The sequence below is a fragment of the Hemitrygon akajei genome, chromosome 3 (genome assembly GCF_048418815.1).
Source record: "Hemitrygon akajei chromosome 3, sHemAka1.3, whole genome shotgun sequence".
In the NCBI taxonomy this organism is placed as follows: Eukaryota; Metazoa; Chordata; class Chondrichthyes; order Myliobatiformes; family Dasyatidae; genus Hemitrygon; species Hemitrygon akajei.
The window spans coordinates 31,882,558-31,954,646 of NC_133126.1; the positions used below are offsets into that span (position 1 = coordinate 31,882,558).

At 42.8% G+C, this 72,089-nt stretch overlaps 1 protein-coding gene across 4 annotated transcripts; it reads left to right on the plus strand.

Annotated features, from left to right (window-relative positions):
• Positions 1 to 1,206: 1,206 nt before the first annotated feature.
• lgmn (legumain) lies at positions 1,207 to 50,099 on the plus strand. 4 transcript variants are annotated; one of them, XM_073039491.1, is made up of 15 exons: positions 1,207 to 1,354; positions 13,762 to 13,914; positions 18,465 to 18,633; positions 20,457 to 20,554; positions 20,645 to 20,726; positions 21,546 to 21,631; positions 25,891 to 25,966; positions 26,974 to 27,036; positions 28,398 to 28,464; positions 36,296 to 36,414; positions 37,453 to 37,542; positions 43,481 to 43,675; positions 47,826 to 47,996; positions 49,170 to 49,237; positions 49,587 to 50,099. In XM_073039491.1, the coding sequence occupies exons 3-15, from the start codon at positions 18,487 to 18,489 to the stop codon at positions 49,627 to 49,629; spliced, it is 1,305 nt and encodes a 434-aa protein (XP_072895592.1). In that variant the 5' UTR covers positions 1,207 to 1,354; positions 13,762 to 13,914; positions 18,465 to 18,486; the 3' UTR covers positions 49,630 to 50,099. The 4 variants fall into 4 exon arrangements, with proteins under 4 accessions (XP_072895592.1, XP_072895593.1, XP_072895594.1 ...); XM_073039492.1 differs by having other exon boundaries at positions 18,468 to 18,633; XM_073039493.1 differs by lacking the exon at positions 13,762 to 13,914 and having other exon boundaries at positions 1,279 to 1,354.
• Positions 50,100 to 72,089: the final 21,990 nt, after the last annotated feature.

Sequence of the window (72,089 nt, forward strand, 5' to 3'; positions counted from 1 at the left end):
AAATTTGTGAAAGTTTTAGATGACATGGCAAATCTGCGCAAATTTATAAGGAAGTAGAGGCGCTGGCCTGCCTTCTTTGTGACGGCACTGAAACGCTGGTCTCAGCACTGATTCTCCGATATGATAACGCCAGGGAATTTAAAGTTATTGACCCCCCCCCCCATCCCCTAATGAGGGTTGGATCATGGACCCGGAGTTCTTCCTTCTGTAGCTCTTTGCTTTATCTGACGTCTGTATGATAGTAGTGTAAGAGTGGCAATGTAGAATTCTGGAGAGAAATTAGTGTACAGGTTATCCTCGCTTTCAGGCATTCTGTGAAACTGATACTCGCCTTTTCGGAATTTACAACTCACTACCCGGAAATGAAAGAAATGGAATCAAATTCGCTCTCACCGAATTTGCGTTATAAGCATTCTGAACCACATTGCGTTTCTGGACTCAAGTCTAGGTGATGCAACCTCTCATGACGGAAAATCATGCTACGGACGGGTTTCCAGGAAAACAGTCGCCCTTTACCCACCTAAAGCGGGATCTTCTGTTTTTTTTTAACACTAATGTTTACGTTTTTTTACAAATATATTAGAGATGGTGAAAGAAAGTGCTTTGACTGGTTGTGGAGGCCGTGGGGATATCCTGCCACGCAATATGTTGGAAATTGCACTTTGGGAACCTACCACATTATTGGGAAATTCTTGTGTAAGGGTAATCTGCTGGCCTGGCATTGCCACAAGAGTTCGTTTGAAAGAAAAATCACGCCCTTTATCTCCCTCTGATCTCCTTGTTATATTCGGGTTTGAAATAAATTCAATCCCATTTATCACTTTTGGAAATAAGGTATTAATCAAACTGTATTAATACGTTCAGCTTTTCCTACACAAAAGGTTTTTTTAAAAAAAAGTTTCCCCCCGAAAATGGGTCCTGAAGTTCTTAAATTATAATATTGATTCTCGACGGCACTGCGATCCCTCCCTGCAGTTTCACATGACTTCCAGATCACAATTGTCCCGCCTATTTTCCTACACTTCAACAATAATAGCTGATCTTGTTAAATCCCCGCAACGTTTATTCTCAGCAGCAACCGCAATGGTGAAATTTAACTCCTACACGACCTCTCGTTATATGTTAACGAGTGGTGTTAACTGATAACATGATAATTGTGTATTTTGTTAAATATGATGGAATCAACACGTGATTGGGAAATGCCGTAAACTGGGATTTGTTGGGAGGGTTTAAATGGAGATTACAAGCGTCAATCAATGGTAATTTCCTCTTTCGCTGGAGCATAAACGGAGTGTGCGCAGACTCGCAATCTGTGCGAGCGCAGCTGACCTTGTTGGGGAAGAGACGCGGAAAGGTAAAAGCGATTGCTCACTCCCTCTTTTAAATTAAGGCGATTCCAACGTTTAATAATATTTAGTACAGTATTACAAATGTATTTGGTGTAGTCGAGTTGTTTTGTTAGTAAAAGGAACACGAGCTTACTAACATCTTTCGAATACAATAGGTGATCCGCGGAAATAGAAACATACAGATTAGTAATCTGATGGATCAGTTTTCCAGTCACGTGAAGTCAGATGTTAACATGAACCCCGATGATGAAATTTGTATTTTGTAATGGGCGCTTGTGACTAATTCGAAACTTGGGTTCAAATAGTCATACGCTTAAAAAGTTGCCGTTATAATGCTGCGTTAAAGCAAACGTCTTTAAGAATGAGTTTTGCGAGCTCTCAAATATGTTGAAGGATGCGGCAGAAGAACGAGAGGGTTCACAGACGTCTTGACCAAGATTTATTTCGCAATCCGCATGACTAAAATCAGATTATTTGGCTGTCATTTCATTTTTGTTAGGGGAGTTTGATGTACCCATTCATTAATGGTTTATCTGTTCTGCAAGAGAGACGCTTAAAAATGTTTCCGCCTCCCAAAATACTTTAACTTCTGTTATAGTTTGCATATCGGGGCTGTCCTTTTGAAAGAATGCAACATGATTGTCGCTTTCCATGAGCAGGACCATGGAGACATAGTAGTTAAGGAAACAAAATTTGCGTCACTTGGCCGGTGATAATAAATCTGATTCCGATGAGGTCGACATGACAAGAGGAGGGAGAGAGAGAGATGAAGCATCAAGTGTTTCACCGTGGCTGGGGAAAGGTCGGAGAAATGCAAAGGGAACTTGCAATGCATGTTGTCAACTCCCTGCAATTGAGAGAGGGCGTTGGATTCAAGGCAATGGGAGCAGAATTAGGCCATTTGGCCCGTTGAGTCTCTGCTATTTCATTATGGCTGATTTGTTATCTCTCTGGACCCAATTCTCCTGTGAGGCTTGGTGGTGGAACTGCACTTTGAACTAAAGGGCAAAAATGGTGGAGAAACACAGTGGTCCCTGAATGGTGGTGGGTTGATAATTCAGGTGAAACTAAAGAACTTGTAACTGAAACAAAACCAAGCAGCTGGTTGGACATCATATCGGCGGTGACCGATAAAGCAACCTACCTTAATCCTCCTCCTCAGCCTTGTAGGTTGCAGCTCTTCAGTTGCATATTCAAGTTATATTTTTTTTTAACATGGTGTAGGGCTCTTTCTGAGCTACCCTTCGATGTTGTGACTTGTAGAGTCCTACCACCCTCTTTGTGAGGCTGGTGAGAGAGGGAGGTGTGGAAACAGGGCAATGGGGAAGCTCCTCAACCCTCTTAATCTTCTTATTTCACCTCTAGTGACTGTCTGTTGTGTTTAGCTTTGGCTCCTTGAAAAGTTTATATGTGCTGTAACTCTCCCTTCAGTTTGCATCGAAAACTGAATACAGTAGAGTACAGGTCCTTCAGCCCCCAATTTTGTGCTGACTCTTTAACCTATTTCAAGATCAATCTAAACCTTTCCTCTCACATAGCTGCCCCCTCCCCACATTTTACTTTCATCCATGTGGTAAATCTCCTATGCACCCTTTCTAAAGCTTTCACATCCTTCCTATAATAAGGCAATAACAGCTGAACACGATGCTCCGAGTGTGGTCTAGCCAGTTTTGTAGAGCTGCAATATTATCTTGCAGCTGTTGACCTCAGTCCCCTGACTAATGAAGACCAATACCATACACCTTCTTGACCACCTAATCAATTTGCACTACAACTGAGGGATCGCTGGATGTGGACCCCATGTTTCTTCTGATATAAAAGAAAAGCTTTAATGAACATTTTCTCTAGTTTTTCATATTCTCAATATTCTTGTTTCTATCTTTTCTGGTATGTGGTAAACAGTATTCTAATTGTAGCTTCACCAGTGTTTTACACAGTTCCAGTATGACCTCTCAGCCCTTCTACTTTATGCTTCAGCTAAAATGGCAAGTATTTCTGTCTTAGTTATTTGCTCTGTTTCATTCAGGGATTTGAAAACGTGCATTGCGAGTTCCACCTGCATTTCTCGGTGTCCTCCCATTATCAGGCATTCCCTTTCCACGATAAAGTAATTCTCTCTGCCTCCGTCCTTCTCCCCACTCCCCTGTCATGTTGAGCTCATACTTTCTCTCCTCAACTACAGTATCTTCATTGCCCTGCTGATTTGTGAAGGTGAGTGCAAAGTATTCATTTAGAATTATCTCACAATTTCTATTTGTACCTACTATCTTTTTATTTTTTAATTGATCTTCCTGTTGAACTCGTGTTCCTGCTATTTTATAGAGTCATAGAACACCACAACACAGAAACAGACTCTCTGACTCACCTAGTCCTTGCCAGACCATTATTCTGCAGTCCCTGGGCCATACCCCTCCATACCCCTCCATACCCCTCCCATCCATGTACCTTTCTGAATTTCTCATGTAAGTTGAAATTGATAGCGTATCCACCACTTCCACAATCATACTACACTCTGAGTGAAGAGATTTCTCCCTCATGTTCCCCTTTCACCCTTAACCCATGACCTCTAGTTGTCCCACCCAACCTCAATGGAAAAAACCTCAACTCATAACTTTGTATACCTCTATCAAAACTCGCCTCAATCCTATGTTCCAGGGAATAAAGAGCTAACCTGTTCAACCTTTCCTTTTAACTCGAGTCCTCAAGGCCCGGCATCATTCTTGCGCTCTTTCAATCTTATTTAAATCGTTCCTGTAGATAGGTGACCAAAACTGGACACAATACTCCTAAAATTCAGGAACTGCTTCTTCCTCTCTGCCACTCAATTCCTAAGTGGACACTGAACCCATGAACACTACCTCATGCTTTTAAAATTTATAATATTTCTGTTTTCGCACACTTTTTAATCTATTTGAAATACATACATAATGTAATAGCTTTACTTTATTTTTTTTTCTTCCTGCATTATCATTGAACTACTGCTAAGTTGTCAAATTTCATGACCTATGCTGGTGATAATAAACCTGATTCTGAAATTAGACCTCACCAATTTCAACATAACATTCCAACTCCTCTACTCAGTACATTGAGTTATGAAGGCCAATGTGGTAAAAGCTTTCTTTACAACCCTATCTACCTGTGATGCCACTTTCAAGGAATTATGGATCTGTATTCCCAGAGCCCTCTTCTACTGCAGTCCTCATTGCCCTATTACCCTGTTTGGTCCTCCCAAAGTGAAACATCTCACACTTATCTGCATCAGATTTCATCCGCCATTTTTCAGCCCACTTTTCCCGCTGACCCAGATCCTGCTGAAAGCTTCCTCGCTGTCCACTACTCCCCCAATCTTGGTGTCATCCATAAATTTGTTGATACATTTTACCACACTATTGTCCAGATCACTGATTATAGATGATGATTAGCACCGATCCCTACGCCACACCAGTTCTTACCGACCTCCAGTACGAGGTAACCATTTACAAGCACTTCCATGAAATCAATGTCGAATCCAGTTTACCACCTCATATTGAATGCCAGGTGACTGAGCCCACTTGGCTATCCCCCATGTGGAACTTTAAGTGCTTTGCTAAAGTCCATGTAGACAATATCCATTACTTTGTCTTCATCAACTTTGCTGGTAACTTCCAAGGAAAAGCTGTTTAAGATTGGTTAGACATGATTTACCACACACTAGGCCAAGTTGATCCCTAATTAGTCCCTCTCTATCCAAATACTTAGATATCTGTTCCATTTAGAATTCTTTCCCACGACTGATGTCAGGCTCTCTAGCCTATATTTGTGTCTTTTTCTTTGAGCCTTTCTCAAGCAACAGAACAACGTTAGCTATCCTCCAATCCTCTGGCACCTCACCTATGACTAAGAATGTTTTAAATATCTCTGCTAGGGTCCCTGATATTTCTGCAATAGCCTCCCAAAGGGTCTGAGGGAACACCTTATCGGGCTCTGGGGATTTATACACTCTAATTTGCCTCCAGACAACAAACACCTCCTCCTCTGTAATTTGTACACAGTCAATGACCTTGCTGCTGCCTTGCCTCACTTCTATAGACTGTGTCCATTTACCAAGTAAACACAGGTGCAAAAAATCCAGTTAAGATTTTCCCCCATCTCGGCTCCACGTGTAGATTACCACTCTGCTTCCAGAGGACAGATTTTTGTATCTTGATATCCTTTTGCTCACAACACGTATATCTGTAGAAATCCTTATTATTCTCCTTCACTTTGTCTGCTGGAGCAACCTCGTGTCTTTTCGCTCTCCTGATCTCCTCCTTGCTTGTTCTCTTGCATTTCTTGTATTCCTCAAGTACCTCATTTGTCTATACCTATCATGTACCTCCTTTTTGTTAACCGGGTTCTCAGTATCTCTTGAAAACGAAGGTTCCCTTAACCTGTTATCCTTGCCCTTTATTTTGACAGGAACATACAAACTCCGCACTCTCAAAATGTCACTTTTGAATCCTTCCACTTCCCAATCAGAATTAGGTTTATTATCACTGGCATGTGACGTGAAATTTAACTTATCAGCAGCAGGTCAATGCAATACGTAATCTAGCAGAGAGAGAAAAAATAGTAATAATAAATAAATAAAAACATAATAAATAAACAAGTAAATTACATCTATTGAATAATTATTTTAAAAATGTGCAAAGACGGAAATACTGCATATTTTAAAAAAAAAAAGTGAGGTAGTGTCCAAAGATACAATGTCCATTTAGGAATCAGATGGCAGAGGGGAAGAAGCTGTTCCTGAATCGCTGAGTGTGTGCCTTCAGGCTTCTGTACCTCCTACCTGATGGTAACAGTGAGAAAAGGGCATGCCCTGGGTGCTGGAGGTCTTTAATAATGGATGCTGCCTTTCTGAGACACTGCTCCCTAAAGATGTCCTGGGTACTTTGTAGGCTAGTGCCCAAGATGGAGCTGACTAGATTTACAACCTTCTGCAGCTTCTTTCGGTCCTGTGCAGTAGCCCCTCCATACCAGACAGTGATGCAGCCTGTCAGAATGCTCTCCACAGTACAACTACAGAAGGTTTTGAGTGTATTTGTTGACATGCCAAATCGCTTCAAACTCCTAATAAAGTATAGCCGCTGTCTTGACTTCTTTATGACTACATCGAAATGCTGGGACCAGGTTAGATCCTCCAAGATCTTGACACCCAGGAACTTGAAGCTGCTCACTCTCTCCACTTCTGATCCCTCTGAGAATTGCTATGTGTTCCTTCGTCTTACCCTTTCTGAAGCCCACAATCAGCACTTTCGTCTTACTGATATTGAGTGCCAGGTTGTTGCTGTGACAGCACTCCTCTAGTTGGTATATCCACTCCTGTATGCCCTCACGTCACCACCTGAGTTTCTACCAACAATGGTTGTATCATCAGCAAATTTGCAGATGGTATTTGAGGTATGCCTAGCCACACAGTCGTGTGTGTATACAGAGAGTAGAGCAGTGGGCTAAGCACACACCCCTGAAGTGCACCAGTGTTGATCAGCGGTGAAGAGGATATGTTTCACCAGTCCGCACAGATTGTGGTCTTCCAGTTAGGAAGTCGAGGATCCAGTTACAGAGGCCCAGGATCTGCAACTTCTCAATCGGGAATGATGGTATTAAATGCTGAGCTGTAGTCGATGAACAGCATCCTGATGTAGGTGCTTGTCTTATCTAGGTGGTCTAAAGCAGTGTGGAGAGCCATGGAGACTGTGACTGCCGTTGACCTGTTGTGGTGATAAGCAAATTGCAGTGGGTCCAGGTCCTTGCTGAGGCAGGAGTTCAGTCTAGTCATGACCAACCTCTCAAAGCATTTCATCACAGTCAATGTGAGTGCTACCGGGTGATAGTTGTTAAGGCAGCCCACATTATTCTTCTTTGGCACTGGTATAATTGTTGCCTTTTTGAAGCAAGTGGGAACTTCTGCCTGTAGCAGTGAGAGGTTGAAAATGTCCTTGAATACTCCTGCTAGTTGGTTGGCACAGGTTTTCAGAACCTTACCAGGTACAACATCGGGGCCTTCTGCCTTGCGAGGGTTCACTCTCTTTAAAGACAGCCTAACATCGGCCTCTGAGACAGAGATCACAGGGTCATCAGGTGCAGCAGGGATCCTCACAGCTGTAGTTGTGTTTTCCCTTTCAAAGTGTGCATTGAAGGTGTTGCGTTCATCTGGTAGTGAAGCATCGCTGCCATTCATACTATTGGGTTTTGCTTTGCCAGAAAGCAGCCTGTTCCAATCCACATTTGAGATCCTTTCTGATCTCATGAAAATTGGCCTTTGTCCAATTTGGATTTTCAACCCAAGGACCAGACTTCTCCTTTTCCATAATTAACTTGAGACTGATGCATTGTGATCACTAGATGCCAAGTGTTTCCCCACACAAACTTCTGTCACCTGCCCTGTCTCATTCCCTAATAGAATATCTATGTACTGATTAAGGAAATTTTCCTGAACACATTTAACAAACTCTTTTCCATCCAGCCCTTTTATAGAATGGGAGCCTCCGTCAATATGTGAAAAGTTAGTCACCAGAGCCTTCATTTCTCTCGAACCAAACGTACTTTGTCTCCTGTTGTCCACCTATAGCTTTAACCTTTTTTCTCTCGCTCCACTGATTCCATCTGATACGAGTTTTGAACTTCACATTTCCAACAACTGTTCTGCATCTCTTACTCATTTCTTAACTCCCTTCCCCCCCCCCCCCCATTAAACATGTTGAATGATTCTGGTCAATAGCCCTTCAGTTCTGTTGGAATGATCAATAACTTGAATTGATAACATTATAAGTGTCACTCTTTTACCTACAAATTTGTTTGGGTTGTCTGTTATGTCTGGTGCTTTGGATGGGACCTCCTCTACATTGGTGAGACCTGAGGTAAATTGGGCAACTTCAGCATTGAGCACCTCTACTCATCCACCAAAAGCAGAACTTCCTGGTGGCCAAACATTTTATTTCCAATTTGCATTCCAGTTCCAACATGTTGGTCCATAGCCTCGTTATGCCAAGATGAGGCCACCCTCAGGGTGGAAGAGCAACACCTTGTATTCTGTCTGGGTAGCCTCCAACCTGATAGCATGAATATCAATTTCTCTTTCTGGTTTCAAAAAAGAATTTCTCTCCCTCCTTCCTCCTCCTCTTCTATTCCCCACTCTTGCCTCTTCTCACCTGCCCGTCACCTCCTTCTGAATCCCCTTCCCTTTCTCCTATGGTCCACTCTCCTCTCATATCAGGTTCCTTCCTCTCCAGTCCTTTATCTTTCCTACCCACCTGGCTTCACCAACCACCTTCTAGCTCTCCACCTTCCCCTTCACACCCCCATATTGTTTTCATCTAGGGTCTTGCCCCTTCCCGTCCAGGTTTAAGGAAGGGTCTTGGCCTGCAAAATGGACTGTTCGTTCATTTCCATAGATTCTGTCTGACCTGCTGAGTTCCTCAGCATTTTGTGTGTGTGATGCATCTGCAGACTTTCTAGTGTTAACATTAACCCTGTTTCTTTTCTCGCCATAAACGTTGATTGCTGGGTATCACTGGTGTTTTGGTGGGAGTGTATATTGGTCGTGTTCATCATTCGTGTAATTGTCTAACGGAATTTAAAGAACGAGAATAGGCGTTCTGTCGGAACTTGCTGTTTTATGTCACAGATGTGACTTGCTTTTTGCCAGAGTCTGACAGGAAACAGCTGCATGAAAGTAAATCCGTTTCGGAGGCAGGAACACATTTTGGCTGTAGGTAAACCAACATCAAAGTGGTTAGGAAGGCAGTTTGTATGGTTTCTGTAGAAGTTAGCAGACTTTATGTTCTAGTTCATAGTGAGAGACCTAAAGGATTTTTAAATAAACTTTGGAAGCAGGCTGAAAGCTGAAACAAAATGTTGGTGGAGCTATGCGTAGTTAAACAAGATGCTGAGTAATATCTTAATAATTCAACTGTATGTTTCTTTCATTGAACCCTGATACAGTCAGTGCTGTGGAACTCGTTTATTTTATAACTTTTCTTTTCTGCTTCTTTACCTTCAAACGCTTGTTCATTAGTTTGCATCGCCTGTTTTGTCTCTTTTGAACAGATGCTCTAACTCCAGATTCCCTGCAAAACAAGTTTAAATTCTCCCAAGTCCACTCAGAAACTATCTCTGAGGTTGCTGATTCCAGACCTACCTAGAATTTAACTAGTTTGGCTAGTGTGGTTTCTTCAGAAGCACTCCTAGTTCTTCTCAACAATATTTTCAGCCTCACACTCAGCTGCAATATCCTCCCTCTATACACTTGCATGGGGACCCAGAGAAATCCATTGATCTCTGCCTTGAGGCCCTGTCCTTCCACTCGCATCTCCATAAAATTTGTTTGAAATGTCTCATAACTTCTGCTAGGCCAGTGCTGAGGGTAGGTTAGGACCTCAACTGTTCACCTTCCACATCGAGTGTTCTGCAGCTGGTGGGTGACATCCTTGATCCTGGCATGAGGGAAGTGAAAAGCCATAAATAGAAGAGATCCTGCCAGTGCTGGAAACCACAAAGTGCTTGAGGTCAGGCAGCAACTATGGAAATGAATAAACAGTCGATATTTCAGGCCGTGATCCTTCATCAGGACTGAAAGGGAAGGGGGAAGAAGCCAGAATAAAAAGGTGCGAGAAGGGGAAGTAACGTGCTGCAGAAGAACTATATCTGCCTATAAACTCCTGCCTATTCCACTAGGTATTAAATCCTTCACTATTTTTTATTTGCTTTTTTTCTCTTCTACAAAGCTTTGAGGCACCTTGGTTCTGATTATACTTTTTGGGGAGTCATTGACCATTGCTTTTGCCCATCGTGAGAGCAGATTACCAATTAAGAAAAGGATGTGCTCCTTGACCACCATACCACCAAAATGGCTCCCTTTGCTTGACTGCAAGTCAGCTGTTCTTTCTCTGTCCGAGCAGCCAAAGCTTCTGCATGATGTACTGTGACAATGCCTGCTGTCACTGCCAGCAGAGAAACTCCGAGCTTGAGCTTCTCGTGCTGAGTCTCCCCCAACATGTGATGGTCTAAGATCGCGATTCCTCAACATGGATGATATTGCCCCCTGGCAAAAAGGGGGCAATAAAGATAAAGGGGGTAGTGGGTGGGTGCTTGGTACCTGGGGGAGGGCAGCTGAGGGATTACAGGCTTAATTTAAGAAGTGAACTGCTTATAAATTCCTTTTTACTGGGTGTCACTGGAGATGAGGCTTGTTAACCACTGGACTGAGCAGTGACAAAACCACCCTTCTCAAACTCCATACGTCTAGGGTGGGCATGACTTGGGTCCCACCAAAACCGGAAAGTTGGGATGTCTTGACCACCTGAACCCCAATCTGTGTAAGTACTGCCCCCCAAGCAATTAGCTGTCGGCAAGAAATAACAGATTGTACACTGTATACAGTTAAAACAAAAGTGTGTTTACAAAATATCAGCTTTAATGAACAGTAGGAAAAAGACCCAAAAGTAAAGTGGGCCCATTTACAGTTAACCCAGTCCAAGTACGCACGTAAGTTGGGGCGCGTCTTGAAGTTGTCTTTAACTCGCACACTGGACGCACGGCCTGTGTGAAACACACACCACCTTCCGAATGTCGCACAAAATCCACCCTGAACAAACGGGCTCCCCATGGAAGTATCGGTTCTTCCTTCTTGAAGCTACTGATCGGCACCAAGCACCTTGTGCACCAGGGACAGCATCCTTGGTCATCTTCCTGCCGAAAAGACCTCAATCCTCACCAGCGTTCATCAGAAAAACCTCCTGACTGGCTGATAAAACATTTCTAATTGAACAACGTCGCCTCTTGTCTTTAGCTCAAACCCAAACATGCTAAAAGCAGAACCATCTGCGCTTACAGAACTGCTAAAATAGAATGCCTATAGCATAGCAGTAAAAATATTAAGCAGGGCCTTGCACTCTTCCTGCTCCGCCAAAAATAGTCATTTATCAACCCATCATTAATAAGTTTTCAAAGTTATTTCTGGATGTCAGGACCTCCAATCCATTTGTAAATGGCAGTGACCTATCTCACTGGGAAATAGACACAACACTGTTCCTCCAGCCAATCTCTCTGGGGGTTTCCTGACTCTTTGAGACCTCCTTGTCCCATCTTTGGCTTCTTACAGCTTCAACCACCCCGGGAATGGGACCCTTCCTATCTATTAGAGGGTGCCTGCCCTGTCTATCTCTCCTGTCTTCAGTGGCCCAGGTCCCCCTGCTCCATCACTGAATTTATCTTCCTTCAGTTTAAGCAGGACTGCTAAAATGAAATACCTATTCGGTTCTTTGTGGGAATGGGAGCTGTTCTCGGGGTTTCAGGACCAGCCGTTGTTCGGCATGCCAATGGGTAGGCCTGAGATGCGGCCTAGTGTTTGGAAGCCTATCTCAGGGCTCTGGAGACGGGTGGATCGAGGGTTGGTGTCACAACAGGAGGAGGGGGAGGCTGGAAATTCTTTCACTGTGGGCCCGAAGACCCGAGATCTTTGCGATCTTTGGGCACAGAGCTTGTAAGAAGCAACAAAACAGACCTTTTAACATCGTAGGCCAGCGGGTTGTTGTCATGTCTCCCGCTCGCTGTGAAAATGGGGTCACCTCCCTCTCCTGTATTAGGGAGAGAGAGAACCTGTGGGTTGCCAAATGCCGGATGAATTGCGATGGTCTTTGAGGTAACTGCAAGGTCTGTGTCTTTGCTATCGCTTAGCTAATGCTTGCGCTCGGTAGCGGGTGTGGTTTCTGTTCTGGGGGGGTGGGGTGGAGGGAGGGATTGTTGCTCGCCACCGCTTACGCGTGGGAGGGGGGAGCTGGGGGGTGACTTTGGGGTTCTCACATTTAACAGTCGTTCATCCTTTGGGACACTTCTGTTTTTGAGGATGTTTTGTGAACAAAAAGCATTTCAGGATGTATATTGTATACATTTCTCTAACATTAAATTGAAAATTTGAACCTTGGAACTGGACTGAGAAGTGGCAGATGGAGTTCAACCCAGATAAGTGTGAAGTGGTTCATTTTGGTAGGTCAAATATGAAGGCAGAATATAGCATTAATGGTAAGACTTTTGGCAGTGTGGAGGATCAGATGGATCTTGGGGTCCGAGTCCATAGGACACTCAAAGCTGCTGCACAGGTTGACTCTGTGGTTAAGAAGGCATACGGTGCATTGGGCTCCATCAACCGTGGGATTGAGTTCAAGAGCCGAGAGGTAATGTTACAGCTCTATAGGATCCCAGTCAGACCCCACTTGGAGTACTGTGCTCAGTTCTGGTCAAATCACTAGAGGAAGGATGTGGAAACTATAGAAAGGGTGCAGAAGAGATTTACAAGGATATTGCCTGGATTGGGGAGCATGCCTTATGAGAACAGGTTGAGTGAACTCGGTCTCTTTTCCTTGGAGCGGCAGAGGATGAGAGGTGACCTGATAGAGGTGTATAAGATGATGAGAGGCATTGATCGTGTGGATAGTCAGAGGCTTTTTCCCAGGGCTGAAATGGCTAACATGCAAGGGCACAGTTTTAAGGTGCTTGGAAGTAGGTACAGAGGAGATGTCAGGGGTAAGTTTTTATGCACAGAGTGGTGAGTGCGTGGAACGGGCTGCTGGTGGCGGTGGTGGAGGCGGATATGATAGGGTCTTTTGAGAGACTCCTGAATAGGTACATTGAGCTTGGAAAAGTAGAGGGCTATGGGTAACCCGAGGTAATTTCTAAAGTAAGTACGTGTTTGGCACAGCATTGTGGGCTGAAGGGGCTGTATTGTGCTGTAGGTTTTCTATGTTTCTATGGCAGTAAAAATCTGAACCAGGGCTTTACATAAGCATTTGATCCTTGGTGCCTCATAATTGATTACAATGATCACATGTTCACCTCATCTCTTGCTAGCCCTCTGTTCTCTTAAATTTTGCTCGAAGCACATTAGAGTGGTTGAAAAGCAATGTGACACTTCTGTATTGACATATCATGAAAACTCTGGACTGAAGAAATCGTGTTATTTCTGTTATTTCTTGTCATCTGGTCACGCAGTTAAATCAGTCATCTCCACATTTCTATCCATGTTAACCCTATTTAAGTGCAACATTGGCCATTGTGAACTTTTCCAATTTCCAACCTCTCTTTGGAAGAGGAAGGAAAAAACAAACAGATATTGATCTTCAAGTATACTGTGTCCACCTGGGTGAGGTGTGTAGACACGTCAGAGGAATTTCAGGATTTTCTCTCGATCAGAATCTCCAGATTATGTAATAAATCCATTCCTGCAGTGTGGAATTAACAGGAAAAAAAACTGATTTTGCTACACAAGACTTTGAGCTGAAGTTAAGGTTTAAAATATTGCATCAAGACTTGTTGTTACAGAAAGAAATATCTGACCGCTGTCCTGCACTGTGGAAAAAGGTCAAGATCTTCTTTATTGCCCTTCTGATCTTAGGTAGTGGAACGCAGTTTCAGTGCAGTCACCCAACTTCTTTCGAACCAGCAAAACACTGCAAGTTACTGAGGATCTGAGACTCCTCCTGAGTGACAGTCAGTCTGATGACGAGAAGCTGATATCTGCGAACCAAGCCCATCTTCTCATTGGAAGGTAAAAAAGCAATAAATTAGTGAATAGCTGGACTACTAATGTATGCTCCAAAACTGACACATTGTTTTTACTGTAATTAAATAAATAAATTGTATTTGTAGCTGTAAATAGATCTGGATAATTTTTTTTGCAATTGTTTAGAAACTGCAAATTCAAAGCAGAGGCATTTTCTTTCACTGTGCATTGCAATTGGGGATGTGGTTTGGAAGCCAAGGGGGTGGTAACCACTGGTCTAAGACATGAAAATCATGCAGGAGCTTCTTCTCTGTAGGATCTTCAATTCATTCCCTGTAAAGATGACAGAAGCAATTCACTTGTCAGTGAAGCTGGATAAGTATTTAAATATGGCATTGTTCTTCTTTGAGGGTGGAATAGCATGGCAATGGGACTTGTTAGGTTGGTATTATGGAGATCTGGTGTGCCTTCAATCTGCCAAGACCCTACTACTATTGTATTGCCCATAATACACGGGAGCAGATTTAGACCATTGACTCTGCTTTGCTATTTGACTGTGGCAAATGTCACCCTTGCATGTATTGGGCAGAAACCAAGGTGATTTCCCACATTTTGTCTGCTGCCACAACCTTTGGGTTAAGAATCCAGTGGGAAGTTTACAGCCACGATATCGCATTAATGCAGGTCTTGGGCTAGCTTAAGGAATGTATCAGTCTAATGTAGAATGCTTTCGTGAACCTATTTGTTGTTGGGGAAAGATAATTGAGGGCTAATAATTAGTATATTGGGACGTGGATTGTACTAATGTAACAGGGAAACCACAGACAAGGTCTAGAACTAGAGATATGGAATGCAGAGTGACGACATCAAGTTTCAGAACCTTCGTGAATGATATAACATGCATCAGTTACTGTATTAGAAAATTGGCTTTACCATTGGACCTGTGGATAATCATTCTGTAATGAGGACGGAAGTGCAGCCACGAAGAAAGCACGGCAACACCTGTACTTCCTCAGAAGTTAGCAAAGATTCGGCAAGGTTTCAACAAACTTCTATGGTGGAGAGTATACTGACAGGCTGCATCAGTCTGAAATTTAAACACCAATGTCCTTGAACTGAAAGCCCTACAAAAAGTAATGGGTACGGCCCAGTCCATCATGGCTAAAGCCCTTCCCACTATTGAGCATGTCCACTCAGATCGCCGTCTCAGGAAATCCACATCCATCATCGGGGACCTGCACCACTCAGTCCGTGCTCTCTTCTTGCTGCTGTCAATGGTAAGAAGGTACAGGGGCCTCAGGACTCGCGACCATCAGGTTCAGGAACAGCAATTACCCCTTAACCATCAGGCTCTTGAAGCAGAGGGGATCACTCCACTCAACTTCACTTGCCCCATCATTGAGACGTCCCCACAACCTATAGACTCACTTTCTAGGACTCCTCCTCATCTCGTGTTCTCATGAAGTAATAATAATTTTTTCCTTTAGTATTTACACAGTTTGTTGTCTTTTGCACAGTGGTTGTCTGTCCTGTTGGGTGTGGCCTTCCACTGATTCTGTTTTGGATATCGGATTTACTGAGTATGCCCACAAGAAAACAAATCTCAGGGTTGTATATGGTGACAGCATGTTTTAATAATAAATTTACTTTGGACTAGTCTGTTACTTAATTGAGTTTCTGTAGCCACCATTCTCTTTTCAAAAGGTAGTTTTACTGGATATCTCATTATCTGAGAATGTAAAAGCTGCGTCAAATTCATGCTTTGTCAAAGTCAGCTTTGACTTGTCTCCTGGTTTTTTTTTTAAAAGTACATTGCCAATTATTTCAAACACCAATTCTGTTTGGCCTTTCAGTTTGCTTCTACAAATATAATGATTTATGGTTTGCGGATTGAAAGGGGCATCGGTGCTGTGCAGGATGGTATCAGGAATATGGTCAGGAGGGGCACCAAGTGTCATATGGAATTCAGATTGGAGCAATGGAAGGCAGTGTGCTTGGAAAGAGGATACCAACCAAAGGACTAGAGAATAGGAAGGAAAGTTACTCAAGTTGTGTTAAAATCGTTTTGCCACACAAGAACTATGTAAAACCACAATATGGATCAAAGCTTCCAGTAGAAGTGGTAGAGGCAGGTTTGATTTTGTCATTTAAAAAAAATAATAAAAAAATTGGATGGATAGATAGATACTTTATTCATCCCCATGGGGAAATTCAACTTTTTTTCCAATGTTCCATACACTTGTTGTAGCAAAACTAATAACATACAATACTTAACTCAGTAAAAAATATGATATGCATCTAAATCACTATCTCAAAAAGCATTAATAATAGCTTTTAAAAAGTTCTTAAGTCCTGGCAGTTGAATTGTAAAGCCTAATGGCATTGGGGAATATTGACCTCTTCATCCTGTCTGAGGAGCATTGCATCGATAGTAACCTGTCGCTGAAACTGCTTCTCTGTCTCTGGATGGTGCTATGTAGAGGATGTTCAGAGTTTTCCATAATTGACCGTAGCCTACTCAGCGCCCTTCGCTCAGCTACCGATGTTAAACTCTCCAGTACTTTGCCCACGACAGAGCCCGCCTTCCTTACCAGCTTATTAAGACGTGAGGCGTCCCTCTTCTTAATGCTTCCTCCCCAACACGCCACCACAAAGAAGAGGGCGCTCTCCACAACTGACCTATAGAACATCTTCAGCATCTCACTACAAACATTGAATGACGCCAACCTTCTCAGGAAGTACAGTCGACTCTGTGCCTTCCTGCACAAGGCATCTGTGTTGGCAGTCCAGTCTAGCTTCTCGTCTAACTGTACTCCCAGATACTTGTAGGTCTTAACCTGCTCCACACGTTCTCCATTAATGATCACTGGCTCCGTATGAGGCCTAGATCTCCTAAAGTCCACCACCATCTCCTTGGTCTTGGTGATATTGAGACGCAGGTAGTTTGAGTAGCACCATATCACAAAGTCCTGTATCAGTTTCCTATACTCCTCCTCCTGTCCATTCCTGACACACCCCACTATGGCCGTGTCATCAGCGAACTTCTGCACATGGCAGGACTCCGAGTTATATTGGAAGTCTGATGTGTACAGGGTGAACAGGACCGGAGAGAGTACGGTTCCCTGCGGCGCTCCTGTGCTGCTGACCACCGTGTCAGACCTACAGTCTCCCAACCGCACATATTGAGGTCTATCTGTCAAGTAGTCCACTATCCAATCCACCATGTGGACAGGAAAGGAATGGAGGGTTATGGGCTGAGTGCAGGTAGGTGGGACTAGGTGAGAGTAAGCGTTCGGCACGGACTAGAAGGGCCGAGATGGCCTGATTCTGTGCTGTAATTGTTATATGGTTAAAGCTGAAGTACAGTGGGCAGAACATCTCTCCATGGGAAGAAAGCAGTACAGAGATTTGCAAAGTGGTTGCCAGAGCTATGAAGGTTTAAGAGGGGAGGTTGGCAAGGCTGTGCTTGTTTCATTGGAACTGGTGCAAGTTGAGGGTATAGATATCAAGTCAGTATCAGGGAGGATGGGTTTGAGTGGAAATCAAAAGGTTCTATAGAATTGACATTATTTATTTAAAACAACGTTCTTTAGTGACAGTTAGTTGATCAGATGTTGCGTTGCAAGTTGAACTCTGTCCTTGGTTAGTAAAATGTCCTTTGGAGAACTGCTTGCAATACTTCAAATGACATTGCTAAAGAACAAAGATGTTAATGCTATGCTATTAAATGCAGACTTTTTGTTCTACTGGAGAGTGATCTGCATGTCCTTGAAGACCATGATGTACAACTGGAGTCATTGTGTCTCTTGAGTTTTGTTGTTTACCGGGAAGCTTTGGAAATGAGTTTGCTTATCAGTTTGAACCAGCTTGGAATCCATCAACCGCCTTGTGTGATAGATTTTTACACTGATCAGCAGTGTGCAGATACTAGCTGTGGACTCCCAACAACAATGCTAATAATGTTTCAGTAACATGTCAAAAAAAATGCCTATGCAGACAAGTGCTTACATAACTTCGCAAAAAAAATTTATAAATAGTACAGGTTATCATTTACCATGCAAGGCATATCCTTCCATTTTAATCACGTTATGTCAGCGTGACTTATTTTGTTTCACACACATTCCATGCATGATAGGTCTGAGCAGTTTATAGGTTGCACCCCTCCTGTGCGGAGGATTCTGAACATGGTCTTTCCCTCTTTCCCAAAAGTCTTTGCAGTGACCGGACTAAGTGTGTCATCCTGAACCCACACAAGTTGGTATGTACAAAGGCCTCTTTACAGGAACATCTTGTACATTTGGTTATTTTGTAGGTGAGGATTTTTTGTTTTGGAATTTTTTTTTAATTTTTTTTAGTTTTTCAAAACGAGATTTTAATGTTTTTGGAGATGGTGCATTTCACATTTGTGTCTGATTGGGGGAAAAACAATATAAAACTTCTGATTTGACAAACTATTTCAGAAGTTCAATTTTGTCATTAATTTTAAGACAAAGCTTGCTTCTATGTCAGTTGTTTTCTTGTCCCTGAAATGATTACTTTTTAAAAAAGTTGTTAATATGTGAGCAAAATTAATTGGTACTTTTTTTTTAAATCAGTAGTTAACTGAACAGCAGCAGAATGCATTACCTGGCAATTGGATTATTAGTGCTAAGCCATTTCTTGGTTAAAGCCTATATCATCCCATTTGAAGAGCTGGAAAATGGAGGCCGTCACTGGGTTGTACTTGTTGCTGGCTCCAATGGCTGGTATAACTACAGGCATCAGGTAGGAAATTGGGTTAAATAAAGATAATGACATGAAGTTAACCAGGAAGTTTGTAAACAAGTTATGTGATCGTTGAAGTTTTATCCTTTCGTACTGAATCTGCTATTTAGACACATTTTTGACTGAAGCTTATAGTTTTGGGATTGTATTCAATTAGCCTTTCCTGCTAAAAATGTGCATTGGTCACAGCAGTAGGAATGAAATGATTGATACAATGGAGTGTAACCAATTAAACATGCCTCAGTACCAAGTAATTAAAATATTAATGTTTGGTTGCAAAAGCTGAAGAAACACTTTGGACAATTCTTACTTTGCAGCCCCGGTTTTTGACCCCTCTGAACACTCATTAGGCTTGTGTGCCTGTAGTTCTTGCTACTTGTCACTCTTCATTGAAAATTCTGTCGTCTATTTCCACATCATGATGTGTAATTGGTTACAGTCCTACAGCTTCTGAAACTTGAAGCTCTGATTGTCGGTGAGAATGAATATAGGCAGAAAGATATCATTGGAGGAAATCGGGAGGGGTAACTTAAACAAATGGTGTGATTTTCTTTTTACAAACACGTTAGCTTAAATAGGTTTTCTGTTATCTCAGCATTTTAAACATTACTTTTCTACAGCAAATAAAAACAGGGAAATCTTTTCAAAACTTGGATTGGGCAACATCTGTGGAGAAAGAAACCAGAATCAATGCTTCAGGTCAATTACCTTTGGTTGAAACTGGTAGTCATTAGAGAGCTGCGCAAAAGGGAAAGGATCTGGAATAATAAATGTTTGGCAAAGGGCAGAGATCAAACAAAGCTGGATGACAGATTGGAGATGGGGGTGTAAACCTGGAGAAGATGCAGAAGGCTGCCAATCTGTCTGGAGGAAGCATAGATAGAAAATGAATCGAGAGAAAGCAGAACAAGTCTGCTGGATACAGAACATAGCAGTTGCTGGAAATCTGATGTAAAACATAATGTTTGGAATGCTCAGCAGGTCAAGCAGCCACTGTGGAGAAAGAGGAAAAAATGACCAGAACAGACCAAGGATTGAAATGTTTTATGAAAAAAAAGGATGCTGGAATTCTGAAACGCAACAGAAAATGTTGAACTATCAGAAATTTGGGAAGCATCCATGGGGAGAAAAATGATTTAACATCCCAGGCTAACCTCCCCTTTCCCCAGCCTAGAGATGATGGGTCACTAACCAGATTTGCCGTTTGGCTCCCATCTACACAGATGCTGCCTGTTCCAGCAGGCTTGTTCTCCTTTTGTCCTCCTCCACAAGCAAGCCTCTTCCATTAAAGAGACAGCTGATGCAGTAGTATTTTGCAGATTAATCTTTAACGCCGGGAGAAGATCAATACCTGTGCGCCATACACTTTGAGGTAAAGCCAGTGCCCCTGTTTTTCACTGGGCAGCCAAGCTGAAAGGGAGTGTGTGTAGTATTAGCAATCTAATGTTGTGCTTTATTTTGTAACCTGCAAGCTATACTGTTTTGTAATTGAGGATGAAGATAGTAAAGGATTAACCCTTGGTTACTTGTGTTTGGACACTACTTCACCTTGCTGTTACCTTGAGGTTGTACCATCATTTCTTTGGTTTTCTATCTCACAGAAAAATAAATCAACTCATTGTTTCATTTCCACTCTTGAGCATACACATTTAGTACCCATATTTTTGGATATAATAGCATATTAAATATTAGAATATACTAATATAAGAATGCATATATAATAGTATATTCTGCTACATATAATGGTTAAGCTATTTATATTTTTATGCATCTTAAAATTGAAGTTTTATGTCTAATGGGGCTGATTTTTGCACCATAACCAGGCAGATATATGCCATGCCTACCAGATTGTCCACTCACATGGTATTCCAGATGAGCAAATTATTGTCATGATGTATGATGACCTGGCCCAGAATTCAAAGTAAGTATATTTAAAGAACTATTGCAGAAATTTCATTTGTGAATCTACAGCGATTGAATAGCCTATATGTCTATTTTGCCTGTTCGACAGCAATCCTACACCAGGTATTGTTATTAATCAACCCAATGGCACAGATGTATACAAAGGTGTGGTCAAGGATTACATTCAAGAGGTAACCATTTTGAACTAATCTTGAAATTCTCCGTTACGTGTGTTGGATACCCATTCAATGTTTTCAAAGTCGGTGTGTCCTTGCATGTGAACAGTAAACACATGAGGAATTTTCAATGTCTATCAAGGTTTAAAGCTTTCCACATAGGAATAAACTTTTAAGTGTTGTAAGTTCAAATAAAGTGTTTGCAGTTGAATTTGAGAATTTAGTTGCTCTGCTTTGAATGATAGGAATTGCAAATGTGAATGCAGTAAATGGTCCTATTGCATATTGCGCTTGGCTCTCAACAAAGAGTGAGTTGAGCAGCCTTCCTGGATACCAAATTCCTCATCCGCATTGGAATGGTATTGCCCCAGTGGCTGTGTTCCTTTTGAGAACGGGAGTCTGTATATCTATCCACCAATCTATACTTATTTCGCTAAGCCCCCCTTTTTCATAAGCACTTTGCGTGATGTTCATCCTCTTGGATGTAACATTCTCCTTGCCCATCTGTGTCAGTCTTGAACTTGGTGATACAATTTCTCACTTATGCTTTCGGATGTGGCATTAAACTTCCCCCTTTCATTCAATTTGGACTTAAAAGGATGGCTGGAGAGTGTCCTGGTCAAAACCTGTCTCCTAATCAATACCACTATAGGGAATTTAATTTCTTTGTGAGTCCATTGGATACATTCTCAGCTTCTTGAAATTGTGAGCATCTTCACAGGTTATGAATGATTTGGGGGTCATTGTGAGGAGAGTGAAAATTCCCAGCATCAAGCAGGCATTGTAAACTCTTCCACTCAGTTCACCTCTTTTCTCTCTCTTACTGCCATACAGAATGTGACCCCAGAAGTGTTTTTGGCTGTCCTCCGAGGAGATGAAGAAGCTGTAAGAGGAAAAGGTTCTGGCAAGGTTTTGAAAAGGTAGTACTTTGGCAAGATTTAATTTTGTGTCGATGATCTACAAATGTAGGTCTTTAATCAGTCTTGTACAGTGTCCATTCCCATCCATGATCTTTCTATGAGTAATTCACTAAAAATAGATTTGGCTCTTCTGTGTATAATGATAATGGCATTGCCTCTTTCACATTATTTGTACTACTTTATGATATTGAATGAGATCATTCAGTCCATCAGATCTCTGCCAGCTCTCTAGTTCAATCTTTTCCCCTTCTCCTGCACCCTTCTTTCCCAATAACCTTGTCTTTCTTGCATGCCAATCAGTGCCTGCCAGCCATCTACACTAGTGTTAGTTGGCAGTATCTGAATAGCATTCCAGTATATCTTTGGGATGTGGGAGGAGAGCAAAGTGCCCAGCAAATAACCACGTGGTCAAAGGGAGAATATGCAAGCTCCACTGTAAGATCAAACCCGGGTCACTGGGTCTGTGAGGCAGCAGCTAAGCTTGCTGCTTCCTTGTGCACCCTTGATGTGCCAGAGGATATTGCTGGAATTGTTCATATTATATTTCATTGACCTTGCATAAATGCAAAGTTCTCCTACAGTGGAGCATTATTTAAATATTGGCCCTGTGAATTCCTGCTTTCTGTATTTTACTGAATTATTAATTTGAGCACATCACTTGTGCATTAATCAATGCACTGGCAAGCTAAACCATGGAAAGAGGGCTATAAATACTTGGTCTATCAATTGAATTTCACCTGGTGAGGAATTGAGTACTATTTTGGAGAGGTAGAGTTCCATTTTGCATAGGGACATTATCATTCACTCCAAAATACCCAGCCCAGAATATTATTTTTGGAAAGGGCAAAAATAAATGTTTAGTAATGGGTAGCTGGTTCAGAATCTGGTGTATTGTTACTGACATTAGTCATGGTCCCTCGGAGACTCTATCTTCCTCTCACTCCACCATCTCTGAGCACCCCACCTCTTCAGACACTACCAACCCCCTTCTCTCTTTCTCCTCCCCCCCCACCATCCCAGTTCTCATCCCTGCCGGGTCTTCATGATTCCCTCTGAGGCAGAACATTCTGTCCTCAGTAAGGGCTTCACCTTTGTTGGTGTGTTCTGCACCACCATGATGCTGTGTTCTTCTTTCCCCATCTCCGTCTCCTTGCCTACTTCTTTAGAAAGGACTCTCCAGCCCACACAAATAACCCCTTCTCCCATCTCCAACCCTCCTCCTCTTCCTGGACACCCTGTTCTGGTTTTCTGCCTTCTCTGGACCTTTGCATTGCCAGCTGCTGACGAGACATCAACCGTCTCGACTTCAACACTTCTCTCTCCTTCCTTCTGAATGCACTGTTCTCCATTCCCTCCTCATTAATCTTCACCTCACCATCAAACCCACAGATAAGGGGGGATGGTGTAGTAGTCTGGTGGACTGACCTCTACCTTGCTAAGGCCCAGAGCCAACTGTCAGACACCCCCCCTCTTTCTTGCCCCTCGAACAGGATCCCACTAAGAAGCACCAAGCCATTGCCTCCCACATCATCACCAACCTTATTGACTCTGGGGATCTCCCATCCACTGCCACCAACCTCATCGTTCCCACACCTGCACCTCCCATTTCTATCTCCTACCCAAAATCCACAAACCTGCTTGTCCAGGTAGACCCATTGTTTCAGCTTGTTCTTGCCCCACTGAACTTGTATCTGCATACCTCGACTCTGCTTTAGCATCCCCTGGTTCAGCCCCATCCTATCTACATCCAGACATCTCGCACAGTCTGGATCTTTTCAATGATTTCAAGTTCCCTGGCCCCCATCATTTTACTTTCACTGCGGATGTCCAGTCCCTATACACCTCCATCCCCACCAGGAAGGCCTCAAAGTTCCCCATTTCTTTCTGGACACCAGACCCAACCAGTTCAACTTCACCACCACTCTCCCTGTCTTGCAGAACCTGTCCTCACTCTTGATAATTTCTTCTTTGGTTCCTCCCACTTCCTTCAAACAAAAGGTGCACCCATCTCACTACCATACACTCCCCCCTCAATACCATACAGCGCCCCAAACAGTCCTTCCAGGTGTGTTGACACTTCACCTGTGATCCTGTTAGGCTCATATACTGTGTCCAGTGTTCCTGGTGTGGCTTCCTGTATACTGGTGAAGCCCAGCGTAGATTGAGAGACCGTTTCACCGAGCACCTATGCCCCACCCGCCAGAAGCGGGATTTCCCAGTGGCCACACATTTTAATTCCACTTCCCGTTCCCATTACAATATGTCAATCCATGGCCACCTCTACTGTCGCAATGAAGCCATATTCAGGTTGGAAGAACAACACCTTGTATTCTGTCTGGGTAGCCTCCAACGATGAACATTGATTTCTCAAACTTCTGGTAATCTCTCCCCCTCCCCCCCCCCCCCCCTTCACTATTCCCCATCTCCTTTCCCTCTCTCGCCTTATCTCCTTGTCTGCCCATCACCTCCCTCTGGTGCTCCTCCTCTTTCTTTCTTCCATGGCTTCTGTCCTGTTCTATAAGACTTCCCCCTTCTCCAGCCCTGTATCTTTCTCAGCAATCAACTTCCCAGCTCTTTATTTCATCCTCCCGCCCACCCCCACAGTTTCACTCATCACCTTGTGTTTCTCTCTCCCCTCCCCCAACTTTAAAATCTGCTACTCATCTTTTTTGTCCAGTTCTGCCGAAGTGTCTTGGCCCGAAACGTTGACTGTACTCTTTTTCCGTGGAGCCTGGCCTGCTGAGTTCCTCCAGCATTTTGAGTGTGTTGCTTGGATTTCCAGCATCTGCAGATTTTCTTTTGTTAGTCATGAAATTTTATTGTTCCATGGAAGCCATAGCAAATTACTGTAAATTGCAATAAATGGATAGATGGGGTGAAAGAGAGGAAAAAAAGGAACAAGCACAATCCTTGTTGATTTGACACAAATGATGCATTTCACTGTGTTTTGATGTACATGTGACAAATAAAGCTAATCTTTACCTCCTCCTTGATGGTAGTAATGAGAAGAGGGCACGTCCCAGATGGTGAGGGTCTTTAATGATGGCTGCCGCCGCCTTGCATCGCTGCCTTTGGAAAATGTCGTTGATTGTGGGGATGCTTGTGACCTTGAGGGAGCTGGTTGAGTCTACAACCCTCTGAATAGTCTAGAATCCTTTGCATTGGCGCCTTCGTACCAGCCAGCAATGCAGTCAGTCAGGATGCTCTCCACAGTACATCTGCAGAAACTTATTAAGAGTCTTTGAGATGCCAGTCCCCTTAAACTCCTAATGAAGTATGGCTGCTGGTGTGTCTTTGTCGTGATGGCATCAATGTGATTGGCCTAGGATAGGATACATCCTCTGAGACATTGAGGCCTAGAAATTTGAAGCTGTTCACCCTTTCCTTTGCCAACCCTTCAATGAGGATTAGTGTATGTCCTCCCGACTTTCCCTTCCTGGAGTCCATAATCAATTTCTTGGCCTTACTGCTGTTAAGTCCAAGGTTATTGTTGGGTCACCATTCAACCAGCTGATCCAACTCACTCCTATCTGTCTCCTCTTTGACACCTGAGACTCTGCCAGCAACAGTGGTATTATTGGTGAATTTATACAGTAGATTACTGCCTCCCATCAGTGTACTTTGAGTAGCACAGAATTGCTACAACTATTTGTAATTGTGCACTGTTCTTTACATTGAAAACTGAAAACATTTAGGTAAAATCCTGAACAAATTCATTCGTAACTTAAATGGTTCACAGGCAACACGAGTGAATCTGCAGATGCTGGAAATAAATAAAAAAACATGAAATGCTGGCAGAACTCAGCAGGCCAGACAGCATCTATGGGAGGAGGTAATAATGACGTTTCGGGCCACAACCCGGAAACGTCGTTATTACCTCCTCCCACAGATGCTGTCTGGCCTGCTGAGTTCTGCCACTATTTCGTGTTTTTTTTAAAATGGTTCACAATTGGTTTTTATGTTGCTGCCTTGTTCCCAAGTTGTATTTGTACAGAACTACAAGTTGTGGAACTAACAGGTGAAGTTTTGAAACTATGCCTTTTCATAGAAGTCTATTTTGGAATTTGAACTCTTTGTAATTCAAAATCATCTTGAATAATTTAACAATCTTAATTTTTATCCAATAATATCAAGGATATTTGTCGAAATTTCACCTGTTCAAAGCTGCTTTTTTTTATTTTGTGGCTTGTCCTTGCTTTATGAGCTGTGCCTGTTGATCAGCTCTGATGACTGACTTGAGGTTCTGTTTGCTTTGGCAGTGGCCCTAAAGATCACGTATTTGTTTACTTTGCTGATCATGGAGCAGATGGAATACTGGCATTTCCCAATGATGATGTGAGTAACTTCGCCTAAACTTTATTAATTCCCTTGATCCATAAATTAAAGGTGTTCATTGTCTAAACCAGAGTTTCCCAAGCTTTTTGCTACCATTAACTGAGAGGTCTGTGGGCTCCAGGGTGGGAACCCCTGGTCTGAACTGTTCAAAATGCTGTTTACTCAGTTGCATTTAACTCAATCTACCAAAATGTAAAAGATCACAATTTGTTCAGGCCTATGGCGTTCCAACTTTTGTCGCCTTAACAATAATGCTCACTCTGTATTATCTATCGGAATGATGGAACGAAAGTAAAGCAGGGCTTTTGGAAGTGATTTGGTTAGACTCGTAAGGGATTCAGAGTTACTTGCAAAGTGTGAGGGAAAGGGCCTGAATAGGTAGGTCTTACAGTGACTGCTGTGGACTTGATATATGAAAAAGTTTTTTTTCCCTTAATGACTTTACCAGAGGATTTTGTCCAAAAACACATAGTGGCAATGTTTACACATAGATCGGAAATTCAGTGACAGTTAACTTCGGAAAAGAACTTTAAGAGGAGGAGTTCAGTTGCTATATTGTGAACACAGCGTGCTCTAGTGCGTATTTCTATCACGTTATCTTGCATTTTGTGTCTTCCTGTTTCAAATTGTGGTTTTTCACATTAATGGATTTTTTTGGCACATCCTGGTTTCCTAAATTTGTTCTTGATTTTAATCTGGTTTGTTGCCTTCAAATGCAAAACAAAATTGTTTTTCTATTTAAATTGTAAAGTAAAAAAAATCCCCAATTCATCCTTGTGATTTCGCCTGCATAGATCTATGACGGTATTATTTGATGGAGATTTGAAGTGATCATTTGGACTTGTATCAAATAGTCTCATTGGTAGAAAATTTTGTTTTGTCCTGATGTGGGGAGAAGAGGGACACAAATTTTGTGTCTACACCCTCTGCGCACTGTTCTGATTTTTGGTTCTGGTTTTAGAGTATTTAATTGGACTTTAGTATTTAATGACTTTTGTATTTTTCAGCTTCAAGTGGCTGACCTGCAGAAAACCATCCAATACATGTACAGGCACAGGAAATACGATAAGGTACTATCAGCTTCCAGAATTTCATCAGGCTGGAGAAGGGAATGAAGGAAATTTACAACTTGGGTTAAAAGTTTGCCTTTTTAAAGAAACATGCACTTTGTAGCAAAGCGAATCTCAAGGCTACATAGCAACATTTATCTGCCTATTACTGCTGGAGGGGAGAACTGATTTCTTTAAAATCTAAAATTCCCATTTTTTTTCCTACTTCTACAATGAAATCAATAAAGGACGCTTCAGTGTAATTACATTAACATAATATAGCTCTAATGCAGCTTTAGAATGCTGCTCTTAGGAACACTTTAAATTCCCTGATCCCTATAGTAAATGTCATTTCCTATTATTTACAAAGACTTGCAGAAATAGCCACAAAATTGTTCCATTAGGAGGGAGTCATATTTTCCAACTGCTTAGCACTATTGGATTGCAAAAGGGAGGTTCTCGGCAATGCTCCTTGAAATTACTTTCTTTTTGTTACAGCCATTATGTTTATTTTGCACTTGTTTTTCCTGTGCAAGCTTCTTGTTACCTAAATGAGTAACTGAACAAAAAAAAGATGTGTGTGATTCTTTACTATTTTTCTGAGATAAATGCCAGTATAAATTTGTGAGAATAAATAAAGAACAATGAAGGAGGTGCATTTCCCTTTTTAATGTCATACTGCAATTGCAGTATTTACAAAGTAACATAGTTTTTTCCTGCATATAGAAACTATGAGCATCAATATTAATCTCTGGTTGGATCAAAGCCATAGGGAAAATAGTAATTGTTTTGAATAAACTTAAGCATCCGGGTTTTCCTTTGCTTATTAGCAATCCCTGCATTTAAATAAAATGATTTAAAACCGTTATGTTCTTTTGAATGCTGATTTAAACCATTCTGCGATTTGCTAATGGCTCCACTCACTGACAATCAGTGTTCGGTCCGATCCAGTTTAAGCACTGGGTGGAATTTTAATTACGTACCACTCTACACTCTTGGAATAAAACAATGCAAAATAAATTGAAAATCAAATGTTGGGATGAATCAGTTTGCTGGATATTTGTTCCATAATCTCGAGCACTTTAGCAGTTACGTGCTTATTTTTTGGTTAGAAGCAGAACAAAATACGCAGACTTTTTGTTATGCATCTAGTGCTTGTGCAATGTTCAGAATACTTTTTAGAGTAAGTTTACTCACTGTGGTTTAGTTTGGTTCCTATTGCTTAACTACTGCATTTTTTTTTTTGTACAACACTGTTTCTTGTAGCTTTCCAATTTAGTAACGGATAATGGCTCTGGATTCCTCTTCTAACGTTTAATGAGAAGTAATAAACTGTGTTTGCTGTACCTCCTGTTTAATGGCCCATTAAACTGCTTCCACAGATGGTGTTTTATATTGAAGCTTGTGAGTCGGGATCAATGATGGTGGACCTGCCAGAAGACATTAATGGTATGATAATTATTGCATGTTATAGCATGCAGTCATGGCAAAAGCTTAAAATTAAAACTGGTGTCAAAAAGGTTAAACACGAGGCAATCTGCAGATGCTGGAAATTCAAACAGCACACACAAAATGCTGGTGGAGCACAGCAGGCCAGGCCAGGTGAGGCGACACTTCACCAGTGAGTCGACTGGTGTGGTATACTGCGTCCGGTGCTCCCGGTGTGGCCTTTTATATATTAGTGAGACCCGACGCAGACTGGGAGACCGTTTTGCTGAACACCTACGCTCGGTCCGCCAGAGAAAGCAGGATCTCCCAGTGGCCACACATTTTAATTCCATGTCCCATTCCCATTCTGATATGTCTATCCATGGCCTCCTCTTACTGTCAAGATGAACCCACACTCAGGTTGGAGGAACAACACCTTATATACCGGCTGGGTAGCCTCCAACCTGATGGCATGAACATTGATTTCTCTAACTTCCGTTAATTCCCCTCCTCCCCTTCTTACCCCATATCTGACATATTTAGTTTTTTTCTCTCTCTCCCTGCCTGTTCTCCATCTCCCTCTGTTGCTCTCCTCCCCCCCCCCCTTTCTTTCTCCCAAGGCCTCCCGTCCCATGATCTTTTCCCTTCTCCAACTCTGTCACTTTCGCCAATCACCTTTCCAGCTCTTAGCTTCATTCCACCCCCTCCGGTCTTCTATCATTTTGCATTTCCCCCTCCCCCAACTACTTTCAAATCTCTTAGTATCTCTCCTTTCAGTTAGTCCTGAAGAAGGGTCTCTGCCCAAAACATCGACAGTGCTTCTCCTTATAGATGCTGCCTGGCCTGCTGTGTTCCACCAGCATTTTGTGTGTGTTGTCAAAAAGGTTTCTAAGGTTTTGTTTAATTTACTGATTTAATTTTCCAAATATCTTAAATGAGCATTAGATGTTCTTGCTTGGGTCTGTATTCCTTTCTTAACTGACTGTATGAAAGTTAGAAATAATACGTTATTTTGTTAGATTATTATCACCTAATAATATCTTCCTGTTCTGATTGTGTGTTTTTCTGCCCCCACTTAAATGGCCATTTCCATACATCCTGGTTTCACAATTTTGTCCTCCATTAGTCCTTCAGATTTATCAGATCTTTCAGCCTTCAAATGCAAAAACAAAATTAAAAAATATTTTTCTATTTGTAAAAAGATCACCAGTTCATCTTGTGATATCACCTGCAAGCACTTATGACGGTGTTATTTGATGTAGCTCCATTTTTTTTTCTAATCTTCATAAAATCAGTCAAAGAATAGAGCAGCTTTTATTATTTTAATATTGCTTGCTTGCGGCTTGACTTTTCAACACCCCTCAATAATATCTCTGGTTCTGTTATTTCTCAATTTTATAAACTGCACATACTGAAAATAGGAAAGGAAAGAAGTAGTTTTAATACTAGAAATGCTCACCAATTCAGGAGGAAAGAGAAACAGGGTTGTTTCAGGTTCACAATCTCACCAAAACTGGAAAAATGAGTGTGAGAAAGTTTTGGCTCAATCAAATAGCGAGAGAAGGCTACACATAAGTCAGGGCAAGAGATTTTAAAAAGGAGCATTCACAAGCTTTTTCCAGCAGCCCAATTGAAACACAATTGATTAGCAAGGGCAAATAAAAATAAGGTAGGGACATGTGGAGCAACCATCGTGTGAATGGACCAGTGTTAGAATGGGGAGGCTTTGGCTTAACAGGCTTCGGTGAGGTAATCTGCTGCTTCTGCATTCTTAGTGCAGTGAGAATAGCTCTAGGGTCTGTGGTTTGCTCTGTGTGTGAGATGTGTGAATTCTGGGAGACCTCTATCCTCCTGAATAACCACATCTGCAGCTGCTTGGAGAGCATGATAAGGAACTGGAGTTGCAGCTCGATGACCGTGGCCTTATCTGGGAAACTGAGGAGGTGATGTATAGGAGCTACAGGGAGGTAGTCGCCCCTAAGTTACAGGGGGCAGGCACCTGGGTGACCGTCAGGAGAGGGAAAGGAAATGGGCAGCCAGTGTAGAGTAACCCTGTAGCTGTTCCCCTAGATAATATGTATAACTATTTGGATACTATTGAGGGGGACGACCTACCAGGGGAGTGACGGTGACCGTGTCTCTGGTGCTCTGACTTGGAAGGGAAGGTGCAAGAAGAGGACTGCAGTAGTGATAAGGGGATTCCATAGTTGGAGAGCAGACACGAGATCCTATGGGTGTGAAAGAGGATGGTACTCTGCGTCCCAGGTGCCAGGGTCAGATGTCTTGGATCGGGTCCATGGCATTCTAATGGGGGAGTGCGAGCTGCCGAAAGTCTAGGTATCGTACGTACTGGCACCAGTGATGTGAGTAGGAAAAGGGAGGAGGTCCCGAAAAGAGGGGGGCTAGGCAGAAAGCTGAAAAGCAGGACCTCCAGGGTAGTAATCTCTGGATTGTGCCTGTGTCATGTGCCAGTGAGGGTAAGGATAGGATGATTCAGCAGATTAATATGTGGCTGAAGAACTGGTGCGGGGCTCAAGGTTTCAGATTTCTGGATCATTGGGATTTCTTCCGGGGAAGGTGTGACCTGTTCAAAAGGGACTGGTTACACCTGAACCAATATCCTTGTGGGTGTGTTTGCTGGAGCTGTTGGGGAGGGTTTAAACTAATTTATCAGGGTGATGGGAAACAGCAATAGGGCTGAGGCTGAAGCATTTGGTATACAAGCAGAGGCAGTGTGTAGTGAGACTGTCAGGGAGGACAAGCAGATAATTGCTGTCCGTGGGATGAGTTTCAGTGTAACGTGGGTAAAAATGATAAAGGTGATGAATAGAGAACCGAAGGTGGTAACATGCATGCAATTTGGGGAATAAGGTGGATGATCTTGTAGTGCAGTGAGAGAGTAGGATTTGACATTGTTGGCATCACTGAGCTGTGGCTGGAAGAAAATAATAGTTATGAGCTTAACACCTTGTATTGAAAAGACAGACAGGTAGGCAGAGAGGGTGGGCTGGCTCCGTTGGTAAAAACTGATATCAAATCATTAGAAAGTGGGGACATTAGATAGAAAGATGTCGAATCCTTGTGGATTAAAAACTCTCTGATGGGAGTCGTGCACAGCCTCTGAACAGCGGCAAGGATGTGGGCTACAAATTACAATTGGAGATAGAAAAGACATGTCAAAAGGGCAGTGTTATGGTTATAGGGGATTTCAATATGCAGGTAATTTGGGGAAAATCAGGTTGTTGCTGGATTCCAAGAGAGGGTATTTGTAGAATACCTATGAGAAAGCTTATGGTTGAGCCCATGATGGGAAAGGCTGTTCTGGATTGGGTGTGTGTAATGAAATGGATTTGATTAGGGATCTTAAGGTAAAGGAATCCTTAGGAGGCAGTGATAATAAAATTCACCCTGAAATTTGAGGGGGAGAAGCTGAAGTTAGACATATCAGTAGTACGGTGGAGTAAAGGGAATTGCAGAGGCTTGAGAGAAGAGATGGCCAAAGTTGATTGGAAAGGGACACCATCAGGAATGATGGTAGATCAGCAATGGTTGGAGTTTCTGGGAGAAATCCTGAAGGTGCAGGATAGATACATCCCAAAGAAGTAGTATTCCAAAGGCAGGGTGACGCAACTGTGGCTGACGAGAGAAGTCAAAAACAACAATAAACCAGAAGAGAGGGCATATGATAGAGGAAAGATTAGTAGGAGTTTAGAGGATTGGGAAGCATTTAAAAACCATCAGAAGGCAAGTCAAAAGCCGTAAGGAGGGAAAATATGAAGGTAAGTTAGCCAATGATATTAGAGTATGCCAATTTTTTTTCCCAGATATAAAGAGTAAAAGAGGTGAGAGTAGATATTTGATTGCTGGAAAATGCTGGAGAAATAGTAAAGGGGGAACAAGGAAATGGCGGATGAAATAAATAAGTGTTTTGTATCTGTCTTGGGTGTGGAGGGCACCAGCAGTGTGCCCGAAGTTTGAGTGGGTCAGGGGGCAGAAGTGAGTGTAATTGTTACTACTAGGGAGAAGGTGCTTGGGAGGCTGAAAGGTCTGAAGATGGATAAGTCACCTGGAGCTGATGGACTACACCACAAAGTTCTGAAAAAAGTAGTTGAATAGACTGTGGAGGCTTGAGTAATAATTTTTCAGAATCACTGGATTCTGGCATGGTTTTGGAGGACTGTAAAATTGCAAATGTCACTCCACTCTTCAAGGAGCGAGGTAGAAGAAGGGAAATTGCAGGCCAGTTAGTCCAACCTCAGTGGTTGAAAAGGTGTTGGAATTGATTAAGGATGAGGTCTCGGGGTATGTGGAGGCACATGACAAACTAGGCCATAGGCATCATGGTTTCCTTAAGGGAAAATCTTGCCTGACAAATCTGATGGAATTCTTTGGAGAAATAACAAGCAGGATAGACAAAGGAGAATTGGTGGATGTTGTATCCTTGGATTTTCAGAAGGCCTTTGACAAGGTGCCACACATGAGGCTGTTTAACAAGCTTCGAGCCTGTGGTATTACAGGAAAGATTTTAGCATGGATGGAGCATTGGCTGATTGGCAGGAGGCAAAGAGTGGGAATAAAGAGAGCCTTTTCTGATTGGCTGCTTGGTGACTAGTGTTCTGGAGTGGTCAGTGTTGGGACTGCTTCTTTTTGTTTTGTATGTCAATGATTTGGATGATGGAATTGATGGCTTTATGGCCATGTTTGTGGACGATGTGAAGATAGGTGGAGGGGCAGGTGGTGTTAAGGAAGCGAGGAAACTGCAGAGGGACTTAGACAGATTAGGAGAATAGGTGTAAAAGTGGAAGATGGAATACAGTGTCAGGAAAGTGTATGGTCATGCGCTTTAACAGAAGGAACAAAAGTGAAGACTGTTTTCTAAATGGGGAGGAAAATTCAAAAATCCAAGGTGCAAAGGAACTTGAGTCCTTGTGCAGGGTTCCCGAAAGTTTAACGTGCAGGTTGAGTCGGTGGTAAGGAAGGCAAATGCAACATTAGCATTTATTTCAAGAGGACTAGAATATAAAAGTGAGGATGTAATGCTGAAGCTTTATAAGGCACTAGTGAGATCGCAGAGTTATAGTGAGCAGTTTTGGACCTCATAATCTCAGAAAGGATGTGCTGAAGTTGGAGAGGGCTCAGAGGTGATTCATGAGGACGATTCCAGGAATGAAAGGGTTATCGTATGAGGAGCATTTGATGGCTCTAGGCCTGTACTCGCTGGAATTGAGATGTTCCAGTGGGCATCAGAAGAGATCTCATCAGTTGGTGAAAGGCCTTGATACAGCGGACATGGAGCGGATGTTTCCTATGGTGGGGAGAGTGTAGAACCAGAAGGCATAACCTCAGTATAGAGGGATGTCCATTTAGAATGTAGATGAGCAATTTCTATAGACAGTGGTGAATCTGTGGAATTTGTTACAGTGGACAGCTGTGAAGGCCAAGTCATTAGGTGTATGTAAGGTGGAGATTAAAAGGTATTTGATTAGCCGGGGTGAGGAAGGTTACGTGGAGAAACATACAAGGGTTGAAGGTGAAATGTTTAAGGGGAACATGAGGGGGATTTCTTCACTCAGGCCGGTGGAGCGTGGATGTAGTAGATGCAGGTTTGATTTCCACATTTGTGAGAAATTTGGAAAAGTACATGGACAGGAATCAGAATCAGGTTTAATATCACTGGCATATGTTGTGAAATTTGTAAATACATTGCAATACATAAAAACTGTTTAATTTACAGGAAATGTACATATTTAAAAAGTGAAATTAAATATGGAGCACAAAAAGAAGGGAAAAACAAGTAGTGAGGTAATGCTCATGGGTTCAATGTCATAGAAACATAGAAAACCTACAGCACAATACTGGCCTTTTGGCCCACAAAGCTGTGTCCTTACCTGAGAAATTGCTTGTGGTTACCCGTAGCCCTCTATTTTTCTGATCCCCATATACCTGTCCAGATGTCTCTTAAATGACCCTATCGTATCAGTCTCCACCACTGTCGCCAGCAGCCCATTCCACGCACTCACCACTCACTGCGTGTTTTTTTAAAAAAAAAAACTTACCCCTGACATCTCCTCTGTACCTACTTCCAAGCACCTTAAAATTGTGCCCTCTCATGCTAGCCATTTCAGCCCTGGGGGAAAAAGCCTCTGACTATCCACACGATCAATGCCTCTCATCATCTTATACACCCCTATCAGGTTGCCTCTCATCCTCCGTCGCTCCAAGGGGAAAAAGGCCAAGTTCACTCAACCTATTCTCATAAGGCATGCTCCCCAATCCAGGCAACATCCTTGTAAATCTCCTCTGCATCCTTTCTATGGCTTCCACATCCTTCCTGTAGTGAGGGGATCAGAACTGAGCACAGTACTCCAAGTGGGGTCTGACCAGGGACCTGTATAGCTGCAACATTACCTCTCAGCTCCTATACTCATTCCCATGGTTGATGAAGACCAATGCACCATACACTTCCTTAACCATAAAGTCAACCTGCGCAGCAGCTTTGAGTGTCCTATGGACTCGGACCCCAAGATCCCTCTGATCCTCCACACTGCCAAGAGTCTTACCATTAATACTATATCATCATATTTGACCTGAATGTTGAATCTGTTACCTACAGTATAAAACTTTACATTCCAGCCCATTGCCATCCTTTGTTTTATTTATGGTGACCCCACCTCCCCCAACCTCCACAACTCTTGTGTAGCAGTAGCCTGATCTTCAGTCCTGCTTTGCCAATGAACTGTATTGTATACCATCCAATGCTTAATAAGGCATTAGACTCAATTCTCTAAAAATTCTACCTTCTTGCCATCAAGCTCCATTTTATTCTATTGGAATGTGAGTTTTGTTCTATCCAGATGTAACCCCCAGGCTCGCCCAGCTCGTGTTCGTCTAGGGGAAGCAGCCTCTGGCCCTGCCAAACGGGGAAATCACATTTGTGTGGATGCTGTGTAATGTACCACCCAGTTACGAACCCACAATGCAAAATATCAGACAGTACACCATATGCAATTAAATGATTGAACTTTATGAATCTTAATATAGGGTTTGTAATGAAATTAAAAAAAGGGACCAATTCAAGGAAAAGTCAAAAGTTCGCGTTGGCTCAGTAGTCATTCTTCCACCATCGGTCTCCTCCGAGCATCGCCGACCTTCGGACCCTCCAATCCCAGTCCACTCCATCTGGTGGTCTACCAGCTCTCTCCACACGCGTCTTCCCGCTTCATCTCTCCTCAGCAAAGACCGTGAAAAAACATCCTTCCAGATTCACAAGACAGAGCAACAATCTCTGACTGGCTATCGTGCATATCACAGTCCTGTTATCTCCAGCCATAACCCAAACATTGTTGCTACAGAGAAACCGTTACCTCAGCAGTGAACACTACAGAGAAGCCATTACGTTAGCAGTGAATCCTTGCAGCGTGTTACACAGAGAATTTGCTTGTTTTGATGTCCTATTTTATAATTCTGCAAAATGATACTTTTTATTCTTGTTTTTAATATTCTTAATATTGTCTTTGTCCAGTCCTGCAGTTCCCTCAAAACTGTCACTCTGAATTTCCTTCAAGTTTGTGTGCTAGACGAATATTTAGTGACTGTTTCTTCCCTGTGAAGTACCATGGCTGTATTCTACAAAAGTTATTGTAGAAATGGAACTTATAGAGTGAGATAAACAAATTATTTATGGCTAAAGTTTGAGTTAACAGTGTCAGCTTGCACTTGTCTTGGCATTAAAACTAATGTGCACAGCTCATGTAAAATTTTCCATCAATGTTTGTCAAAAATAAAGAAACTTGACATTTTAAATTTGATCACTACTCCTTGGTTTATTGAACTCTACCACTTGTAATTACAGTGTTTGCCACTACTGCTGCCAATCCAGAGGAATCCTCTTACGCTTGTTATTATGATGAACTTAGACAAACCTACTTGGGTGATGTGTACAGTGTCGTGTGGATGGAAGACTCTGACAACGTATGTAGAAAAACTTAAATATTACCATATTATTTGTTATAGTTGATTTAATTCCTTGTAATGTTCATCTTTCACTTAGCAGCATTAATAATTGGGATCCAACCCATATCTCATAGTTGTAGAATAACACAGCACGGAAAGGTCCAGCCTCTGACCCAGACTGTTCATGCCAATCAAGGTCCCTGTCTAGACTAGATCCACTTGTCTGCATTTGGCCCATATTCCCCTGTGCATGTATCTGTCAAAATGTCTTGTGACCGTTATGGTACATGCCTTATCCACTTCCTACAGTAGCTCGTTCCATGTGTACACAGGCCTCTGCATGAAGAAGTTGCCCCTTAGGTCCCTTTTAGATCTTTTCTCTCTCACGTTAAACCTATGCTTTCTAGTTTTTGATCCCCTTTCAATGGGGGAATAAGACTGGGTACATTTATCATACCTGTACCTCTCTTCAAGGCCCACCCCCCAGTCTCCTAGCCTGCCCAGCCTCTCTCTCAGGAGAGGCCCTCGGGTACTGCCAACATTTGCGTCAATCTTTTATTTATATTTTTTTGTAAATCTCCTCTCATTGTCAGGATTTTGGAATAAACACATTTGCTTGAATAGAACTAATGTGGTGATGTCTGAAAATTTAGGTATTAAATAACTATTTATCATTATTTCATAGAACAGTGCTCGGTGTAAATAATAGGGAAATGAATTTTTTCTTGATATGAAAACTGAAGCCGCAATGATGCACTGTCTCACAAAAGGTCTTGCTCTGAAAACATTCTAGTGGATAATTAGAGGATCCATTATAAGTGAGAAAACTTAAGGTGCTACAATGGAAAGTTATTTAGCACTCCAAAATATTTAAATTAATAGGTTGCCATTCGTTAAAGTGCAACTGATTGCACTTTCTTGCTCTGTATGCTGTTATACCAGTAAGTTTTTGGGATTCTGTTAGAGGCCAGAATTTAGCCACCAATCACAATGAAGACTGATCTGCTGACATTTGTTTGCTGTAGGAGTTCCATTCACATTTCCTTCATTTTTCAGGAGGACCTGAAGAGAGAATCATTGCATCATCAGTTCAGACTTGTGAAGAGGAGGACCAACACAAGCCACGTGCAGGAGTATGGGAACCTGGTGAGGATTCCACTTGTGGGCAATAACGTTACTGTCTCTCTTGGAAAAGGCGGCTAGAGAAGATGAGCCCGTTGCTTTTCATCTGGTTACTTGTTTTTAAAAAAAACTTAATTTTCTTTTACTTGCCCCTTCTGCCCCTCTCCACCATTACCCTTCCATCTTCTTTTTTGGTCAGCAGCTATGTTGTTACTGGAGTTTCTCTTTGTGTGTTGGGCGGCAATGGCTGCTGCTTTGGTGTTTGTCTGTTTTTTTTGTGGGGCCGAGTTGCGAGCTCAAGGCTTAACCCAGCACGGATGGAAAGCAAGCTGGCCGGATTTGAACCCCCGATCACTTGCCTCAGAGCCCAGTGCGGATGTCACCACACCACCTTGTGTTCTTATTGTGCATTTGAAAACCAATGCGGTGATGATTCCACACGTGCACAGCTTTCTAAACGATGAGATTAATGGGTTCTTCATGATCAGCATGGACTCAGTGGCTGAAAAGCCTGTTTCTGGGCAGGTGACTCTGTTCCAGTCCTCCTTTCATTAATCTGCCTTCCACTTCAAATGTAGAACTTTAAGATCCAGCTGAAAACATCCCATTTTTTTTTCTGAGGCTAAATATGTAATTTCTATAAGAGAACTATGTTGGGCCAACCCAGCCATTGGATCTCCATTCGCAATTATTTGGCATCCCCATCCAAAGCAGAAGCAGTACAGAAATCCTCAATATTCATTTTATTAAAGGGCAAGGTGGATCATTATTATTTCTAATCCAGCTGAGGAATCCAACTTGAATGTGCCAGGTTATAAACTTTGTTTTTAAAAAGCTCTATAGAAGTCCTGCTCTTATTTTCTTTCACCTTGTACTTTGTGTAAGGGGCAGTCTATTGAATTTAATCAGGATGTACAACTAAGCACCATTTTTTAATTGAGAAGTAAATTACAAATATTACTTCCTTATTTTTCTTTGGTGTCACATATTTCAGAGGCAGACAGATCTGAAAAGTAGAAGACTGAGCAATTTTCAGGCAGCCTAGATCTTCAGCTTAGATAATATACGTGTCAAGTTCTTTGTCAGGAAGGGTGGCTAAGTATGTAATTTCTGTAAAATGTTTTGAAGAGGACGATGATGGATCAACCCAGCCATTGGATTTCCATTCCCAATTACTTGGCATTCCTTTCCAAAGCAGAAGTATTATTGAAATCCTCAATGTTCACTTCATTAAGCTGTTCCCCGCCATTTCGGACATAGAGCTGTAGCTCGGTGGTTTCAGCATTCTCCACAAAGACAGGACAGGTCAGTCTTTTCAAGGCGGAGGAGGTGAAGTATGCTTTATGATTAACTCATCGTGCTGCACAAAACATTGCAGTTCTGCCTCAGACCTGCTCACCTGATCTGGAACAGTCCATTTTATCAGCCGAGTGCCATCATCCTGGTCGTGGTGTGCATTCCGCCTCAGGCCAGTGTCAGGCAGGCACTAGGAGCTGCGCACCGTAATCAGCAGGCACCCTGATGCTTCTCTGTCAGTGCGGGAGCCAGCTTGGAGACGTCTCAGAACAACTGCCACCCGTGGAACCTGAGGAGCCAACACACTTGAGCATTGTTATTTACTTAGTGATGCAGTGACGCTCCAGCAACCCCAATTTAACCCTAGCCTACTGACAGGAAAACTTACAATAACCAATCAACCTAACCATTACAACTTTGGACTGGGAGGAAACCCACACATTCCACGGCGAGGACGTACAGTTTCCTTACAGAAGATGCTAGGATTGAGCTCTGAACTCCGATGCCCCCAGCTGTAATAGCACCACACTGAGTGCTGCGCTACTGTAGTGCCCACTGTACTGTGGTTATACCACAATCGAGTGCTTACCATGCCATCCCACGCCTATACTTTGGGAAGTCTGACCACCTGGCTGCACTTCCACTCCCCGTGTAAAGGCAGAGACTAAAGGCTGCAGCACCTGTGGTGAGGACCAAGAAGGTAAGGTCAAGGGAGGTGCAGGAGTGCCTACAGGATTTGCCTTGAGTTGATGGACTGGACAATAATCAGGGATTCATCTGAGTCTGAATGAATATGTCACAGTTGTCACTGACTACAAGACCTGTGTGCATGAATGTGTGCCTTTGAGAACATACCGGACATTCCCAAACTAAAAGCCAGGGATGAACCAGGAAATCTGTCATCTGCTGATGACTGAATCAGTGGCTTTCGGGACCGGTAATTCAGAACTAAACAAGAAGTCCAGGTATGATCTACAGAAGGCAATTTTAAAGGCAATAAAGCAATTCCAGTTGAAGTTGGAGATGGAATTGGATGCATGTCAGTTCTAGCAGGATTTGCAGGTCATTACTCCCTACAAAGTGAAACCGAACTATATAAAAGGGCTGTGATGCTTCACTCCCAGGTGACCTCGATGCGTTTTATGCACACTTTGAAAGGGGAATACAGCAAATCTCTGCAGCATCTGGTGACCCTGTGATCTCTCTCTTAGCTGACGTCAGAGCATCTTTCAAGAGGGTGAACCCTTGCAAGGTGCCAGGCCCTGATGGTGTATCTGAAAACCTGTGCAAACCACCTGGAGAGAGTGTTCAAGGACCTCCTCGATCTCTTATTGCTACTGTTGAAGGCTCCACCTGCTACAACAGGGCGACAATCACACCAGTGCCTAAGAAGAGTGCGATGAGCTGCCTCAACAACTATTGCCGAGTAGCACTCACATCTACAGCGATGAAGTGCTTTTAGAGGTTGGTCATGACCAGAGACGGCTCCTGCCTGAGCAAGGACCTGGATCTGCCGCAATAGGTCTACAGCAGATGCAATCACTGACTCTCCACTCAGCCTTGGATCACCTGGACAATAGTAATACCTACATCAGGCTTCTGTTTATTGACTACAGCTATGCCAACACAATCATGCCCTCAATTTTAATCAACAAGCTCCAAAACTTGGGCCTCTGTACATTCCTTTGATAGAGTGGATTTGGAGAGGAAGTTTCCTATGGTGGAAGAGTCTAATTAAGAGAATAGAGAGGCATCCTTTTAGAACGGAGATGAGGAGGAATTTCTTTAACCAGAGAGTGGTGAATCTGTGGAATTTGTTGCCACAGGCAGCCATGAAGGCCAAGTCTTTATTAAGACAGAGGTTAATGGATTTTTGATTGGTCAGGGCATGAAGGGATATGGGGGGAAAAGGCAGGAGGTGGGGTTGAGAGGAAATATGGATCAGCCATGATGAAATGGCGGAGCAGCCTCGATGGACCAAATGGCCTAATTCTGCTCCTATATCTTATGGTCCCTTTGCATCTGGATCCTTGACTTCCTCATCAGGAGACCATGTTGTTTGCAGATCAGTAATAGCAGCTCCTCTTTGCTGACAATCAACACTTTTGCAACTCAAGGATGCATGCTTAGCCCACTGTTCAACTGTCTCTACATCTATGACTGGCTCAAATGTCATCTATAAATTTGCCAATGACACAACTATTGCTGGCAGGATCTCAGATGGTGACAAGGAGACATACAGGAGTAAGATGGATCAGTTGGTTGAGTGGTGTCGCAATAACAGCCTTTCACTCAATGTCAGTAAGACCAAGGAATTGATTTTGGATTTCATGAAGAGTAAGTTGAGAGAACACGCTGCAATCCTCATCAAGGGATCAAAAGTGGAAAGGCTGAGCACTTTCAAGTTCCTGGGTGTCAATATCTCTTGAGGATCTATCCTGGGCTCAACATATTGATGCAATTACAAAGAAGGCACAACAGCGGCAATATATCAGTAGGAGTTTGAGGAAACTTAGTATGTCACCAAAGACTCTGGCAAATTTCTACAGATGCACCATGGAAGGCATTCTGACTGGCTGCATCATCGTCTGGTATGGAGAGACCAATGCACAGGATCAGGAAAAAGCTGCAGAAAGTTGTAAACTCAGCCAACACCATCAAAACACGGTGCCTTAAAGTGACATCCATCATTAAGGACCCCCATCACCCAGAACATGTCCTCTTCTCATTGCTCCCACCAGGGAGGAGGTACAGAAACCTGAAGATCCACACTGTGTTTCAGAAACAACTTCTTCCCCTCTGCCATCAGGTTTCTGAATGGACAATGAACCTGCGAACACTACCTCACTACTTTTTCCTCTCTTTTTGCACTACGCAATTTAATTCGTATATTTAATTTATAGCTTTTATTATTATGTATTGCAATGTACCTCTGCCGCAAAACAATAAATTTCACGATGTATGCCAATGATACTAAACTGGATTCCGATTTTGAAGGCATTTCCAGAACCCAGAGGTAGAGGTTTATAAAATGCAATAGGAAATTCTGTAGAAACTGTGTCAGTGATTGAAATTGGAATGCCAGCCCAAGTGCTTTGGTATCTACACATTTAAAGGGGGAGGGCAGGGGTATTTAAATGCCTGATGGAGAATAGAAGAATATGCTGCTGAGCACTTGATGGGAAGGCTTGTGTAGAGGATGCAGATGTTCTATTAGTAGTTGTTCAAAATTGTTTAATGTCATTTCCAGTACATGAGTCTAAAAGGGAGCAAGATATGTGTTACTCCAGGTCCGTTGCAACATGGAAAAAAAACGCAATAAGATAAGCAACAACACACACACAAAATGCTGGCGGAACGCAGCAGGCCAGGCAGCATCTATAAGGAGAAGCGCTGTCGACGTTTCGGGCCGAGACCCTTCGTCAGGACTTAATGAAAGGAAAGATAGTAAGAGATTTGAAAGTAATGGGGGGAGGGGGAAATATGAAATGATAGAAGACCGGAGGGGGTGGGATGAAGCTAAGAGCTGGAAAGGTGATTGGTGATTTTCCCCTGCTGCCTGGCCTGCTGTGTTCCACCAGCATTTTGTGTGTGTTTGAATTTTCAGCATCTGCAAATTTCCTCGTGTTTGCACAATAAGATAAAGTACACTATAGTGAAAAAACAATAAACATAAATAAGATAGCTTGTATATGTCGATTGTCCATAAAGTGACGCTGGGCACAGGATAGTCTGTACATAAATTGCCTCTGTTGGGAAATGGTAAAGTAGTGGTGGTAAGGAGTGGGGGGGGGGGGGGGTTGTTGCTGAGCCTTGCTGCTTGGGGATGTAGATGTTTCTGAGCCTGGTGGTCCTAGCATGGATGATGCGTAGCCCCCTCCCTGATGGGAGTGAGACAAACAGTCCATGAGCAGGGTGGGAGGGCTCCTTCATGATATTTCTGGCCTTTTTCCAGCACCTTTCTGTATATACGTCCTTGATGGCAAGTGTGCTGGTGAGACGTTGTGCAGTTTTGATTATCTGTTGTAGAGCTTTCCTGTCCCTGCGGTGCAGTTTCCCTAGCGTGCAGTGATGAAACTGCTTACAGTTTGCACTGCTGTGCTGCTGATATAATGGTGATATGAGTGGTGAACTTCTCCTGAAGTCGATGACTATCTCCTGTGTCTGGTTGACAATGAGGAATGGGTTATTTGGCTGACACCAGGCCTTGCGCTCTTCCACCTCCCCTCTGTAGGTTGCCTCATCGTTGTTGGCGATGACTGTTGGGTTATCAGCAGACTTGATGATGTGATGATTTGGGTAATCGTCCTCCACTCACTACAGTTTTCTGAGAAAACTTGTTCTGCTTTCAGTGGGAGAAGTTACTGTTCTTTCTTCAGCACTTTGCACCTTTTCTCTGTAGATTAATTTTGTTCGGTTTAAAGTAGACTTTGCTGTGATCCCTGTTGTATATGCCCTACCCGATGTGTATCTGTGACTGGCACAGTGCTGTCAATATAATTCTCTGGATTTAAATACGGTCTAGGAGATCTCCTAGTGAATTTGGGACTCTTGCCTTCTGACTCTAAGAAAAGCATTGGCACTGAACAAAATTGTCATTGATTGCAGACAAAAATGCTTACTAGAAAGTGGATTCCTTAAAAATGTTCTTTTCTTTTTTCCCTAGACAGTGTCCCACATGAAACTGAGTGCATTTCAGGGCTCGAAGAGGGGACCCCCCAAAATGAATCCTCCAACGGACATTGTAGACGCAGTGCCAAGCCCTGACGTTGTTCTTGCCATTCTTAAACGCAAGTACATGGCAACAAACAGCATTAAGGTGGCTCGGAAGGTTCTGACTGAAATCAGTGAGCACATGCAGGTGAGCATTGTACATTGCAAACTGGTCCATGCAGGACCCCTTGTGCTTTATCACTTCACCAAATTAAGGTTTAGTGAATACTTTTGGCGTTCCTAGTTTGATGCTAATATTTTTTTATGCAATGAGTGATAGTACTGTCTGTTGAACTGTGAATTGAATTGACTTTATTTCTTGCATCATTCACAAACATGAGGAGAAAAAATCTTTACGTTACATATCTGAATGTGCAAATTATAGTAATTTGTAATAAATAGTATGTACAGTAAGATATCCAGCAAAAGTCAATATAGCTGAGAATTACAGTTGTGTCAGTGTGAGTTAATCAGTCTGATGGCCCGGTGGAAGATGCTGTCCTGGAACCTGTTGGTTCTGGCTTTTATGCTGTGGTACTGTTTCCCGGATTTTAGCAGATGGAACTGTGTGTGGTTGGGGTGACTCGGGTCCCCAATGATCCTTTGGGCCCTTTTTACGTACCCTATTGCTCTAAATGTCCTGAATAGTGGGATGTTCACATCTAGAGATGTGCTGGGCTGTCCACACCATTCTGCAGAGTCCTGTGATTAAGGGAAGTACAGTTCCCATGCCAGGCAGTGATGTAGCCAGTCAGGAAGTAGAAAGTCCTTGGGATACAGACAAGTGTGAGGTATTGCACTTTGGAAGGAAAAACCAAGGTAGAACATACAAGGTAAATGGTAGGGCACTGAGGAGTGTGGTAGAACAGAGGGATCTAGGAATACAGATACAAAATTCCCTAAAAGTGGTGTCACAGGTAGATAGGGTAGTAAAGGGAGCTTTTGGTACGTTGGCCTTTATAAATCAAAGTATTGAGTATAAGAGTTGGAATGTAATGGTGAGGTTGTATAAGGCATTGGTGAGGCCGAATTTGGAGTATTGTGTGCAGTTTTGGTCACTGAATTACAGGAAGGATATTAATAAGGTTGAAAGAGTGCAGAGAAGATTTACAAGGATGTTGCCGGGACTTGAGAAACTGAGTTGCAGAGAAAGGTTGAATAGGTTAGGACTTTATTCCCTGGAGCGTAGGAGAATGAGGGGTGATTTGATAGAGGTGTATAAAATTATGATGGGTATAGATAGAGTGAACGCAAGCAGGCTCTTTCCACTGAGGCTAGGGGAGAAAAAAAACCAGAGGACATGGGTTAAGGGTGAAGGGGAAAAAGTTTAAATGGAACATTGAAGGGGGCTTCTTCACACAGAGTGGTGGGAGTGTGGAATAAGCTGCCAGATGAAGTAGTAAATGTGGGCTCACTTAACATTTAGGAAAAACTTGGACAGGTACATGGCTGAGGTGTATGGAGGAATATGGGCCAGGTGCAGATCAGTGGGACTAGACAGAAAAATTATTTGGCACAGCCAAGAAGGGCCAAAAGGCCTGTTTTTGTGCTGTAATGTTCTGTGGTTCTATGATTTGGGGGTTCTGGATTGAATAATGAAATTTGCTTTGACTTTTGGTCACTAAATGACTGCAAGCTGCAGATCTCAGGGCAGAAGGGTCCATTTTCTGAGCTGGGGTATTCTCCACTGATTTTTGGGGTGCTCCAGAAATTGCTGAGCTGAAGCACCTTGTATTTCACGAGGTTTTGTGTGTCTCATCTGGTCCTAGTCATTTGTATGAGGGTGCTCGCCTTAAAAAAAAAAGTGAAATAATGGTAGTTTTGCTTTGAATTAGTCTATAATTTTTTTTAAAATAAGCTAGTTTTCATGACATGTTGTTGGAGGCCTATTCAAGCAGTCCATAGGTGTGGCCTTGTCCTGCTGTCTGAGTCCTCATCGCCACTCGTAAGTCTCTCAAGTGTGGCCTGTATGGGTAATATCTGAAAGATGTGGGTCAGGATACCCAATCTGGCTTGTTAGCCGCTCCCATCTCCACAGATTCTGCTGAGTATTTCCTGCATTTTCAATCCTTTTTTCAGTCAATGTTCAGTAAATTATTGAGACAGATTTCAAATAGTGAAATTGACTGTTTAGATTTCTGCATATAAAATCACAGTGACATGCCTTTTGACCTGCCAGGTCTATGCCAACCATAAATCAGTTATCTATACTGAACCCTTTTCTGAGTGCATAACACCTTCTAGGTCTGTATTCTAGATTCCAGAGACAGTCGGTTCTGCAGATGCTGGAAATCTACTTTTATTCCTATCCATAGATGCTGCCTGACCTGCTGAGCTCCTCCAACACATTGTGTATTATTCCAATTTCTGGGTGAAAAAGCTCCTTCTCTGATCTCTTCCACATTTCTTGCCTCTTATCCTATGCCTAAACAGGGAATTATAGACCAGTTAGCCTGATGTCAGTGGTGGGAAAGATGCTGGAGTTAATTATAAAAGAGGAAATTATGACACATTTGGATAGCAGTAGAAGGATCAGTCCGAGTCAGCGTGGATTTATGAAGGGAAAATCATGCTTGACTAATCTTCTGGAGTTTTTTTGAGGATGTAACTATGAAAACGGACAAGGGAGAACCAGCGGATGTAATGTACCTGGACTTCCAGAAAGCTTTTGATAAAGTCCCACAGGAGGTTAGTGGGCAAAATTAGGGCACATGGTATTGGGGGCAGAGTACTGACATGGATTAAAAATTGGCTGGCTGACAGGAAACAAAGAGTAGTGATTAACGGGTCCCTTTCGGAATGGCAGGCTGTGACCAGTGGGGTACCGCAAGGTTCGGTGCTGGGACCGCAGCTGTTTACAATATACATTAATGATTTAGATGAAGGGATTAAAAGTAACATTAGCAAATTTGCCGATGACACAAAGCTGGGTGGCAGTGTGAAATGTCAGGTGGATGTTATGAGAATGCAGGGTGACTTGGACAGGTTGGGTGAGTGGGCAAATGTATGGCAGATGCAGTTCAATGTGGATAAATGTGAGGTTATCCACTTTGGTGGCAAGAACAGGAAGGCAGATTACTATCTGAATGGTGTCAAGTTAGGAAAGGGGGAAGTACAAGATCTAGGTGTCCTTGTTCATCAGTCAATGAAAGCAAGCATGCAGGTACAGCAGGCAGTGAAGAAAGCTAATGGCATGCTGGCTTTTATAACAAGAGGAATTGAGTATAGGAGTAAAGAGGTCCTTCTGCAGCTGTACCGGGCCCTGGTGAGACCCCACCTGGAGTATTGTGCGCAGTTTTGGTCTCCAAATTTGAGGAAGGACATTCTTGCTATTGAGGGAGTGCAGCGTAGGTTCACAAGGTTAATTCCCGGAATGGCGGGACTATCATGTGTTGAAAGATTGGAGCGACTGGGCTTGTATACACTGGAATTTAGAAGGATGAGAGGGGATCTGATTGAAACATATAAGATTAAGGGATTGGACACGCTGGAGGCAGGAAGCATGTTCCCGCTGATGGGTGAGTCCAGAACTAGAGGCCACAGTTTAAGAATAAGGGGTAGGCCATTTAGAACAGAGATGCGGAAAAACTTCTTCACCCAGAGAGTGGTGGATATGTGGAATGCTCTGCCCCAGAAGGCAGTGGAGGCCAAGTCTCTGGATGCATTCAAGAGAGAGTTAGATAGAGCTCTTATAGATTGCGGGGTCAAGGGATATGGGGAGAGGGCAGGAATGGGGTACTGATTGTGAATGATCAGCCATGATCACAGTGAATGGTGGTGCTGGCTAGAAGGGCCGAATGGCCTACTCCTGCACCTACTGTCTATTGTCTGTTCCTTTGAGAGTTAGATACCTGATATGGGGAAAAGTTTCCTGCAAACTACCTTTCCTATTCTGGTAATTTTGCATACCATTATTTGAACACCTTTCCAAGGAAACCAAACCTATTCAGTCCTTATAACTGAAATGCTCTATCACAGCAAAATCCTAATGGAGGTGTGAGAGATGTTTCAGGACAAGACCCTTCATCAGATCCTTCAAGGGACCCTTCCAAGTCCTGATGAAGGGTCTTGGCCCGAAATGTCGATTTTCATGTTTCACTTCTATAGATGCTGCCTGACTGCTGAGTTCCTCCAACAATTTGTGTGTTGCTCTGGGTATCCAGCATCTGCAGGATCTCCTGTGTTTATGCTGGAGGAATCCAGTGGCTTGAACAGCTACAGGTGTGGAGGAATTATTGATGTTCCAGGACAAAACCATGCAACAATCCTGCTTTGCTGATGCATCCGTTCTCTTGCAGAGAAAAAGAATAATTCAGGAGTCCATGAGGAAGATAGTTTCCATTGTTACAGGATCTGAGGAACAAACAGTACGGATTCTAAATTCTCGAAATCGTATCTACAATCACGTATGCTATCAAGCTGCAAATTACTATTTCAAAACCCGCTGCTTCAACTGGCACTCGACACTTGTAAGTATATAATTTCATTGAAAAATTATTTTTTTGCTTAGAATGAGAAACCTGCCACATGTTAGTTTGTTTTTTCTTTGGGGGGGGCACTTTTGGGATCTCACTTTGGAGAAGTCATTGTCATCAGTGTGCAGCCAAGAGAATGTCCTTTTGTAGTAGAGCAGTTTATAAAAAAAAAAACACACAAATATGTTGGGATAGAACTTGCTGAGGCAACTTTGCACGGAACTACTGGCCGTATTTTGAAGTCGGTGCACCTCGAGCAGTTATGATGGCCAATGCTGACCTTGTGCCAGATTAGACCGTGAGCCACCCTATTTGAATAGAAAAGAACAGCTTTAAGGGATATGAGGAATGTACTATAACTTAAATGTTAGCATTGAGTGCACTTAACTGTTTTTAAGATTTTTGACATTCTCAATTAGGCTATTTTAATTGACTTTTTAAAAAAAAATAATTTTCTGAATGTAAAGGGCATATGGGCAGGTTCCATTGTGACCGGTGTCTATAGTTTTTCTGCCTTTTTGTGAGTGGGGCTTGTCATGTCCTAATCATGTAACTGCATTATATTGCACAACCTTGCCGCTTCGGATGGCGACAGCTTTTGTAAGTGAATTGGTGCTTTTAGATTTAAGAAAGGTAAGGTTTTATCACTTCCATTAACAGATAACAGGCAACAAGGTGTGGTACAGCAAAAGCTAAATTTATGTTGGCTTGCAATGATGTAGTAATCATGAGACAGGGAGAGTCATGAGTGGATTACAAAGGCACATAAATCTTCTGGTGTTTGCATTGTACTGTCAATTTCTCAAAGTTCCCTCCTGGACATCATTCGAAAGGCACCTTGCTCACTAAATACTGCCTCCTTGTTTGATCATGGGGCTCCCCCAATGCACAGTCTAGTCTTGTCATCTGTGGCCAATCTAAATGGAATTCACAGATTATTGACCAAGACCAGAGACCCTCTGGATTCCTATTTCCTTGTCTTGTAAATGGTGATTGATCTTTGTGTGTTGTTCAATGCCTGATGATTGTAGTTGTCCGGAATCACGTACACCATCCTTGTGAATCTTTTCTCTATTCCTTCTCGTGTGGTGACATTGTTCCTATCATGAGCACACAATACTCTTTCTTTCTTTATTAATAATGCTAGCTTCTCCTTTCTGTTTGCAGAATGAGTTTGCACTGAGACAGCTTTATGCTTTAGTCAATCTTTGTGAAGAAGGTTTCTCAATAAACAGGTAATGTTTTCTGATTTGATCTTTATCACAATGTATTTCATTACAGTCTGATGGCTTTATCTCAAATGTTTGGAAAGCCTTGCAACCAACAAATTAAATTCAAATATTCTTTATTATAATGATGCAAATATGATGAAAAGTAAGTTAAAAGAAAAAAACTAGTCTGACACAAGGCCCCAATGTTTTTTTACATGCATTGTAGTGCTGTTGGCCACATTTTCTGAGCATTTCATTTTGTTCTCGTGCCCCACCATGAACACTGTCCCTCTTTTTTTTTGGGTTTGGTTAATATATCAATTCCTTAATATCTAGGAATGTTTTGAACTGACTATTGTATCTCTTTTTACAGTATCCTTCACGCCATGGATAAAGTATGCCTTGCGAGGAGTTAAAATGCACTGGACTGAATATGCAGAAAATTTTATCCTATTTTGATTTGCAGCTTCAAGGATTAAAAATGATGGAACAGATCTGTAAATTTGCCGTGGAACACCATTCTTCACGGTCTCTTATAATATTGCTTCTTTTCGCACATTTTGATTTTCATACTTTCTGTACAAAGTTTACTCAGATTGCCTTACTGATGGAAAATTAATTTTCTGTGATTATGCACCTTATAACTAAAGATGAATTCCCTTGATTGTTTTAATGTTAGTTGTAAGTAACCAGAAAGCACTAATAACCACTGTTAATGCAGCTGTACTCAAAATACATGTATGCATAAGAACAATGTATAAACCAATGAACTGAGAAAAAACCTTTTGTGCGTCCATTAAAGATATTTGATGTGACCAGAGTGAAAATGCTGACAATTGCATAAATTCCTACCTCTATCAAGATTATTAAATACAATTTGAATAAAGTTGCCTGATAGTTCCGCTCCCTCATATTGCTGTTTCAATATAATATACTTATGAAAGTGCATTTCTTTTAATCTTGGCAAACACTAATATTGAGTTGTGATAGGCAGGGGGAAGCTGCTGTTGAAGTGGTTGAGGAAGTTGCCCTCCGGAATGATCAAAATGACTGAGTTACAACCAGTGGCTGTCAACCACACTAACTATAACCTCTGCGAATTGGGAGTTGTCGTTGAGAAAGGCTGTTCGATTCTCTTTCTACCTTTCGTACTTGGAGAGTTTCTTTTTGAAGCAGTCGGTCTGAAAGGTTCACATTTACGGAGCTATCAAGAGTGAAGGCTGAGCAATGTGGCTGGAAGTGGGCCGATCAACTTTTAAATAAATAAATAAATAAATCATGACTGGTATTTGTCATCAGTTATCGATGCACTTCTGCCTCTTATGCCCCTCCCAAAAAGTTGAATTTTACTTTTGGGACTCAGTATTACAGTTTATGCTCCATCTTCTTCAGTCCCCTTTCTATTCCACCTATCAGCTTGAGCAGGGTGAGTGTGTGCTGAATCAGGGAGCCATGACCTAGGTCCATATTTCCTAACATTTCACATAAGGATCGGAAATAGAACAAAATGTGATATCATCATGTTCGGGAGTATCACTGAAATTTTTGGAAATCACTCCATTTTGTTTGTATAGGATTTATTCTGTTTTGGGACTGCAAGAAGGACAAGAATGCACTTAGGGTTAGTGATTTTTGCACTTCAAGGTATATTATACCTTCTAAACTTCTGATGAAAATTAAACAGCTGGTCCATTGCTGTGCAAAAGAAACAATTTATCTTTCGCCTTTACAGCGCCCGTACCCGCTTGTGTGCGGGCAGTGGCCAAGGTTGAACAATTCATTCTGGAGAAAGAATAATGTTCCAAGCACACCATGCAATTGGAAGTCCAGTATTGCATCATTTCTTCTTTGGGAAGAGGCAATCCAGAAGGCTGTGAAATAGCTGAAGGATGAAATCACCCATATCCTCGCCCTCCACAGTTTCCTGCTTGGTTTTCAAGATCTTGATACTGTTTTCTGATTATTTGGGTGAAACTAACCATACAAAAGCCCAAACATGAAACTCCCAGTTCTCAGGGTGTCTGAGATTTCCTGGTAATTGACTTAAATGCAAATTGTACGATAGGTATAAGAATGTCTTTGAGTTACTGGAAAAACGTTATGTGGGATTTTCCCTGGAACAAGAAGCAAATCTTAAGTCCATATCATATGATTAGTTACTCATTGAACACAGGAATTTTAAATGAATATGCAATCCCAACCTTTATGAGAACAGGCTTCTGAAAAAGAATAAATTCTGCCACTTGTAGATCTGGTACCATGAAATGAATGCACAGCAAGAGCCATCTGTTCTGTTACTTTGAGACATCTGTTCACTCACCAGCACATGGTGGGGGACTGTTGCTTAAACAAAACACTTGTCACCTTTGCTTAAAAGAAGACATTATTTCTTCATATATGATCTTTTATCAGGGTCATCTTCAGAGAAACTAGGCCACAAACTCATTTAGAGATGAGTGTGGGATTGGGGTGGGGGGGAGGCAGCTGTAAATCTGTCCTCTTTATTAATTAATTTGAACTGTTTTAGATAGTTGCAAATGCAGTGGAAGAAATTTAACTTGCATTTTATTTTTTGTAACGTGCTAGATTTGGCAACAGGCCTCTTAATTTTATGTATTGTGTGGGTGGCATTGTAAGACATCAGTAAAAATAAAACTCTGTGTACCGAATTAAGTCTTTTAATTTGGAGACACGGAGCACATTCCAAATGATCAAAAACTGGAATCACCAAAGGCCCAAGATAAAGTACGAGCCCATGTCCACGGTTCATTAAAATGTTCCAGACAAGTGCAGTCTTGCGCAGCAGTTTGGTAGCCTCAAGCTAGGTTCAGGCACCTGTCCAGTCTACAGGAGTTGGACATGAGTGGAGACAGATCTTCTGAAAGTCAACTTCACCTTTGAGATGCAAAGTACGTAATTAATATTATTTAGCATTGTGTGTGGAGCAGGAAGTGACAGACCAATTATCATGCCAGCACTTTGAAGAATATTATGACAAGTGTAGAAAGCACAGGGTCACTTCATTTACAACCCTCTCAATTACGTGTTTTCAAAACAAAAACAGATTTTTTAAAATATAAAAATAGAGCACACAGATGTGCTGCAGTTTAAACTCATAACTAATATCAGAATTTATCATTCTTGTCACAGCACTGTTAAAAGGGTCACGGGAACAGGAAGCCATCTCTATTCCTGGATCCCTTATGGGTTTTCAGGCAACGTGGCAACACCAAGTAACATCGCGGGAAAATGGAAACTGGTAGGCAGTGAGATTTGGAAGGAAATGGGGGGGGGGGGGGAATAAGATGAGATTTTTTCGGAGAGAGAAATGAAACTTACTTAGTAACAGTGAGGGTTATTTAGATTCTGCTGACAATTAGTCATCAACACTTACTAAATCCAGAAGTGGAGGTGCAATTTATAAAAAATAAAAATAAAAATCAGTTTCTCCACTGGTTTTGACATGTGTTCCCGAATCCATCTCTGAGAAAACCAAGTGAAAAAAAAATCAGACGGCCTTGTATAGCCAGTTGGATTTTCACAGTGTTTGCCTAAAGAAACTTTAGGTATATGGATCTCAAAATAATATATGGTAACATACCCTGTGTGGCCACTTTGTTAGGTAGACCTGAAAACCTGCTTGTTAATGTAAATATCTAATCAACCAATCATGTGGCAGCAACTCAATGGATAAAAGCATGCAGACATAGTCAAAGAGATCTAGTCAAGAAGAAAAGAAGAGCTTACGAAAGGTTCAAAAAACTAGGTAATGATAGAGATTCTAGAAAATTATGAGGCTAGCAGGAAGGAGCTTAAGAATAAAATTAGGAGAGTCAGAAGGGGCCGTGACAAGGCCTTGGTGGACAGGATTAAAGAAAATCCCAAGGCATTCTACAGGTATGTGAAGAGCAAGAGAATAAGGCGTGAGAGAATAGGACCAATCAAGTGTGACAGTGGAAAAGTGTTTATGGAATCAGAGGAGATAGCAGAGGTACTTAATGAATACTTTGCTTCAGTATTTACTACGGAAAAGGATCTTGGTGATTGTAGGGATGACTTACCTGAGAAAGCTTGATGACTAAGCTTGAGCATGTAGATATTAAGAAAGAGGATGTGCTGGAGCTGTTGGAAAACATCAATTTGGATAAGTCACCAGGACCGGATGAAATGTACCCCAGGCTACTGTGGGAGGCAAGGGAGGAGATTGCTGAGCCTCTGGCAATGATCTTTGCATCATCAATGGGGACAGGAGAGGTTCTGGAGGATTGGAGGGTTGCAGATGTTGTTCCATTATTCAAGAAAGGGAGTAGAGATAGCCCAGGAGATTATAGACCAGTGAGTCTTACCTCAGTAGTTGGTATGTTGATGGAGAAGATCCTGAGAGGCATGATTTATGAACATTTGGAGAGGCATAATATGATTAGGAATAGTCAGCATAGCTTTGTCAAAGGCAGGTTTTGCCTTACAAGCCTGATTGAATTTTTTGAGGATGTGACTAAACACATTGATGATGGTAGAGCAGTAGATGCACTGTATATAGATTTCAGCAAGACATTTGACAAGGTACCCCATGTGAGGCTTATTGAGAAAGTAAGGAGGCATGGGATCCAAGGGAGCATTGCTTTGTGGATCCAGAACTGGCTTGCCCACAGAAGGCAAAGAATGGTTGTAGATGGGTCATATTCTGCATGGAGGTCAGTGACCAGTGGAGTGCCTCAGGGATCTGTTCTGGGACCCTTACTCTTTGTGATTTTTATAAATGACCTGGATGAGGAAGTGGAGGGATGGGTTCGTAAATTTGCTGATGACACAAAGGTTGCGGGGTGTTGTGAGCCGAAAGGTAATATGACAGCTTTATAGGACCTTGGTCAGACCCCACTAGAAGTACTGTGCTCAGTTCTGGTTGCCTCACTACAGGAAGGATGTGAAAACTATAGAAAGGGTGCAGAGGAGATTTACAAGGATGTTGCTGGAATTGGGGAGCATGCTTTACCAGAATAGGTTGAGTGAACTTGGCTGTTTCTCCGTGGAGCGACGGAGGATGAGAGATGACCTGATGGAGGTGTATAAGATGATGAGAGGCATTGATCATGTGGATAGTCAGAGGCATTTTCCCCAGGACTGAAATGGCTAACACGAGAGGACACAGTTTTAAGGTGCTTGGAAGTAGATACAGAGGAGATGTCAGGGGAAAGTTTTTTACGCAGAGGGTGGCAAGTACGTGGAATGGGCTGCTGGTGACGGTGGTGGAGGTGGATACGATAGGGTCTTTTAAGAGACTCCTGGGTAGGTACGTGGAGCTTAGAAAAATAGAGGGCTATGGGTATCCCTAGGTAATTTCTAAAGTAAGTACATGTTCGCACAGTATTGTGGGCCGTGGGACCTGTATTGTGCTGCAGGTTTTCTATGTTTCTAATAGATCTTACCCAGAGTGGGAATAAAGGGGGCCTTTTCTGGCTGGCTGCCAGTGACTGGTGGTGTTCCTCAGGGGTCAGTATTGGGACCACACCCACAAGTTTTCATATTGTTTGTCAATGATTTAGAGAATGCAATTGGTTTTGTGGCAATGTTTGTGGATGATATGAAGGGGAGAAAATTCAGATACCAGAGGTGCAGATGGACTGAGGAGTCCTCGTGCAAGACTCCCAGAAGGTTAATTTATCAGTTGAGTCTATGATAAAGAAGGTAATTGCAATGTTGTTTCAAGGGGAATAGAACATTAAAGAAAGGAGATAATGCTGAGCCTTTATAAGAGACCAGTCAGGCCACACTTGGAATGTTGTCAATGGTTTTGGGCCCCATATCTCAGAAAGGATGTGTTGTCATTGGAGAGAGTCCAGAGAAGGTTCATGTAGATGATTCTGGGAATGAAGAGGTTAACATATGCGTAGTGTTTGGCAGTTCTGGGCTTGTACTCACAGGAATTTAGAAGAATGAGGGTGGGGAGGGATCTCATTGAAACCTACCGAAGATTGAAAGGACTAGACTGGGTGGATGTGGAGAGGATGTTTCCTATGGTGGGGGTATCCAGAACTAGAGGGCACAGCCTCAAAATTGAAAGGTGACCTTTTAGAACAGAGATAAGGAGGAACCTTTTTAGCCCAGAGAGTGATGGATCTGCAGAATGCACTGCCATAGACTGCAGAGGAGGACAAGTCTGTGAGTATATTTTAAGTGGAAGTTGATAGTTTCCTGATAGGTCAGGGCATCAAAGGATATGGTAAGAAGGCAGGTGTATGGGGTTGAGTGGGAGCCGGGATCAACCATGATGGAATGGCGGAACAGACTCGATGGGCTGAATGGCCTATTTGCTCCTATGTCATTAGTCCTATGGTCTAATGACCCACTTAATAATGAAACTGCAGACATAAGAACAAAGGCTTTCTGCTTTGTGTGTGACTGTGGATTTCTCAATACTGTTATTGTGAAATTGAGAATTTTGACTCTACTGAATTTCAAAGTTTAAAGTAAACTTATCATCAGAGTAGAGGTATACTGTCTCACTATATACTACCCTGAGATTTATTTTCTTAGGGGCATTCACAGTGAATACAAAGAAAGACAATAGAATCAATGAAAGACCACTCACATCAAAGACTGACAAACAGCCAGTGTGCAAAAGACAACAACTTGTGCAAATACAAAAAGGTAAACTACTAATAATAAAGCAACATGAGATGTATTGTCTTTAAAAGTGGCCTGTAAGATGTGGAATCAGTTCAGTGTTGGGGTGAGTGAAGCTGGCCCTCTGCTTCAAGGCCCGATGATTGAGGTGTGATAACTGTTTCTGAACCTGGTGGTCTGGGACTTGTGGCTCCCATACCTCCTTCCTGATGGCAGCAGTGAGAAGAGAGCATGGCCTGGATGGTGGGGGTCGCTGATGATTGGTGCTGCCTTCCTGTGACAACGGTCCGTGTAGATGTGCTCTGTGGTGAGGAAGGCTTTACCCATGCTGGACATACTTGGAGTCATAGAAAAAGAACAGCACAGAAACAGGCCCTTCGGTCCATCTAGTCTGTGCCAAACCATTTAAGCTCCCTACTCCCACTGACCCTCACTTTTTGTCAGATTTTCTGTTCAAGGACATTGCTACTTCCATACCAGGATGTGATGCAGCCAGTCAATATACTCTCCACCACACATCTACAGAAGTTAGTCAAAGTTATAGATGTCATGCCAAATCTTCACAAACTTATGAGGAAATAGAGGCGCTGCTGTGCTTTCTTTGCAGTTGCATTTGCATGTTGGGCCCAGGACAAGTCCTCTGAAATGATAACACCAAGGAATTTAAAGTTGTTGGCCTTCTCCACCTCTGGTCCCCCGATGAGGTCTGTTTCATGGAAGTCTGGGTTCCTCCTCCTGAGGTCAATAGTCAGCTTCTTGGTCTTGCTGACGTTGAGTAAAAGGTTGTTGTTGTGGCACCTACATATAGAAGTTTGTAAAAGTTTTAGTTATCATGCTAAGTCAGCACAAAGGAAGCAATGATGCTACCTTGTCTTCTTTGTAATGGTGCTTGACTCAGGACAGATCCTCTGAAATGATAATGCCCAGGCTCTTAAAGTTGCTGACTCTCTCCACCTCGATGCCCTCGTGAGCTCTGGTTTCCTCTTCACGTAGTCAATTATCAGCTCTTTGGTTTTGCTGACATTGAGTGAGAGGTTGTTGTCAAAATCAGATGAGTCAATTGTCACGAGATTATAAAATGTTTAGTAGTGAGAAAAACTAATTGGAACTTCACTTGCCTCAAGTTTGGGGAAGTTGTTGAGCATGAAAGCTAATGAAGCAATATGCACTCAGTGGTAAGTTTTGTTTAAATTCAAGTTTATTGTCATTCAACTGTTCACATGCATACAACTTAATTCCTCAGGGACCAAGGTGCAAAACACGATACATATATCACATACAGCACATCAAATTATATTAACACAAGAATATTAACAGATCAAAATGTATTTTGTAGATGCACAAGTTGACATAAAGTGCATATAAGGCCCTATGACACAGGAACACTGTGAAGCCATTTGGCCCAGCAAGTGTGCTCTGCCATTCCATCCTGGATATACTCAGTGACTTGAACTCCATAGCCTTTGGTGGCAATAAATTCCACAGATGCACTACCTGCTGGCTTAAGAAATTCCTCCTCATCTCTGTTCTAAATAGACCACCCTCTATTCTGAGGCTGTGCCCTCTGGCCCTAGGCTCGCCCACTATAGGAAACATGCTCTCCATATCCACCCTATCTAGGCATTTCAATCTTCAATAGGTTTCAATGAGATCCTCCTTTATTTTATTTAAAACTCCAGTGAGTACGGGCCCGGAGCCATCAAGTGCTGCTCATATGATAGCCCTTTCATTCCTGGAATCGTCCTCATGAGTCTCCTCCAATGCCAGCACATCTGATTCATTTATTGTGCATCATCTTTAATAACGTGGTTAGAATAAGTGTTAGATTTACTCTGTGCTCCCGCTTAGAATGGGAGGGTTAGTACAGGAGAGTGAGACAAATCTGACATATGCTAACTTCTATTTGGCAACTCAACCAAGATTTCTCATCTGCCCTCATTGGCTACTTCCATTGCTAGTAGTTTTGGGGCTGGGTGCCAGATGTGTTCCTCTTATCCATCTCAATGTCCCAGGACTGAGCAATGGAGCATGGGGCTAAACTAACGGAAACAGGGAACAGGGGAAGTGAGGGAAAAGCTTGTGAAACATCTTCATCACCTATTCCTCTCCATTTACTTAACATTATTAGCTTATTTTCTGGCAAGTCGGTAAATTGGTTTATTGTTGTCACATTCACCCAGGAAGAGTGAAAAATATGTTTTGCATTGCATCCATATTACTCATTTCATCACACCGGTATATTGAGGTAGTGCGGGGGAAAGCAATAACAGAATGCACAATAAATTGTTACAGTTACAGAGTGCAGACAAGAAATAAAGTGCAAGACCATGATGAGGTAGATTGTGAGGTCGAGAGTCTATTTTATCATCAGTGGTGTAGGTGGGGGTTGAATAGAGTGACAGTAGCTGTCCTTGATCCTCCTGGTGCATGCTTCCAGGTTTTTGTATCTTCTGCCTGATGGGAAGGGGGTAGAAAAGTGAATGTCTAGGTTGGGTGGGGCCATTGATGTTGGCTGTTTAACCAAGGCAGCAAGGAGAACAGACAGAATAATCAAGGTCTTTCGGCCTCTCCTACCCTTGAACACTCATCTCTGGGGATTTTATGACTGGGTGTCTCCATTGAGAGCAGGAATTCTGTTTGGATACTGTGGTGAACTACCAGAGTCCTGATCAGAGATGTGGATTCTTTTCTGTGTTGTTTTTTACATAGTTCAGTCTAGTTTTTGTACTGTGTCATTTAACACCATGGTTGAAAAAACCTTGTCTCGTTTTTACTATGTACTGTACCAGCAGTTATGGTCGAAATGACAATAAAAGTGACTTGACTTGGATTGAAATGGGCAGAACTGATGGAGAAGACTAAAGGTCGAAGATCTCCCCAGCTATTTTGCAATCATTTTAAATTTTGTTGCTCTTTGCATTTCTACATTTATGAGATTTCTTTCTAGCCCTTCCTTACAATTTAACTCTCTAAAGATAATGGCAAGTTCATAAAGCTCTCAACTGCCTCTTGTTCTAGACTATCTCCCTTCAGCTGGAATTAAAGATGTGCATTGAACTGAATAGAGACATAGAATACTACAGGACAGAAGCAGGCTCTTTGGCCCATCTAGTCCAAGCTGAACCATTAGCCATTGACCTGCACCCAGATCCTAGCCCTCCATACCCCACCATCCATTAACCTATCCAAGTTTCTTTTAAATGTTGAAATTGAACCCACTTCCACCATTTGCACTGACAGTTCATTCTGCACTCTCATCACCCTCTGAGTGAAGAAGTTCCTCTTAAAAATTTCTCCTTTCACTCTTAACCTATGACCTCTAGTTGCAGTCTCAGTGGAAAAAGCCTGATGGCATTTACCCTGTCTATACCCCTCATAATTTTGTATACCTCTAAGGCATTCTTCCCTTAATCTTCTGTGTTCTAGGGAATACAGTCCTAACCTATTCTATCTTTCCCTATAAATCATGTCCTGAAGTCCTGGCACCCTCTTTGTAGATTTTCTCTGTATTTTTTCAGTCTTATTTACATCTTTCCTGTCAGTAGTGGCCAAAAGTGCACACAATATTCCAAATTAAGTCCCTCCAACATCTTATACAATTTCAACATAACATTCTAACTCCTGTACTCAATACATTGAATTATGAAGGCTAATGTGCCAAAAGCTTTCTTTATGACTCTGTTAGCATCACTTTCATGGAATTATGGATCAGCATTCCCAGATTCTCCTGTTCCGCTGCACTTGATGCCCTACCACTCACTGTGCAAGACCCACCCTGGCTGGCCCTCTCAAAGTGCAATATGCCTCACACCTCAGTTCCATCAGATATTTCTCAGCTCATTTTTCCAACTGGTCCAGAGCCTCCTGCAAGCTTCGATAGCTGTCCAAAACACCCCCAATTTCGGTGCCATCCACAAATTTACTGACCCAGTTTCCCACAATATCATCCAGATCATTGATTTGACAAACGGCAACGGACCGAGCACAGGCCTCTAGTCGGGGAGGTAACTACTACCACTCTCTGGCTTCTCCCATGAAGGCAATGTCTAATCCAATTTACAACCTCATCTTCAATGCCGAGTGACTGAACGTTCTTGACCAAACCCCTTGCAGGACCCTGTTAAAAGTTGCTGAGGCCCATGTAGTCAGGATCCACTGCCCTACCTTCATCACTTTCCTGGTAACGTTAGCCTTTCTCTGTGACATTCAGCCCTGCAGTGTTTATTTCTGCTTTGCGTCCTTTGAAGTTACCATGGACACCAATTTATTTGTAATCAGCCATTCATTCCATGAAGATCACTTCTGCTTTGAAGGTAGATGTTGCTCAACTTTCCTTCTAAAATGTTCAGACCACCGGACTTCAGAATAGCAGAACCTTTCCGTATGTCACACAACAGACGTACAGAATTGAATCAACAATAAAAATGAAAATTAGAACCAGAATCAGCTTTATTATCACTGACGTATGTCATGACATTTGTTCTGCTGTAGCTGTGCAGGGCAAAATATAAGAATTACTATAAATTATAACAAAAATATACACTTAGTGCCACTTTATTAGGTTCCCCCTGTAACTAGTAAAGCGACTATGGAGTGTATGTTCATGCTCTTCTGCCCCTGTAGTCCAAACCACTTCGAGGTTTGACATATTGTGCATTCAGAGATGTTCTTCTGCACACCACTTGCATGGTTATTTGAGTTACTGTCACCTTCCTGTCAGCTTGCAACAGTCTGGCCATTCTCCTGTGATCCCTCTCATTAGCAAGGCACTTTTGCCCACAGAACTGCCACTCGCTTTTTTTCCCGCATTTCACACCATTCTCTGCAAACGCTAGAAAGTGTTGCGTGTGAAAGTCTCAGGAGATCGCCTGTTTCTGAGATACTCAAACCACCCCATCTAACACCAACAGTCATTCCATTGTCTAAGTCATTTAGATCACATTTCTTCCCCATTCTGATGTTTTGCCTGAACAACAACTGAACCTCTTGACCATGTTTGCATACTTTTATATATTGAGTTACTTCCACATGATTGGCTGATTAGATATTTGCACCAATGAGCAGGTGTATAGGTCTTCCTCATAAAGAGGCCACAGGCTTTAAAAAATAAATAAGTAGTGCAAAAAGTGAATAAAATAGTGAGGTAACACACACAAAATGCTGGAGGCACTCAGCAGGTCAGGCAGCATCTATGGTGGGACTAGGTGAGAGTAAGCGTTTGGCATGGACTAGAAGGGCTGAGATGGCCTGTTTCCATGCTGTACTTGTTATGTGGTTATATGAAATAAACAAACAGTCAACAATTCAGGCTGAGACCCTTCCTCAAGACTGGAAAGGAAAGGGGAAGATGCCAGAATAAAAAGGTGTGAGCAGGGTCAGGAGGACAAGCTAGAAGGTGGTAGATGAAGCAGGTCAGTGGGAGAGGAGAGATGATGTAAGAAGCTGGGAGGTGATAGATGGAAAAGGCAGAGGGCTGGAGTAAAAGGAATCTGATAGGAGATGAGAGTGGACTATGGGAGAAAGAGAAGGAGGATGGACACCAGGTGAGGAGAACTGGTAAAAGGCAAGAGTGGGGAATAGGAGAAAAGGAAAGAGGGGAGGGAGAAAAGCTACCAGAAGGTGAAATCGATGTTCATGCTATCAGGTTGAAGTGTAGCTAGATGGAATATGAAAGGGTCCTTCATGATGGAAGTTACCTTCTTGAGGCATAGCCTTTTGAAATTGTCCTTGAAAGTCCTTCTGCTTTGAGGGGTCATGTTCTTCAACTTTACTTCTGAGTACTTGGAGGAAGTAAATGCTTGGCATCACCGTCTCCTCCACAATCTCCATCAGCACAAGTGTACCCCAAGGCTGTGCGCTTAGCCCCCTGCTCTACTTGCTTTACTGTGTGGCTAAGTACAGCTCCAATGCCATAATTTAGTTTTCTGATGACACCACTGTCGAGGGCCAAATCAAAGATGGTAACAAATCAGCATGTGGATGGGGGATTGAAAATCTGGTTGAGTGGTGCCACTATAACCTCTCACTCAGTGTCAGCTAGCCAAAGAGCTGATTATTAACTGAGGGAGAAGGAAACCAGAGTATTTGCACAGTATGTTGCCATTTCCTGAGGAGACATCGGATTGTGTAGGGGGAGAGAGTGTTAAAAAAAATGTGAGCGGAGACAGTCACTATTGTGCACTACAGTTCTTGAGGAAGCATTGAATTGTGCATAATTAGACACTTGGCGAGGGCCAATAAAAAGAAGGTAAGTGGAGAGGCCATTGTGGAACTGGGCCAGTGTTAGAGTGGGGAGTTGAGGGTTTGGCTTATTGAGGCCTGAGTGAGGAGAGATGTAGGTCTCAAGCAGATTTTTTCATCATTTATTCATTCTTTCTTTCTTTCTTAGAGCAGGGAAATGCCAGGCAGGATAGTGGAATGCTCCTCTTGCAGGATGTGGGAAGGCAAGGGGATCTCCCGTGTCCCTGACAACGACACCTCCAAGAGCTGCATCCAGCTGCAGCTTCTAACAGACTGTTAAGGAAGCTGGAACTGGAACTAGATGAACTCTGGATCACTTGGGAGGCTGAGGGGTTGATAGACAGGACACTACACAGAGGTGCAGGTCGCAGGTAATTGGGTGACTGTTCAGAGGGGAAAAAGGGATAGGCAGCCAGTGTGACTGTTTCCTTCAAGTACTGATACACCACTTTGGATACTATAGGGGGACGATCAAGCGGTGGAAAACCACAGCAAACAGCTCTCTGACACTGAGTCTTAGTCTGTGGCTCAGAAGGGAAGTGGTGAGAAGAGGTGAGCTGTAGTGATAGGGGATTTGTGTTTAGGGGAACAGAAAGGAGGTTCTGTGGATGAGAATGAGATTCCTGGATGGTATGTTCCTCCCTGGTGCCAGGGTCTGGGACATCTCAGATTGAGTCCTCAGCATTCTTAAGTGGGAGGGTGAGCAGCCGGAGTTTGTGGTCCACGTTGGCACCAGTGACGTGGGTAGGAGGGGCGACGACTCCGAGGTCCTGCAAAGTGAGTTCAGGGAGTTAAGCTAAAGGACAGGGTTGTGATCTCAGAATTGCTACCGTCGCACGTGTTGAGTTGCAGGGGGATGGGAACCAGAGCATCAGAACAGATAGTGGAGTGGTTGTGGGGAAAATATTGTTAAGCCATAAAAAGTCTGGAATCAAAAGGTCAAGAATGGTGGGACTAATGTTCGGAGCTGCGTATATTTCAATTCAAGGAGTATTGTAGGAAAGGCGGATTTGCTTAGGGAATGGATTAGCACGTGGAATTATGACACTATAGCCATTAGTGAGACTTGGTTGCATTGGGGTAAGACTGGTAGCTCAATGTTCCAGGGTTCCATTGTTTTAGCTATGATAGAGCGGGAGGGAGTAAAGGGGGAGGGATGGTGTTTCTAGTCAGGGAAAATGTCACGGCAATGCTCAGTCAGGACAGACTCGAGAACTCGTCTAGTGAGGCTTTATGGGTGGAACTGAGGAATAAGAAAGGTATGACCACGTAAATGGGATTATATTATAGACTATCCAATAGTCTGCCTCATTTAGAGGAGCAAATTTGCAGAGAGATCACAGACTGTTGCAAAAAACATAAGGTTGTGATAGGAGGTGATTTTAACTTTCCACATATTGACTGGGACTCCCATGCTGTGAAAGGGCTGGATGGGAAGGAGTTTGTCAAATGTGTTCAGGAAAGCTTCCTTAATCAGTATGTAGAAGTCCTATCTAGAGGGAGATCTAGTCCCATCCATACTAGGTATCATATTAGGGAATAAGACAGGGCAGGTGATATAAGCTTGTGTAGAGCAGCACTTTGTAGCTAGTGATCATAATCCCATTAGTTTCAAGGTAATTATGAAGAAGGATAAGTCTGGTCATTGGGGTTAAGATTCTAAATTGAGGCAAATTAGCGTGGATGAATTCCTAGAGCGTGATGAAGTGTTCCCGTCAGACCTGTGGGAGGCTGGTGCAGAAGGGGACCTAGCAGAGATATTTAAAGCATCCTTAGCCACGGGTGAGGTGCTGGAGGATTGGCAGATAGCTAATGTTGTTCCATTGCTTAGGACAGGCTCTAAGAGTAAGCCAGGAAATTACAGGCTGGTGATCCTGACAAGAGGTGGTTGCGGGAGGCAGAGGAGCGACGATGGGATTGCTTCGAGTTGGTGGACTGGGCCGTGTTCATCTCTGGGTCTGAATGAACACACCACGGTCGTCACAGACGTGACAAAAGAGACGTAGATGAGTGTGTCCCCAGAAAATCAGAGTCTTCCCCAACCAGAAGCCCTGGATGAACTTTAACATCTGCAATCTGCTGAGGGCAGATCAGAGCCATTTGAGTCTGGGGACCAAGAAGGTTACAAGAGATCCAGGTACAATCTCAAAAAGCCATCTTATGGGCAATGTGGCGATTCTGAACTAAACGAATCACTGAAGGATGCTCAACAGCTGCACCAGGGCTTGAATGCTGAGACCTCTTTCAAAGTGAAATCAGGCAACATACAATAGCTGGCAACTTCTTTCAAGGACTCTTTATCTCATGTTCTTAATATTTATTGCATATCTATTTATCTATCTATTTATTTATTCTGTATCTGCATAGTTTGATGTCTTTTGCACACCAGCTGGCCACCATTAGCACAGTCTTTCATTGATTCTATTATGTTTATTGAATTTATTGAGTATGCCTGTAAGAAAATGAATCTCAGAGTTGTATATGGTGATGTATACAGTATGCACTTTGATATTAAATTTACTTTGAACTTTGAATCAGTAGTGGGAAAGTTATTGAAAGGTATTCTAAGGGATTAGTTATATATTTAGATAGGGACTGATTAGGAATCGTCAACATGGCTTCGTGTGGGTAAGCTGTGTCTAACCAATCTTTTAGAGCTTTTTGAGGAAGTTACCAGGAAAGCTGATGAAGACAAGGCAGTGGATCGTCAGGAAGGTCCAGTTGCTTGGCATTCAAGATGATACAGTAAATTGGTTTAGACATTGACTTGGCGAGAGAAGCCAGAAAGTGGTAGTAGACAGTTGCCTCTCTGACTGGAGGCCTGTAACTAGTGGTGTGCTGCAGGGATTGGCATTGGGTCTGCTGTTTGTTGATCTGGATGATAATGCGGTAAACTGGATCAGCAAATTTGCAGATGACACCAAGATTGGGAGTGCAGTGGACAGTGAGAAGGACTATCAAAGTTAGAATCTTTGGTGACATAGGAAATGTCCAAAAACTTCTGAAGAAATATAGTTCTTGGCATGCCTTCATTGGGTTTACATTGATACGGTTGGCCCAGGATAGACCTTCTGAGACAATGATGCCCAGGAATTCGAACTGCTCACTCTTTGCTCCACTGACTCTCAACAAGGATTGGTGTGTGTTCTCCTGACTTCCCCTTTCTGAAGTCCACAGTCAATTCCTTGGTCTTGAAGATGTTGAGTGCAAAGTTATTGTTGTGACACCACTCAACCAGCTGATCTATCTCACTCCTGTATGCCTCTTTGCACCATCTGATATTCTCCCAACAGCATTTCTGCTCCCTGCAGATAAACATTTATTGAATTGACTTTATTTTTTACGTCTTTCACATACATGAGGAGTAAAAATCTTTATGTTACGTCTCTGTCTAAATGAGTAATGTGCAGTCATAGTAATTTATAATAAATAGAACAGTCATAGTAACATAGAAATACACTCAGATCAGCGTGAGTTCATCAGTCTGATGACCTGGTGGAAGAAGCTGTCCTGGAGCCTGTTGGTCCTGGCTTTTATGCTATGGTAGCATTTCCTAGATATTAGCAGCTGGAATAGATTGTGGTTGGGGTGACTTGGGTCCCCAATGGTCCTTTGGGCCCTTTTTTCACACCTGTCTTTGTAAATGTCCTGAATCACAGGAAGTTCACAACTACAGATGAGCTGGGCTGCCCACACCACTCTCTGCAGAATCCTGCGATTGAGGGAGGTACAGTTCCCATACCAGGCAGTGATGCAGCCAGTCAGGATGCTCTCAATTGTGCCCCTGTAGAAAGTTCTTAGGATTTGAGCGCCCGTATCAAACTTCCTCAACTGTCTGAGGTGAAAGAGGTGCTGTTGTGCCTTTCTCACCACACAGCCAGTGTGTACACACCAGGTGAGGTCCTTGGTGATGTGTATGTCGATGAATTTAAAGCTGTTCACCCTCTCAACCCCAGATCCATTGATGTCAATAGGGATTAGCCCGACTCCATTCCTCCTGTAGTCCACAGCCAGCTCCTTTGTTTTTGCGATATTGAGGGAGAGGTTGTTTTCTTGACACCACTGTGTCAGGGTGATGACTTCTTCTCTGTAGGCTGCCTCGTTATTGTTAGAGATTAGGCCAATCAATGTAGTATCGTCAGCAAATTTAATTAGCAGATTAGAGCTGAGGGTGGTGATACAGTCATGGATATACAGGGAGTAAAGGAGAGGGCTTAGTACACAGCCCTGAGGGGCTCCTGTGTCAGAGGGTTGGAGGTGAGGGAACCCACTCTTACCACCTGTTGACGATCTGACAGGAAGTCCAGGATCCAGTTGCACAAGGTAGGGTGAAGGCCGAGGTCTCTGAGCTTCCTGTCAAACCTGGATGGAACTATGGTGTTTAAATCTGAGCTGTAGTTTAAGAACAGCATTCTCACATAAACATCATTCTTCTTCAGATATGTAAGGAGGGGGTGTAGAGCTGTGGCTACTGCGTGGGGGAAAGTGACTGCTGGGCCTTGGAATTTTTGATTTGTTAGATAAGTTAATGATTAACCTGTCCAGATTCTAAAATTCTATGATTTAATGTTTACAGAGTTTTGGAATGGATTCCAAGTCCTGAGAATGGGGACTGAGTCAATATTTGGCTGTAGCTGAAGTGGACATGGAGGCAATTCACTGGCAGAACTGAGGCAAGGCGGAGTTGAGGTGCCGGGCTCGTGCCTGAGTCCAAGGCCAAGGAGAGAGCTGAGGCTTGATCAACGTAAGCACCGTGCTGAATCGGATATGGGCCGATTCGAGGGGATGGGGCGCAGATCCAAGAGTGTATCAAAGCAGCAGGGCCCGGGTCTGAGAGTGAGGTGCAGCCCGAGGTTTGGGTCATTCCGAAAAGGTCAGGGTGTCAGGGCCAGAGGTGAGGATCAAGCTGACACTGCTCCAGAAGGTTTACTCATCTCTGCTCTGAACCAAGACTCCAGCGATGACTGCTTTGTGCCCATGGACTCACTTTGTGAACTTCAATTGTTTACCTGCTTCTGTTGTTTGCACAGTTTGTTTTTTTTTCTGCACGTTCAGTGTTTGATGGTCTTTCTCTTAACAGGTTCTGTTGGGTTTCATTTTTGCCTGTTAGGGGATGAACCTCAAGACTGTATACAGTTTTTCATACTTCGGTAATAAATGCACTTTGACTTTGACAATAGTAACCTCAAGTTGACCCAAACTAATCAAAATGATCTTGGTTTGACAATTGAAAACTTCTTCACTCAGAGAGTGGTAAGAGTGTGGGACGAGCTACCAGTGCAAGTGGTGCATGCGAGCTCATCTTCAACGTTTAAGAGAAGTCCGGATGGATACATGGATAGTAGGGGTACGGAGGGATATTGTCCTGGTGCAGGTCGCTTGGAATAGACAGCTTAAATGGTTTTAATGTCAATTAGGTGGGCTGTGGGGCCTGTTTCTGTGCTGTACTTCTCTATGACTCTAATTCGTAATTTAAGTTAAAATTTTTAATTTGAACTACAATCTGAACTGCATTCCCTGGAAAAAATAGTATTTAAATTTAACCTTCGGGTTTAAGAATGGATTGTTTTTTTTTCAGTCACAAGAACTTTTGTACTGAAAAGAAAATACTAATAAAATAGAAGTCTGAGTGAGTGATCAAAGTCATTGTGCTTTCTCCATGTTGTCAGCTTTATCTATTCCAGTCTGCTTGGTGAGCATCCGCACTTTGATTAGATCAAACCTCCAGAGGCTGTCCTCCTCCCTGCAGACAAACAGGAGCTGAAACATTAAGATCCAGCACAGAATGTTGTTCAGTGCTGGTCTGAGGAAACAGATGGGCTTTTAACTGACTGCTTTAAGAAAGCCACAATCATTGCAGTACCTAAGAAAAGCAAAGCAAGGGCCTTAATGACTACTGGCTGGTGGCTCTGACATCCATTGTCAGGAGGTGTTTTGAGAGGCTGGTCATGGCATGCTGGTCACTCCATCCTTCTAGATAAACTCAACCAACTGCAACGTGCCTAACTCCAGAACAAGTCTATGGCCCTCACCCTGCACTCATCTCTGGAACATCTGGACAGAAAAGGCACCATGTTCAACTACTCTTTATTGACTCTAACTCTGCCTTCAATACAACACAGAAAATTCTCGAGGGGAGGGGGAGCAGGCAGACGTAACAAGAGATTGCTCATAGCAATGAGAATAGTAGGGCAGAGGGCCTGGATGGGAGGGAACTTGTTCAATGTTTCCTAGAGGGGCTGAGGGGTGGCAGATGGATTCCAACATGACTATCAGGCTCAAAGACAGCTTCTAACCTGTGTTTAAAGACGACTGAATGATTCATGAGTACAATAAGATGGACTCTTGACCTCACAACCTACCTTGTTGTAACCGTGCACCTTATTGGCTACCTGCAGTGCCCTTTCTCTGTACAGTAACACTTTTTTTTAGCCTTATACTACCTCAATGTACCATGGTAATAAATTGATCAGTATGCAAGACAAACTTTTCACAGCTCCTCAGTACCTGCAACAAAAGTATAAACCAATTTAGCAAACTAGTGAAACGTTGCAAAGAACCCACCTGGTTCAGCAATGCTCATTATGGACGGAGATCTACCAGGTCCCGTCTAAGTCTAAACACTGATGCTTTTTACTATTTTCTGAATGGTTTGGCAAAGCCGCTTGGTGTATGGGACTTGACATGACGGGGACACACATTAATACAAGCATCGACATCTGCTTGAGAGTCATCCACGGGGTGAAAGGGCACCATCTGAGCTGTTTAAAGCTCTCTGGTATGTCAGAGCAAGATGTTCTCTGTGACTGTGTCCTGTAGAGTGCAGGACCCGGGGACTGTAATCCAGGACTCTGTGCTGAAGGACAAGGCGTCAGAGTGAAGGTCCACAGTTGGGGGAAGGGGCCTCCCATTATCGCATTATTATTGCAGTTTGCATTAAAACTCCATGAAGAATTTGCTCAGTGATTGCATTAACATGACAGATGAACATTTTTATTTTAACGTTCTGTGTTGCATACGCTCAAAATTTTTATGAATTCAGTATATTTTGAAATGAAAGGGAGGAAACCACTGAAGATGAAAGAATGTGGATGCTTCAATCTGAAACAAAAAACTGAACGCTTGAAAGTTTCAGTGGGTCAAGCGGCATCTGTGGAGGCATGCACTGAGATCTGAAACCTTGATTTTACACCTCAGAACGAACCACTGTGCCACTAATGTGGTGGATGAAGAAGGCCTCCTGTTGGGCAGAAAGAGCAGACGCACTGCACAAACAGAAACAATATTCTTGGAATTAATATTTTACAACATTAACAACTTTTAAAACAGTTAACTTTTCTTACTAATTTTTTTTTTGATGGAAGCAATTTTATGTGAGCCAAAAAAAAAACTGCAGATACTGGAAATCCGAAACAAAAATGGGAAATGCTGAAGCGCTCAGCAGGTCAAGCAGTATCTGTGAAGAGGAACAGAGTAAATGTTTCAAGTCGTTGTTCAGAGTCTAAGCATGGGGGATTGGGGTGTTAAATTGCATGTCATAATCTAAGATCATATAGTAAAATTCGGCATGTTTTTGCCCCTAAAATAGTTAGATCTGGTCAACACGTAAAAAATGCTGGAAGAATTCAACAGGCCAGGCAGCACCTATGGAAAAGAGTACCATCGAGACTTTGGACTGAGACCTTTCATCAGATCTGGTGTGTGTAACTTAGTCAGGTCGAGTTTATTGTCATAGGCACGTGTATGGTGAGGTACAGGTACAATGAAAACTTGCTTGCAAACTGTCCTGCCGAAGGGTCTTGGCTCGAAATGTTGACTGCACTTTTTTATACAGTACACACATACACACACACACACACACACACACAGACAGACAGACACACACACACACACACACACACACACACACACACACACACACACACACACACACACACACACACACACACACACACACACACACACACACACACACATCCAAGGAAGTGCAAGAGGTGGTCTGTAGTTTTCTGATCCTGAGGTAAGATGAGGGCCGTGCAGGTTGGTTCAAGAACCTTATGGCTGTGGGAAAGTAGTGGGGCCCCTTAAAGATAGATGTTGCCTTCTCGAGGCAGTGCTCCCACAGATGCTTTCAGTGTCTGGGAGGGCTGTGCCCGTGGTAGAGCAGGCTGTGTCCACCATTCTCTGCAGCCTCTTGCAAGCGTGTACGTTCAAATTGGCATATCAGACTACAGTGCAACTAGCCAGGAGACTTTCAACAGTAGATCTGCAGAAGTTTGTTAAGATATATGATAACAGGCAAATCTCCTTAAGCTTCTAAGAAAGTACAGTCGACCCTCCTTATCTGTGGGTTCTGCACGTGCGGATTCGACCAACCGCGGAAGTTCTCTCTCCAGCATTGGGCATTGTTCACCTCGAGTCTCATGTACAGACTTTTTTTTCTTGTCATTATTCCCTAAGCAATACAGTATAACAACTATTTACATAGCATTTACATTGTATCTAGATTATAAGCAATCTAGAGATGATTTAAAGTATACGGGAGGATGTGCGTAGGTTATATGCAAATACTACGCCATTTTATATAAGGGACTTGAGCAGCTGTGTTTTCTGGTATCCGTGGGGGCTCCCAGAACCAATCCCCTGCGGATAAGGAGGGCCAACTGCAGTGGTAGTTGCACACCTTTGTGATTGCATCAATGTGCTAGGCTCTGGACAGTCCATCTCAGATAGCACAGAAGTCTGAAGTTGCTGACTCTTTACATCTCTGATCCAGCCTGTTGTCCAGACTTCCCCTTTCTGAAGTCAGTGATTAGTTCCTTGGTTCAGCTGATGACGGTGAGCCCTCGAAGCAGCACTCAACCAGCTGTTTCATCTCGTGTACACCGACTCATCGCCCGCTCATGATCTGTCAAACCACAGTGCTGTCATTAGCAAACTCCCAGACGGCTTTGGAGCGGTGCCTGATTACATGGCTGTAGGTCTCGAGTAGAAAGATAAACATGCAGTCGTGAGTGGCACCTGCGTTGCTGGGCAGTGAGAAGAAGAACGTTTTGCAGTAACAAACATGCAAAAAATCCCATTGGAATGCTCCCATGGAAGCAACATCTCTTCATTGAAAGCCACGGAATTAAAGCCATCTTTAAAATAATATTCAAGGCATTTAGGGGTCTGGGTCAGCATAACGATGAGCTGTGAAAGGCAATGTGTGTGGAGACATGAAAACATAGAAATCTACAACACATTACAGGCCCTTCGGCCCACAATGTTGTGCTGACCATGTAACTTACTCTAGAAACTGCCTGGAATTTCCCTAGCACATAACCCTCTAATTTTCTAAGCTCCACGTACCTATCTAAGAGGCACTTAAAATACCCTATTGTATCCACCACATATAATGAAGACTTAACTGAATTGATTTTTCCAAATAGACTGGCTGTAAAGTAGATGCAGATTGAACAGGATAATGTGACCTAGCAGAATGGAGAATGTTGGAGGCAAGTGCTTATTGTAGTTTAGATGTTGGATATGGTGTCAAATTAATTAAACTGTAGATCTCCCTAAAGTATCACGCAGAAAATGATAGAGGGACTCAGCATCTGTGGAGGGGAATTAGCAGTCAATATTTTGTGCCAAGACCTTTCATCGGGACTGGAAAGGAAGAGGGCAGAAGCCCGAGTGGGAAGGTGGAGAAAGAGGAAGGAGTACAAGCTGGAAGGTAGCAGGTGAGGCCAGGTGAGGGGGAAGGTGGGTGTGTGGGGAGTGGGGATGATGTGAGAAGCTGGAAGGTGGCAGGTGAGGCCAGGTGAGGGGGAAGGTGGGTGTGTGGGGAGTGGGGATGATGTGAGAAGCTGGAAGGTGGCAGGTGAGACCAGGTGAGGGGGAAGGTGGGTGTGTGGGGAGTGGGGATGATGTGAGAAGCTGGAAGGTGGCAGGTGAGGCCAGGTGAGGGGGAAGGTGGGTGTGTGGGGAGTGGGGATGATGTGAGAAGCTGGAAGGTGGCAGGTGAGAC

What these genes read in the sequence shown, in the direction of transcription:
- lgmn (XM_073039491.1), top strand. Translation starts at nt 18,487, where the DNA reads ATGCATTACCTGGCAATTGGATTATTAGTGCTAAGCCATTTCTTGGTT. An exon ending in TGCAGGAGTATGGGAACCTG is followed by an intron (nt 37,543 to 43,480) that starts GTGAGGATTCCA and finishes TTTTTTCCCTAG; the next exon opens with ACAGTGTCCCACATGAAACT. An exon ending in AAATCAGTGAGCACATGCAG is followed by an intron (nt 43,676 to 47,825) that starts GTGAGCATTGTA and finishes GTTCTCTTGCAG; the next exon opens with AGAAAAAGAATAATTCAGGA.